This window comes from Oxyura jamaicensis, chromosome Z (genome assembly GCF_011077185.1).
Source record: "Oxyura jamaicensis isolate SHBP4307 breed ruddy duck chromosome Z, BPBGC_Ojam_1.0, whole genome shotgun sequence".
Taxonomy (NCBI): domain Eukaryota; kingdom Metazoa; phylum Chordata; class Aves; order Anseriformes; family Anatidae; genus Oxyura; species Oxyura jamaicensis.
The window spans coordinates 79,806,900-79,868,382 of NC_048926.1; the positions used below are offsets into that span (position 1 = coordinate 79,806,900).

The window sequence follows — 61,483 nt, forward strand, 5'->3', positions numbered from 1 at the left end:
AGGCTCCACATCTGGCAAGGATCTGTGGTGGAAGAGCATTAAGCATATCCTTGTACTCACCTTCTATAACATGACTTGGCTAGGATATGCTGAAGTGCAAACACTTTCCATGTTCATTGGGATTAATATCAAACTTGATGTGGGCTGCAAATGATGCATTCAGGTCTGACACTGGCACAGGCACTTGCACAGGAGAGGTTGCAGTGCAGTAGTAGCCTTTGACTCTACCAGACTACTTAAAAGCTCCTCTTTGCACCACATTTCTGGACTGAAGCAGTCTCTGAGGGTGAGAAGAGTCAATGCTTTTAGATTGTCCTGGGAATAATTCACTTGTAACAGGCAATTGTGCTGACATTGTCCCTGTGCTGCTCCAGCCTTTGGTCCCCTTCATCAGACGGAAATCAATATCCCATAATGATAATTGGACAGATACACTTATATGCCAATACCAAATACAGATGAACTTCCTAAGGGAGGTGTCCTGTGCTCCTGGAAGACTATGAGCTCCCTTCCTCAGCATGCTCTAAGCCCTTAAGTCTGGTGTTAGAGATGCCTGTTACACAGGAGAATAATGAGAAGATCCCGAAGATAGATAAGTGTAAAAAGTTCTGGAAAAAAAAAAAAAAAAAAAAAAAGTTGATTTCACATCAGGACAGTTGATCTTTATTTGGCACTACCTTCATTTATATTGCCAGCTGAGGTAGGAAGTACTGAAAGGAGTATGTGTTTCTTTTTCCAAAGCTGTAGCCATCACTGCTTGTTTTTTCTTCATTATTTAATCTCTGCAACATTGTGAGCACTCTCTAGCGTCTGTTCTCACTGTCAGTCTTTTTTTTTTTTTTTTTTTTTCTCCTTCAAAACATTGACACTTTGAGAGCACGGGCAGATGTTAAGCTGCCACAGACATTGCAGTAAGAGTCCTCGCAAACAAAGTCATTGAAAACACAGGTATCTACAAAAATGACTGGAAAGCAGCATGGCTCCAGGAACCAGGAACAAACCTCTTCCCCTATTAAGTCCACTTTACTGGATTTTAAAGTGGACCAAGCAGGCTTTTGGGGTAGGAAGACTAGGCCTGTATAATCTGCACACAAGATTTCCCATACCCTCTTCTGCCTGTTATACTTCCTCTTATTTGTAGTGCACATTGAGTAAAACGTTTCAATTTCCTCTCCAAGTTGTGGAGGCGAAGTTAGGTTGAATAATTTAGGACTAGAAAATCTATATTTAGTCTTTGGATTATGGACTGTTTGCAGCATTTGGACATGGGTAAATTTTCTGCAATGAGAGCCTGGAGCTTTTGTGGAAAAAAAAAAAAAAAAGAGGTTTGGTGGAAATGGGAGTAGCTGATGGATTAAATCACGAAGTCTTTGTGGATTAATATGGTGCCCAGTTTCTTTCTTGACTCTTTGCATGATGAAGTGTATGGGTTTCAAAAGTAAAATGTATCCTAAGCAAAGTTTGAAACAAATTTATTATGAATTATTGTTAATATTACACGTAATTAAATGTTGGTTGTAAAGAGTTGGAAGTGTTTGGTTGAATATTCTTTCCTGGGTTGATAGTCTGATGTATCTTGTTTGCATATCTTGCTAAAATCCTTTTAGGTTGATGAGATTTACTTCATATTATAAATGAATCCAAGAAAGACAAACAAAAAAAACTGAAATGCCTTTAAGAAGTATTTACTTATCAGTCTGAACTTCTGGGTTTATAGCTTACTACTTACCTATATTGCAAAACATACCAGATAACTGAAAGGTAATTTTGATTCAAGAGAAGTGGGAGTTATACATTCAGGCAAGCCAGAGCCTTTCTTTCTTAATGAATGTACTGTGGTTTTTCTTTTTTCCTTTTTTTTTTTTTTTTTTTTTACCTTTTTTTTTTTTTTTTTAATGAGAAAAACGGAATTGTCAAGACTGTACTGAGCACATGGGTTATCTGAGATGATGGTAAATCTGTTATTATTTTAGACTTTTTTTTGTTTGTTTGTTTTTGTTTTTGTTTAACTGAGATGTAGATTTCATATGTAAAAGTACATGTATTTTCCTTCTCCAGCTATTTGTACATGTAGTCCTCTTCACTTAAGCTTAGTTTCCACTTTATTGTCTTTCCAGTTTATACCCAATGGATATAGCTGCTAGCCGGTCTCAAGGGCTATGAAAACTGCAGCCACCTTCCCTTAAGTGTCCCTAAAAACAACACTTAAAAGACCCAAACATTTCTTTTTCAGATATGATCCTCACATAACTGTACTCCCTGCTCTGTTATATCTGCTCACAGGGAAAATTTTATTTCATAATTGTATACTGCATAACTTGTATAATGGGAAATAAACTTCCCATTATCCAAGAGCTCTGAAACAAGTGTGTTGTTGTCTGTAGGTGTTTATAACCAAAACTGAAGTATAATATGTTTCACTACATTTGCAGAAGTATTGTTCAAAATACCAGAAAATAAGCAAAAACTTGCACTTTACAGTCACCTATGAGATGCTGATCACCACATAAACCATTTGAGTCATTTGAGCTATAACTGTTTACATAAAATTCATGAGTCATGTTTACTTTATTCTGTGTTCATTGTAAAATAAAACCAAATTACATTGTTTTTATAAGTCAGATGAAGATATTCTACTCTGTAGACATTTTGGCCTCCTTCTGGCTGATGATGTTTGCTTTTCCATTGCTCCAGTAGTTAATCTCATAAAATCAATAGCTTCTTGTGCATCAAATATAAACACCATCAAGCTGTTCCAAACTATTCATTACATACAAAGAAGTACCTTAATGAAGCTGGGAAAAGATTAAGGAGGAAGATTATATGAGACGAATAGGAAGAACTGCCACCACCCCACTCACTGTTAGTCCTTGTTCCTGTTCTATAGTAGACTAAACTCTGTATTAAATTATTATATTATTGTGAGAATTGACCTGTGACTATTTTGACAATTAACAGACATCCGCTGGAGTATTATGCTGAAAAACTTGCACAGTCATTTTATGATTTTTGAGCCATGCTCTTTGGCTGGTATCTTGAAGTGAGCCAAATACATGGTATATCATGTTATGCTCTTCATCACTGCTATGTTTGCGTTACTAAAAATCTTTGCACAGATGGGCAGAGGCAGTGCTGTCAGAAAATTTTCAGTTGCAAATTCTCTGCTAAATCCAAGCTTTTTCTCCCTCCAATTGTTTAAAAATAAAACAAAACAAAATGCATAATAAGCTTAGTTCTGGTTATCTTTTATGCTAACTTGGAGCAAAAATGTATTGCTTAACTTTTTCTTTTAATTCAGACAGAAGAAAGTCTATTATGAAGAATAGGATTGCTTGTTTTATTTCATGTTATTGTTTTCCTGGTTTTAACCATTCTTTTCTTCTTATGTAGAATATATATATTATATATATACATTTACACTTTTATTATTTTTTTTCACTATCAGCTTTTTTTTTTTTCTTTTTTTTTTTTTTCCTAGTATGGTTTCACATCACCAGGGAGAGAGGAAATGATGAATGATATCAAATAAGGTCAAAGCCCTTTATCCATATTTCAAATAAAAGACAATCCTAATCTACCCTGAACTTCTGAAGACTTTAACTAACTGTTCTGTATCCCTTATGTTAGGCAGAAAAATGTGATGCTACTGATACTGGCAAATCAAGAATGGGAAATCCACAGCCTGCCGAGGTGGAAAGAGCAGCAGCAGATTATCTAGCTAATGAAGTAGGTGCATGGAGTAAGATTACCTTCCTTTTCACTTTTCTCCCATTTATATTAAGGTCATAACAATGTAAAACTACATTTTATATACAAATACATGTCAGCATTTTTTATATTACACAACTATTTTCATGCTGTGAAAATGTTCAAATCCACTTTTCAGAGGTATTGTAACAGTTGTTTCACTAAAATTATGTATTATGAAATACGATGGCTGTCCATTATTCACTATATATATGTGCTAGTCACCTGTTTAAGCAGATTCATCCATCCAATATGGGAGCAAGATTAATAGCATAGGACTTTGATGACTTTTGAAAAAACTATGCATCGAAAATATCTTCTCATATGCATCCCACAATATGAAATAGTATGTTTAGTTCTCCTGAATGAGACATAGATTTATAGAAATGGGTCTTCTTTTAGCTTCAGGTTATTTAACTGTAGTCTCTCCTTGATCCCTACCTGCTCTTAATGCAGTCTTCAACTTCTGTCGCCCAGATAGTCCTTCTGAGTTGCTGCTTCACCAAAGCAACCTAAGAGTTCCTTTATAGACCAAACAGAAGACCTAATGGAAGTAGAATTAACAATGAATTCCACATCCTTTTGCATGTCTCTTTTGATAACAATGAAATACTTTCAACAAAATGTGTATTACTTTTTTCCCACTGTTTGAAAAACATGGCTTTTTTTTTTTTTTTTTTTTTTTTTTTTTTTTTTCATGTATCAGTCATTTTCTCTCTGTGGATACTTATTGTTTAATCTAGGCAATCACACCACTGAAGGCCCCTTATGAGCTTCATTTTATAAAAATGGTGCTATTTAGAGTGAGGCCATGTTGCAAGGTTATCACGGTGGTGAAGAAGTGGTCCCATTCCCCGCTCAGAGAGTTTTCCCCTGCGACAGATGAGGTGTCCAGACTGTGCCTGGAGGGCACTGAGGGTTCCTCTGCTCCTGGTGTGGCTTGAAGTCAAAAGCTGACAGCCCAGCTACTTCAGCTGTTGCTTTCTTGCCGACTGGAAATTAAATCCCCAGACTTTTCTGATGGAAATCCCTCCTCAATATTTTGAGAAGTTTATTTAATGCATTTATTGCTACTAGTTTTGTCTGCAAATTGGTCTGTAGCAAGCTATATGTTATGCTTATGCACATACACATATATATATGCAAACACACACACATGCACACACATACGCACACATATATTTATAGACACACATACACACATATTTATACATCTATTCTGCAAACACATTATGTATAGTTAGGTATAAATACAGCTACAAACAACATTAGTATATATAAATATGTGTAAGCTGTCATTAAAACTGATTATGATTCCTTACTTACAGAAAGAGTATGTATGAAATGGTTTTTATGTTGCTTTTTTGAAGACTTGCTGTTAATGCATTGGTATTTGATACTCACATATTTTATTATGCTGCATGCCTGAATGACAGATGATTATCTGACAAAGGAAATCTGGTGTTAAACAACATGAGCTAGCAGTACATTAAAAAAAAAAAAAAAAAAAAAGAATAAGAAAAACCCTAACAAAACATCAGCTAAGTGTATTTATTGTATTTTAAAAATTTAATAGCTGCCTATTGCCAGTATTGTCTTTGTCCGTGTTGACAACAAAAGGATAAATACAGTGCATACAGTAGGTCCCTCTGGTTATACCACGAACATGACACATGTCATCCTATGATAAATTGGCTCTGTGTCTGTTCAATTTCAAATCCAAAGCTCTGGAGGCAGAGGTGTTAGGAAGCAGGCATAATTCTGGCGAGCAGAGGCCTCAGATGCACAAAATTAGTGTGCATGGAACAGATAACAGAAAGGGAGAGGGAGTCTGAGAGGAAGTTTGCACAGGTTTGTCAACTTCCTGTGGTTTAGGTAGTACTGGCAGATGTTAGGTGTAAAAAAAACATCTGTAAGCATGATAATGAGTGTTATCCGAATTTGAAGTGACAACTGTATCGAGCACAAATGCTGCCTTGTTTCCTCATTTGCATACCAATTAAATAAAAGACACAAATATTAGGTTCCAGAATTTGTGTGACAAATAATCTGTGGGGTTTACTTGGTACATCTGGGTCAGACGTTGGCTTTGTGACAGATGCAAAGTCAGAAGGAGATTTTAACATGGGAAAAATGTATTCAGATTGTTACTAAGTACTGTACTTAAAGCAGAGATTAGAAAAGGGTCTAAAATTCAGAAATTGCTTTAAATATAGAGGTATCTACCTCTCTCTAGGCATCTTATTGTGCATTACTGTCAGGTCTGGTATGCAAGACATCTTCCTAACCTACCACTGAAGAAAGAGGAAGGCAAAAATAGTGCTGGTCTGTGCCATTACATTGTGCAGCTATCTTATTCCCTGGATGAATACATATGTTTTATGTGACTACTCGAAGAGTAAGAGGCTACTTGATGTGAGTAACGATGGCAGAGTCGAGCATTACATGCTTAAGCATTTATGCAGAATTTTGCATTTTTCATGGTGCACTGAAATATTTATGAAGAAGTTCATGTGTGGTGAAGGTTCAGGTCAGTTCTTGTTTTAGTAAAACAAGCCTACTTGACCCTGATTTTAAACCAAACTTGAGCCAAAGCCAGATACCTTGGTAATATGCATGTGTTGCTACCTGCAACTGGTTAACATGGGTATGCAGCACATGTGGCATTTCATTTTGTGTTTTTCATGCTGCATTTCTTAGTGTTGAACACTGAATTTCACCTTTCACTAGTGCCAAAGTCACTTCCAGTAATTATTACAAAATCTGGCTCTTCTTATTCAGCTTTTCTGACTTCTCAGCCAGTACACAGTGAACATCTTTATCACTGTTTGGAGAGGCATTGGTACCAGTGAAGTAGCCTGAAAAATTACCTTTGAAGCTGTGTGCACACTGTTGTACAGAAAGGCAGGGAAAATTATCCATCTTTGTAGAGCCTGCTTGCACAAGTTCCACTGGCTTGCTGTTGAGCAAGCCTGCTGACATTCTACAAAATGGGATAGTGGTTCCTGTGGAACTTCAGGAATAATACCTGTCTAATAACACAGAAATAAAAGCAATATAAAAAGTGAGAAATACAATTTTGTTAAATATAAGTTAAGAATTTACAATAGAATTTACAATATAACTTTTTTTTTTTTTTTTTTTTTTTTAATCAAGGAAATGAATTTACACAGGGTAAATGTAGGGTTTAAATATTTAAAATTTAAATGAAGGAAATCCTCTTGAATGCACCTGTATGTACTAGATATGTCTGAGTCCATTTTGTATGGGAAAGTAGGCCACGAAATTACGTATTTTAAGAAGTTAAACTACTGACTCACATAAGACTAAAGTTTGCTAACATCTACTGTAAATTGTGAACTACCTGTGAAATTCCAGGCAAACAGAAGCCAATCCATTAACAGTGCATAAAGGTGCAGTTTTATAAATTTCAGAATTTGGGAAGTGAGGAAAGGGGAATTCTCACTTATGAAAAAGTAAGAATGGAAAAAATGTGTTTTATATACTAAATGATGACTTTTACAGTATATAAAATATTTTAAAATAAACTGAATATAACCAGACCACTGTAGGTTATACCGCTGTGTGGAAGGAAAAAGACACATGGTTAGTTTTGAACCAGCAAGTGTTTCATACTGCAACCAAGGGATGCATTTTGCAGGGATGAAATTGAGCAAAGGAAAATTTAATCTTATTACCAGGAAAATGTATCTAATAGTGAGATCTATTAGAATTGTGGAATAGTCTCTAGAGAGAAGTGATGGAAACCCTATAGTTTGAGTCACTGAAAATAAAAAAAATCATAGAATCACAGAATTGTAGGGATTGGAAGGGACCTTGAGAGATCATCAGGTCCAGCCCCCCCACCAAAGCATGTTTCTTAGAGCAGGCTGCCCAGGTAGGCGTCCAGACGGGCCAGAGAAGGAGACTCCACAACCTCCCTGAGGTTGCTCCACCAACATCACTGTGAAGAAGTTCTTTCACATGTTGGTGTGAAACTTCCTGTGATGCATTTTCTGGCCACTGCCCCTTGTCCTGTCCCCACAAACCACTGAAAAGAGGTTGGCCAATTATGTCTCCCACACTTCAGCTATTTATAAACATTGGTAAGATCCCCTCTCAGTCTTCTCTTCTCCAGGCTGAACAGACCCACGTCTCTCAGCTTTCTTCATAGGGAAGATGCTCCAGGTCCTGTATTATCTTTGTGGCCCTCCGCTGCACTCTTTCCAGGAGATCCCTGTCTTTTTTGTACCAGGGAGCCCAGAACTGGACACAGCATTCCATGTCAGGTCAACGAAAGCAAACAAGTGTTAAAATGCTTAACCATGGTTCAGTATCACTGTTGTTTTTTCATGCCCATGGAAAATCAATAGAATGAAGTTACTTTAAGTGTTCATTCTATGCAATTTTTTTTGCCTTTATTTTTATTATTTTTTTTTTTTTTTATGGCTGTTGATTCTCAATGTCATGAAATCGTATATGAGCTGAGAGGATTACTTGCATTGCTGGAGGCTGGAAAACTCTATTAATATTTGTTTATGCTTTGGAGAAATTTCCTCAGACAGTAACTTGTGATTTTGCTCACATTCTAGAAAAAAATGTGTAATGTAATTGTTCATTTAAAAACAAAACGTAGATGTATTACAGGATATTAGAAAAAAAAAAAAAAAAAAAAAAAAAGTTATGCTTGCATACCTCAATTTTCACACTGAACTGAACAAACTCTGGAAAATTCCTGTGATCTTTCTTCAAGCAAATAAGGGTTGGGGTCTGTGTCCATTTCTTTTAAAAAAAGATGTGAGTAATTTTCTCAATTATACTACGGTATAGTAATATAGTTAGTAAAATAGTACCCTGATGATTAATGTCCAAGACATGAATGAATATGAACAACAGCAGTTAAAAACAAAAGACTTCTGACTTCTGTTCAAGGCTTACTGAAACCTGCTGGATAATTAAACAATGGATTGTAATGCTTCATAAAAATTTACAAACCCTGTCTTGCTGAGTGAATATCATCCTGGGTAATTCTACCTTCTTTTTAAAGAAAACATGGATTTTTGTCAGGTTACTTTACTGAAAATAAACTAGGATAAATTAAGAAGGGTTATTTTGTGACTCAGGAGACCAAGATATCCAGAATATGTTTTCTCCTTCATGGGAATGCAAAACATAAGTGACCCATTTGTACACAGAGAAATATATCTGGCTTGCGTTGATATCAATTGCTAAACCTCTAATCAAAATTAGTTTCAATGTCTGCCTAAATAAGATCAACTTAATAATACCTTCTCAAGTGATTCTAGCAGAATAACTTGCTGGATTTCCTGTCCATTTCTGCTAGAATTGTGTTCATAACTAAGAACAATCTTTATTGAGAGTCACAGTGATTGTATGGAGTAGCATATCTGAGCTATAAAAGATAACAAAGGTTCCCCATGAGGAAGCAATGTTACACAAACATGAATACTGCTTGTTTTTCCTTCAATTGTCTTGGGAGAAGTATTTTGCTTAATCTCTAGAGTTGTTTCATAAACTCTTTAAAAGGTTATGCTCAGTTCTGTCAGGTGTCGTCGTCCCCCCACCCCCTTTTTTTAAAATATTGTTAAAAATAAAGCTAATAATTATCATGTCTCAATCACCAACAATGACCTGATTAATGCAATACTTTAATTGCAATATGGCACTTTAAATACAAGTCAGTGACACCTAGAGAGACATTTCTAGGCCCCAGTTGACTCGTAATTTGTCTTAAACAGAAATATGAGAGTGAGAGAATAATCCCCCCAGTATAGCTGGATACTACACTTTTTTGGTTTTGAGCATTGCTGTCAGTAGTGTAATTATTATTTATTGAGCAGAGTAGGTCAAAACAAAACAAAACAAAACAGGACATATTTAGAACTGGGATATGACTTTGCACAAAAGTTTTGCAACTTGTCAAATTTTATTATTATTATTATTATTATTATTATTTTTAAATCTCTGGATTTTTAAATCAGAGTATTTGGAGGTAGCAGAAAGAGCTATAAACTCATAGTCCTTCCTAACATTCATTAATTCTAGTCTCTTCAAATGTAGAGCTTATGTCTTCTTACTGTCTTCTTTCTAAATTTAATTTCCATTTTATTTATCAAATTGCATTATAGAATGAAGGAAAAACAGCAGTGGTTGCCAGACTGAAAATAGTGAGGTCAAAATAGGTAGGGCACTGAACATTTTACATACTTTATAAGTTGAAGAAATGTTTTATGTAAGTGGTCAAAACACAGCAGTCCATGCTTTATCAATTCTTTAATTAGTTTGTAGGAGGTGAAAGAACTACATTTGTATGTTGTGATTTCTTTCTCTACATGTGAATTCCCCTAAAATCAGACAACAGTTTAAGATGTGTGATTTATAGTCAGGTAAAGTTATAAGATTTTTTTTTTTTGCAAAAGAAACCTAAGTATTGAACTCCGATGTTAGGAACATCTCAAAGAAAACTGTCTCAGGTGTGATGTTTTTTTTCTGTTAAGAAGATAAATTTCTCCCTTCAAGCACTATATAATCACCTGCCTCCTGACTTAGTGTGCTCTCAAGAGTTCAACACAGTCATGTCTGAGATCCAGACTTTGAGCAGGCTTTGAACCTGCTGATTTAGTTATTGATATGAAAAGGCAGTCATTTTTTAACTGTTTTCCTTTCTTCCTTTTCTCTCCATGGATACTTGTGTCTTTCTCATTGCTTTATATTTGCCAGAAACTATAGGAGACGATGTCTTTTTTTTTTTTTTTTTCCTCACATCTGTAGATAAGGTTTACTTTTCTTCTAGGTGTTGATGGGTTAGTGCTACTAATTTTGCAGGCACTGGGTGAACAGGGGCTCAAAAGGATTGGCTGACAAGTCTATATAGTGAGTTTCTCTGTCAGCCTGAAGATGAAGTTGCTTTTCATGACTAAAAACTGTTCACTTAAAGTGCATAAAAATTTTGCCTTTCATGCAAGGCCAACGCACATCTTTCAACCTAATTTTTGTTAAAAGATATATCTGTAAATGTCCATTTAGTGGAAAAGGTAGGTTTCTGTAATTTTTATATTATATTGTTTATATTATTAGGAAAAAGTTCTTCCCCGAGAGGGTGATCGGGCTGTGGGACAGGCTCCCCTGGAAATGTTCAGGGCACCAAGCTGCTGGAGTTCAAGAAGCATTTGGACAACAGTTCTAGATACGTGGTCTGATTTCTGGGTAGTTCTTTGGGGACACAGGAGTTGGGCGGAATGATCTTTGTGGGTCCCTTCCAACTCAGATATTTTATGATTCTACTCCCTTGCTTTTCATTTATTTGTTTATTTTATTCCACTTTTACAGCTTTTTGTTTGTTTGTTTGTTTGTTTGTTTGTTTGTTTTCCAAGAAAACATTGCCAATAGCCTTGCGTCAAAATTGCATGTGTCACAATTACTCCACTGCTGAAATCCCCTTACTTGAAGATCTTATGAGGATATATTCAACTGTAAGCATGGAGGTGGCAGTCATCAGTTGTTCATCTTTAGATTTGTGATTTGCTGGTTAACAGTTTGAAGGTCCTCCAGAGGTCCACATACTATGAATTCCATGGTCTCTCAAGAGACTCTAAATCTATATGCTAGCAAAAACTATTTTTATTTTTTTTTGTCCGTATTTTCTTTCTTCTTGTTTTTCATTCTCAGAAAGAATTGTAGAATGAATGTGAACACAAAACAGAGTCAGGAATTCCTTTTAAAGTTAAGTAATAACAATTATTATTGATCCTGGTTTGAAGGTGAATAGCACAATTACAATAGTGTAGAAAATGATGATCAGTGCATTAAAAACAAAAACAAGAAAACAAAAACAAAAACAAAAAAAACCCACCACAATTCTGAACTAATTTATTTCATTTTTAAAGCTTATTCATAATTTATTTTGCTGGATAATACTGAATCCAAAATTGTTTTGTTCCCCAATAAGATTTGCTTATTTTACATGCATAACATTCTGAAGAATAAATGGATCTTTTTAACCATTGCAATGCAAAGTATCTAGGTTGCTCCTGTGAGTAAATGTTGACTTTCCTGTCAGTGGAATTGGTCTGTCTCTCTTCTGTCAGATAGAGAAGGATGGGGAAAGGTCAATCCCTGCAGTTTAAAAGAAGGTGAGGATGAAATGACACATTTCATCTTTGAACCTGGACATATGGTAATGCTTAATGTGAGATCTTGTATAGATTTTTTTTTTTTTTTTAAAAAAAAGTATATGTCTATTTGTTGTTTACTTAATTCAAATGCATTTTCTGGGTACTTATTAAGTGAATTAGGGGAGTTAAAAATATGAAGATGACCAGTCTGTTTGAAAACATCTTGAGAAAAGTCCACAGGTAGCAAAAGGTTTTGTGGTCCAGAGGAGGCTACTCTAGAAACTGCTAGAAATTACACCACTTTTGGGGAAATTATTGCTCTCTATGTGAAGCTGCACTTAGAGATGTAGGTTGGAACCTCTTGCACAGTTTGGAGGAGTCTGGAGCTGTGGCTTGATTTTATCCTGTCTCAGTTTTCTAGGCAATGTAAAAAAAATCTATAAGAAATAGATATGCTATCAGATAGTTTCCGCTATGCTGAGTCAGAAGACTTTGCTATGCAACATATGTGTTGAATTCTGTCTTCAATCTGTTCACTTTCAGCTCTGGATTACACCACGATAATCCCAAAGCTGCTATACAGTTTATAGCAAAAAAAATCAGTGGCCAATAACACTAATGGGAATGACAAAACTGAGACTGAAAAAAGTGAATATGTGACTGAGGTGCTGAAAGAAAAAAGATTACAAGAAAGTTGATGTGCATGGAGAGCTGCTGGCAAAAGATTTTACAAGATTCTCAGACCCTAGTAGGTGTGAACGATGCAGAGCCCAATTTGGCAACGTGTTTCACATAGTCTGTTCTTCCATAGGAAAGAGCCTCTTTGGCATGGCTGAATTATAATGCTGTTAGACTTGCACATCTTGCAGATATCTGTGCAATGTACCATCATTTTGGTACATCATATCTTGGTACCATCAAACTGTCATCAAACTGCACTGAGGTTATGGTGTAGAATGTATTATTGCTTCCTGTAACAGGAAGTAATTTGTCCACTTGAAATATTTTCAGTAGCTCAGTTTGCTTTTCAGTTCCAAGGACTTCTTGTAGTGTGTGTTAATATTTTAGACAGTTAGTCTTTCATTCTTTAATTAAAGTCTCATAGGTATTCTGATGAAGCATCCAGTGCCATCACTGAAAAGATTCCTCTTGGCACTAGGTAGTGTAAATCTGGGCTCAAAAGCACTTTAGATTTATCCTCATATACATCAATGCAAATTAACACCTTTTTAATTATTAGTTCCCTGGTCACATTAGGCATATATAGACATATCTTCCTTCACTTTGAAAGGTACTTTCATGTCTCTAAAACATCAAGAATTAACCTTCATGTAAATAAAGATCATTATCCAAAATATTGAGTCATTTATCTAACCACTTACACATTCCAGTAAAATGTTCATACTGTTACTTTATGAATAATGAGTATTTGTAAATTGCAATCTGGCCTTGATTTTTATTTTTATTTTTCCCAAAGGGTTCCATTAGGTTTGTTTTGGCCTTTTTGCATATATTGTCATGGCATGTATATGAATTTATGCATTGTGATAATACACACTGTTAAATGCATTTATGAATCTCTTATTGATTATGGACTTAACTTTTCAGACACCAGTCTTGATCTTCTAAGATGCACATACCATTCAAAGCTTCTGCACTATCAGACTCTGAAATCTATGAACTAAATCTGTATTGGAAAGACTGTCACTGGGTATTCAGTTTTAGAAAACAGTGCAGCTCAGATATTATGATGCAAATTTTTGAAGGGTGTTGAGAAGAGCTCTGCTCATAAATATGCTGGGCTATTTTTTCTCTTAAATTCTTGAGGTTGTGATATAAGATTGCAAATAAATAATGCATATTATGGAAATTGTGAAAAATATATTCTTCAAATGTTTTCAATCTGATTATTATTTTTGTTTTAAATCCCAGTATTTCAGTTCCTCATAATTCCAAAATAGAAGAACTAGCCATAATCTGTTTGTGTGTCTTATGTTTGAAAACAGCTAAAATGTCCACTTTTTATTTTATTGTCTTTAAAATAAATCTCACTTTATCACCTGCAATGCTACATCTTTTATTGCTGCTAAGTCTTAAATATCTAATTTTAAGATTCTTGTACTCTTAAATATAAGAGAAGCAATAAGGAAAAATTAACAGCTTAGCTATATATGTCTGGTTTGGGATTGTACTGGATAGGTAACCTTGAAAACCATATTACAAAAGGCAAATACTGAGTCACGAATGCAATGGGAAATAGGACAGAACTCAGTTACCAGATCAGCATGACAACAAATGGTTGTCTCTCTAGCATTTTTTATAGTCAGAAAGAACAGGACAGTAAACATCACTCTGACTGTCAGGACCATGGTGGTCCATCCGGGAACTGTTCCAGCACCCTAAGTGAGGGAGCATATCCGTGTCCTTAAGTACTGTGTTTTCTTTGTGTTGGTGTTAAGGCTGAGGGAAACTTACAGAAGGGTTAAAGAACAGTATATGACAACTGAATTCATATTTCTGTTAAGTAATTAAATCACTAATTGGTTTTAATCCATTTGCTGTTTTTGTGAGTACAATAATTGGATCTAGCTGCACATATCTTAGTGGTCCTGCAATAATCCATGATCTATTACAAGATGCTTTGTGTTAATGCTGGTTTTATAAACCTGCTTTTATAGTAATGTTTCACTGGATTGAAAAAGGCTTTTTAACTATTTTCCTAAAAACACTTAGAAGCATAAGAGGGAGAGTTAGATAGCAATGCTAAGTGATTAAGAGTGGCCTTAGTGAAGCTGAAAATGAATGAGCATACACTAAAAAGTTTATTTATTATGTATTATTTCTATAGACATTGACAGAGAATGATCTACCACTGTACTAGATTCTGTGAGACCATCAAATTCCCTTTCCTAGAGTGTTTAAGATGTCAGGTTGTGTGTATGTAAAACATGTTTTTATTTATTTGTTAATCAAGTTTGTTTTGTATTTCTCTTTATAGAAATGTATTTACATCACTGACTGATGTTCCTGAAGTAAAAGGAGTAGGAAAGTGATGTCTGTGGCCTAAACTGACAGGTCTTGTGAATTAAGACGCGAAGGATAGCAGGTCTTGCAATATTATGGACATTGATGATATGTGTAAAATACAGTGACCGTCCACATTAACCCGGGATTTTCACTCAGCTGCCATCTATTCTGACCTTCACCACAGAGAGACAGAGCTGAAAAAAGTAATAAATGCAAGCTTGTATGGACTAGATTTGAATTTGGATGCTTCCATTCCATTCTGTGGTATCATGGAGATGGATTGTGACACAGATAGCTTCAGTCCTGTTGGTGCTTTGCCCTCCCACCACAACAGATTTTCACATCGAGAGATGTATTATAGATTCTGTGGGCAATATAACATAGAAACACTCTTTCTCCCCTCATATGAGTTCACTGATGTTTCTTGCTAGCTTGTTATTGTTTTACTCTTTTCAAGAATTGTGGTAGCAGCATGAAAATAGGAAAAAATAGTTTTTCATCCATTCCTGCATACAATACATTTTCTACTACTTCCCATTAAAGACAATTGCAGCCAAATGGTAAACAAAACAGCCCCAGTACTACTAGATAGATTTAACTGTACTCTTCAATAATAGATAGAACTTAAGTTAACTGTGCAATGTCCTTTTACTCTGGAATCATTCTTTGTTAATTATCCCCTTGACTTCTCATAATTCTCTTAGCAGTAATTTCTAATTTTACTGTGATCTTTTCTTCACCCATAACCTTTGAACAATATTTCCAGGGTATTTTTTCCTTCAGATAATTTCATCTGATTTCTCTTCAGTGACCTCAAAATGTACAATGAATATCAGCCAAGATTTCTTCTCCTGTAGTGCTCTTCTCGGTTTTAATAAAGCTCTTCTTTTGTTTAGCAACTTTCATTTTCTTTTCAATATTATTTATACATTCAGAAACTGTTTTATGAAATAGAATAATATTCACAGCTGGACACAGGGCACAAAGCAGAACAGAAAACAAAATTTGCTCTAGGAACCACAGTGGTGGGAACAGATCACAGAAACCCTCAGGTTTGAAGACGTCTCCCATTCCACTAACTAGTGTGGTAGGCCTGGAAGATGCAGTCCACTTTTTTTGAGGTGTTTTTTTTTTTTTTTTTTTTTTTTTTTTTTTTCTTTTTCTTGTTTCTTGAGGATGATATAAAACTAGAATATGATTATAAGTAGATAAATATCCTTACAGTTTCTTAGAATCAAATGAATGTTTCATTACAAAGAAATTAAATAAACATACACAACATATGACAAATGCTAAGGGGAACTTCACTGCTGTAGTTATTGCCCAAATTCTGTGAATCTATAGTTTTGTAATTATACTAGAAGTGGATTAAGTACTACCTATTTTATTTTATTTTATTTTATTTTACTTTATTTTATTTTATTTTATTTTATTTTATTTATTTTATTTTTATTTATTTTAGTGTCAGCCATGGACACATTAATAGAAGAGAAATGCAATGCTTATATCTGCTCTGTTGTCTACATTGTCTACAAAAACCGATCCTATCCTGTCTCCTAGGTAAAGTAATTTAGAATATCACAGAATCATAGAAAGATATCTTCAACCTCTAACTTACGAAGTAGACAACAAAACTAAGGATTTTGCAGTGCTTTCATTCCTTTAAAATGTGGTATTTGCCTTTAACAGTTAGTGACGGTAACAAAATTCTGATTCCAATATCTGACTTTAGTACCATTTCGTATGGATGACTGTGAAACTATAGTCTAGGAGAGAAGGAAGGAGGGACTGCACCATGCAGTGATTTCTGCAGCAAAAGTCTGATTCCAGTCCTGAGTTAGCAATACGGAAAAAAATAATGTAGGAACTTGAATGTGAAGGAGTTAATGTGAGTTGAGGATGACTGGTGAAAGTTCTGAGGAGATGTAGATTTATTGGATTTATGTATGTGTATCTGTGTGCGTGTGGACATGCATGCAAATTACTATTCCACTGTATATGCAGCACATGAATGTGTGACTTGTGAATATCTTCAGATACCCTTCTCTAATGTAGTCTACTGTAACTCAAGCAAAGAAATTTACATGAGTAAATTGTGGAAAGCCCATGTAACTCTATGAATAAAGCTGATTAATTATGTTTAAATTTCTATAATCTGTTAAAAGGGTCAGCCCCCAAATTAGAAGAGTTTTCTATATTCCTATTATAAAACATAGACACAGTGTCTGAGCTAAATTAAATTTTTAAGCAGCCTCAGGAAAGAAAAAAAAAAAAAAAAGATTTAAATTGCTGCCACAGGGAAATTTAAACCTGACACATAAAATAGAAAAGTGATCATCAACAGCCTGTGAAACAGAGCTTCTGGTTCTATTTCCAATTTGTCACTTTTTTTTCCCCTCATAATTTTCTTTATTCTTTGTTTTGAACATAAAATTCTACTGAGAATGATTTTAGCAAATTCTCCTGTGGTGCAAATGCAGTAGTGTAATCATGGAATTATTTTAGCAATGCTTTAAACTTAGTAATATATTTTTACTGTATTTCCCCTATTTTGAGGGGTGTGTGTGTGTCCCAGAATGTAATCATACAAAATTCGAATCTGTTTTATTTTGTTTTTATTTAAAATTGGATATGCAAATATCTATGCCGTGCTTTTTTGAGACTAAATAAAATTTTGTCAAAAAAAAAAAAAATCAGAAGACTAGAAAAATACTGCAATTATAATCCCATATGTCTATGAGCATTATTCCATTAATGTCTGATATATCTAGCCTGAAGATTATTTCTTGCAACTGATGAAGTCTAAAAAAATAAATACTACATCCATTACTGAATGTACCTTCATTTTACTCTCAAATATAACCTGTTTTAGTCAGAATTTGACCACAGACAGTTCTTTGTTCAGCATATAAAGAGAGTGTAAATATAGATGCACAAAGTGCAGGACTGCAACAACCACATTACAGTTTATTTTAAATACCTTTATTTGCCAGAGTTCTTAAATTGGAGTCTTATCTCAAATAACAGAAATAGGTAACGTTTACCCTTTTTTCTTTGTGAAATAGTAACTATGTTATAAAAATTACTTATTAGATTTTATTATTAGTTAAATATTTGCATTTTTTAATAGATTGAGGAATTTCTGTTTTCAGGCCGAGAGTTCAGGCTTAGAAGTAAAGCAAAAGATGAAATAAGATACAAATAATAAAAACAACAACAACAACAAAAACAAACATAAAAAAGTTTAAACTAAAATTAATGGTTTCTGATTGAGTCTCCTGTAAAGTTTTTTTTGGTATTTTCTTCCCTGATTTTTTTCACAGAAAGTAACATTTTTACAAGCTATTTCAGGTAAAAACTACAGGAAAGTACTGATTGGAAAAATATACTTAACATGCTACTCTTCTTTTCCTTCCTTCCTTCCTTCCTTCCTTCCTTCCTTCCTTCTCTGCTTCTTTCTTTTCTTTCTTTTCTTTCTTTCTCCATCCCTCGCTATTTTTCTTTAAATACATCAGTTTTTGAATGGTTGGGAGGGTGAACTTTTAAGGTGTTCACTCTGATATAGGATAGTTGTGTGAAATGTGTTCATTTGATTTGTGTCAGTATGGAACAATGCCAGGGCTGCATGATGAAACATAACCTTCCATTTAAGAAAAACAGTGATTAGTGTACATAGTTCTTGTATCACGCAAAGGAATGGTCCAGCATTTTTTGTAAATAGAGGGTTTGAAGGGCAAACATTGAGACTCTAGACTGGGAGATAAGAGGACCACAGAGTTTTTTTAGGAAACTGCAGACTTTTGCATGGGACGCTGCCCAAGCCTCTGATATCCGGCAAAGAGATCCACCAAATAAGGAGGAAGGGGGAGTTGAAGGACGACCGAAGGACAAAGCCTAGGAGGAAGACTACGAGCCTTCAGCACAAGAGACCCCCAGAAAGATCACCAGAGACTGATACACATGCGTCCGGAGAGGGTTCGGTTTCTGGGAACTGATTATAATAACCCTGCCTTTCCTGGAAATAGTGATGAATATGTATTAGTTTAGGAGCATAAAAATCAGCCACCTGATGTAACAGGTGTGCGTCCTGGTGGAGCAGAGACTCCTGGCACACCCAGCACTGTTTGTTTGCCTCTATTCACTTAATAAATTACAAACTTTAATTAGAATCCTATTTGGGACTCAGTCATTTATCACAATTGCAGGCTCATCCGGGATGGTCTTAGTTCCTGAATTCTGACTTGATCTAGGAGGGGCGCCCCACCATTTGGTGGCTGCTATTCGAGTCAGGTTCAGGACTAACACCATCCTGAACCTGAGTAAAGGTAAGCAAAGACTTTGATTAGGTTTTTTTTTTTTTTGTTTTTTTTTGTTTTTTTTTTTTTTTTGTGAGCTCCCTTGCTGGCTGCAACATTGTATTTTACCTGTAATTCTGCACATGAAGATCTGAACAAAGATGACGGAGTCGTAAGTATTTAAGGCGTATACCATTCGGTTGGGTGGGATTTGGTTGCCTGTGTGTGTAAGAGTGTGACTGAGATGGAACTTAGTTCCGAAGCGAGTGTGGAGGTCTCCTAACCATGGTTCCTATCTCCCGTGAGGGACTTGGCCAGTGAAGGACCAGTTATATGGTTAGCTAACTAACTGTTTTGGGTAGATAGATCAGATTTTTATATATTATATATATATATAATATATATATATATAAAAATTATATTATATATAATTTATAAATATATAATATATATATTTTTATATATAATAATAAAATATGTTATAATAATAATTTTTTATATATAATATATATATATTTTATATAATATATATATATATTTTTAATGGATAGTAACAAACGATCACTATCTGTTAATGAGTATAACAGCCAAGCTGTTCAACTAAATTTCCAGTGAATGATAATTTGTATTAGGATTAAAGAAATTGTTTGGACTTAATCTGTTCCCAAATTATCATAAATCCAAATATTCATAAATGAGATGTAGATGCGATTGTTTTACAGTAGAGAGAAATTTTATTTATTATGTTTTTATATCAATTTCTTAATTATTTAGAAAGGTCTACTCAGTATAAAATTGGGGTATTTTGTTCAATGTTAAAATGTTGAATTGCATATTTACAACATCAAAACTAGAGAAATCATAACCTGAAATATGTCTTTGAGTCCCTAAAGTCATCAAAATGCTTTGAGAAGGAATGATAGGGTTTGCAATTGACCTTTTGTGTTAAGTAATCCATTGATTTTATGTAGAAAGAAGTAGGAAGATTCTTCTCCAAGAATTTAATATTCACAATATTAAGAAGTTTTACTGTCATACTGTAGTACATGTGTTTTCTAAGTTTGGGAAAAAAAATATAAAGTCTGCTTGGCCAGTTCTTGCTCTTCTAGTATTGTGCTTTTAAAACTAAAATATCAAAAGTGCCAGATGTGATTAAATCCTAAAATATATGGTTTTGTGTAATATTACAGTTTTACACTGTATTGGACCTGTGAATATTTAATGTACTTTACTCTTTTCATATTAATTGCAAAAAAATGGCTCCAAATCTTTTAATGATCTTAAAGAGGACTAAGTACAAATGATAAACAGAATTCTAAATAGTATAGGACCTAAATATAATTGAACTTAGATTTTCCTTTGATAACAGTCTGAGTAAACTCTAATTTAAAAAAGTCCTAAGATTTGAAGGATGCATTCTTAAGAGAAAACAGTCTACTTTACAATGATGCAAACTGGAGGTTTCATATAATTTTTAACTCCACTTATATCGTAATATTCATGCATTAATCATAAAAGTTATACTGATATTCTCAAATCCAGATTATTTGAAATCCATCATATAAAGCAGAAAGTCTGGTAACTGAGTTGTTCATGTATTATCTGCTTAGGACTACTATGCTTTTTTTTTTTTGCCCTTTGGTAAGACTGTATTTTACCAACTTATTTGCTTTTTCACACCTATTAAGAAGTTGTGACCAAACCAATCTAAATGTGCTAAAACCATGTTTGATTGATGCAGGGAGGGAAACTGAATGTAAGCTTTCTAAAAATTAGCAAAATTTTGAATTTATCTCTAAGCATACTTGTGAGGGTTTTCACTGTTTTGATGAAGTAACGGGATTGTCATCTTGAGACTTTAAAATAAAGAAATTAAAAGTATGTTGTATCTCTCTCTCTCTCTTTTTTTTTTTTTTTTTAAATTTCAGTTCTGAGATTTAACCTATAATTTTGTGTTTGAGATCAGTCAAGTTGGCTTAATGAGAAAAAAAAATCACTGCCAATTCAAAAACAATTTAAACTTTCCTCAGCAGCTCAGCAATTAGTGAAAATCTCTTGAGAGAAAAATCTCTGAGCCTCGCTAGCTTCACTGAATAATGTGTGATTCAGTAATCCTGAACCCACATTCTGCTTTAATAAAAAAAATGTGGAGTTCTCTGAGGTGTAAATATACATAGATTCAGATGGCCCTTTATCAGGCATTTTAACCTGTATTAAAAAGATTACTTGTAACCAAAGAGACTTACTTTTTTTCCGGATTTATTTTAGCCGAAACCAAGTTCATATACAACAATTAGGTGTAAGACAGTGTTGAACAAGGGTGATTGGAAGTAAAACCTTGGAGATATGTGGAGAAGGCCATGCACACAGTCAGTTAGGACCGCTTAAGACACGTTTGGGAAATCTGGATCGATGGGACTGTGCTACTGTGTCCATCTGCAGATGCTGAGATACCTCACCAAAGCTTGTGCTGCACCTGAGTACCATCTCGTTAACTAAACACAGAAGTACTCAGGTCATGTAGGTGGTAAGTTTTCACACTGATTTTTATCTATCGGTTTTGACATTCCTGAATGATTAAAGGGAAATAGTCATTCGCATTTGTGCTTGAGAATTATGGTTGTTGGAGAAGATTTTTATTTTTATAATACCTTGTAGATATAGACATAGTATACTTGTGTAATAAAGTCCTTTCCTAAAGAGACCTTTATGTGTGTATATCAGAAGCCTTAGGGGTTTTGTTCCAGATACTTTTTCTTGTCCTTTTGCAACGATATTTTTATTTTCAAATATTTATGTCACAATCATTTTATTTTATATGACCTCTTCATCATCTTTTCCTGAACAAGCAACAGGGGCCTTTTCCAATCTAGAACTACAAAAAAAGTATTTTAATTTGAATCAAGCTGAAATCATGTTCTCCTGGGATAAAAAAAGTATTTTTTATGATAGCACTGCTGTTTAAAAACCTTGTTTCCCACTATAAATATGAATATTTTCTGTGAACTCAGCATAATATGGGCTGTTATTTTACCTTTCTTATCCCTGTATTTAGCTGCAAGTCCTGGTGAATCTGACATCAGTTCCTAATTAGGCAGAGATTCTGTTTCCTCTCTTCCTTCTCTTTTCCTTCTCTCTCCTTTTTTTTTTTTTTTGCCAAAATGTCAGCAGATGGTGACCCATGTTTCACTGATGTGTTCCTGGAATTACATAATACATAATTATAGGTTGAAGTTTGTGTTTTTACCCTTATATAGGCCCTTTTCAACTCAGACATAGGTTTATGGTTTCCATGGGATCGTGGAAAGTAACATGATGCAATTTGTACTTCACTGAAGACTGGTTAATGCAGTACACTATTAGATAAGCCACAATTAACAGTTCGATGTGATCGTTAGCTATAGAATGTTCTAGTAAAGCTGTCACATGAAAGTTTAAGTAGTAATTGATCACTCTCCTCTTTTCTTCATGTCTTGTAAGTGGGTCATCGGATTGGAGGGAACCTTCTGAAATAATCCAGATACTTTCTGTCTTCAATACAGTCAGCTGCCTTGTAATTTCTAGTACAGGCTTGTCTATACTTTCTGTCAGGTCTTCATAACCTCCAAATTTATTTTGATGTTTACTATTGTCAATATACCCTCCTTCAGGACAAGCCTGTGACTTCTTATCAGATGGAGGTACTTGGAAAACCGTGCTCCTTTTCCATCTGTAGAAATGGCTGTTGAATCCAAAACCATCTGACCTCTCAGTTTCCTCCCCTTTAGACCAACCAATCTCTATTCATTAAATCATTCTTCACAGGCTATGTTCTTACATCCCTGCTATTTTTCATTAATATTTTCTAGACCTTATGGAAATAGTTAACTTCTTCAGGAAATACACTGTAATCTACCTAAAGCCTTGCCTGTCTGAGCAGAAAAATGAAGGATTACTTCAGTCCTATGTGTTTGTCTACTGCTCATGAACACATCATTTTTGCAAAAGGAAAACGTTGTTGTCTTATAATTAGTTATTATTCACAGAAAGGCACTAATCCTCTTCTGATGAATATTTCGTCTACCAACTGTCTCCCAGGTTATACATTTGATTTTCTGCTTAGCTGCAACACCTTGCACTTACTTCCTCTTGAAGATGAACGTACTTTCTAAGGCCATGTTTCCAGTTTGTCAATATAATTTTGAATTCTAAAATTGCCTTGAGAAACGCTAGCAATCCTTGCTAGTGTGATCTGCAGTTTTATTATATATGTCCTCTCCCTAATTAAGCAGGTAACCCTAGTACTACACAGCATAAGACTGATTTGTGTGATCTGTATTTGTGACATCCTTCCTTCCTGACTGTTAACTACCAATAATTCCTTAAGCACAGTTCTTGGTTTAAACCAAGAACAGTGTTCACATTCACAGTGCTGTATTTAGATTTAGACCTTCATGAAAATTAATTTCCTATGAAAATTTAGGTCTAAGAATACAATTAATGTCTACGTCCTGCCATTTCAAAAACAGTCTCTTCCTTCATTTGGGCGCTGAATTTACATGTCAAGCAGTAGCACATGCCTGTCTTAGATACTGAAATCTCTAGACATCTTTTCTACATTTTTCTTATGATTATTTATTATTCTTTAATACTTCACCACTTTGTCCCTCATTCTTTAGCAACCCCATTTTGACTTCTTTAAATTAAAATCCTTTGAGGTGATCTGAGACAGCCAGTATGGCTTCAGCAATGGCAAATCATGCCTGACCAATCTGGTGGCCTTCTAGGATGGAGCGAATGCATCAGCTGCCAATGGAAGATTGACTAATGTCATCTACCTTGCCTTCTGTAAGGCCATTGATACGGTCCCACATGACATCCTGGTCTCCAAATTGGAGAGAAATGGATTTGAAGGATGGACCATTCAGTGGATAAAGTATTGGCTTGAAGGCTGCACCTGGAGAGTAGTGGTCAATGTCCATGTGGAGGCCGGTGATGAGTGGTGTCCCTCAGGGGTCTGTCCTGGGACCAGTGCTGTTTAATATCTTTATCAATGACATAAACAGTGGGATAGAGCACAACCTCAGAAAGTTTGAAGATGGCACCAAACAGCACTGCAGTTGATGCAACAGAAGGAAGGGAAGCCATCCAAAGGGACCTGGACAAGCTTGAGAAGTGGGCCCACATGAACCTAATGAGGTTCAGAAAGTGAGAAGTGCTGCACATAGGTGCAGCACTCAGACAGCTGCAAACTCAGATATTAGTCTAGGCTGGGAGAACTCATTGAGAGTAGCCCTGCAGAGAAGGACCTGCAAAGAAGCCCATGTTAGCAGGGTTGGAACTGATCTTGGAAGTCAAGACACTGATATTTAAGGTCCCATCCAGACCAAGCCATTCTATGATTCTAAGTCTGAGGGGTGACCTCCTTGTGGTCTCCACTTTTCTGATGAGGGGAAGCAGAGGGGTAAGTGCCCATCCCTTCTCTCTGTTGCCCATGGGTAGGACAGGACCCACTGCAATAGCAGGAAGCTGCCTCCAGACCAGCAAAGGAACTGAAATCAATGGTCATGGTGGGTCCCTTCCAAGTCGGGAGCTTCTCAGATTCTCTGTTTCTTAGAGGTAAGCCCTGTGCCCAGGGTGCACAGTGAGCTCTCCTTGCCCTTGGTGGTCATACGCTGGGAACAGCTGAGAAAGCTTGCAGGGCTCCCTGCCCTGTAAGCATGTGCTGCAGGCTTTCTTGGTCACTGCATGAAGGCTTGGAGGTGATCGTTCCTTCACCTGGACAGCTCCTATGAACAAAGGGAGGTACAGTCTTCAAGCAGGTACCCGTTGAAGACCCTTCTGGGGAAAGGGTGGATCACAGTGCAGTCCATGAACAGTGCGGTAAGGAATCACAGTCTGAATAGGAGTCAATCCCTTTCTCTTAGAGATAGAGCAGCCGAACAGAAAGGTGGTGGAGCAGTTTTTTCTCCAGCCCAGCTGTAGTTCAGCATCAACTCCTTGGACATCAGTCTTCCCTTGTCAATCATTAACAGGCCTAATGGGTCTCAACAGGCACTCCCTGATTGTCTTTCAGACCCTGCAGCCGGGGCTGTCTCTGGGCATTACCAGAATTGTATGTTCTGGAGGGTACCAGAATGGCAGGCCTGGTGGAAATTAGCAAAAATGCCTGCTCTGTCCAGGGGTAAAAGTACTACATAATCAGAGAATCTGAGACTTGGAGGAGTCATCAGGGAGTGGTTTGGGTTGCCGTGCTCCATGCTACAGAGGAAGGAGAAAAACCCCCAGGGACCCATGCCAATCTGCCTCAGGGAATAATTCTTTCCTGAGCCCAGAGAGCTGGCAATTGACTGTTCCCTGAACATGGGAGCAGGACCTGCCAGTGGCCCCCATGTGCTCCTGTGACTGAGAGCCCTGCCTCAGACCTTGCTTCCCTCCAGCTGGAGTCATCGGAGGGGCTCCTGCGAGGCACAAAAAGTGGCTGGCCTGATGGCTGCAGGAGGAAAGAACCCTGGCAGACACTGAGGGGGGCTCTGAGGCTTTGCGGCAGAGGACTGACACTTCTACTGCCTGCAACAGTACTTGTACCAAGACGGGGAAAGGCCTAGAGGGCACAAGGGAGGAGGACCAGCTGAGGTTCCTTGGTTTGGTCAGCTTGGAGAAGAGAAGGCACAGAAGACTGCTTCTGCCCCGAAGCAATCAGGAAGGGTTCTTCTGGAAATCTGATGTGGTCGCATGTGATGTGGACTGATAGCCCAGCTGAGGTGCCTCAGCAAGTGCAGGCAGCAAGGAGGAGTTGGAAACCAGGGTGCAATGGGACGAATAGGACCTGATTGCTATCACGGAAATGTGATAGTTGAAAGGCTGAAGTAGTCAACAACTTCTTTGTTTCAGTCTTCACTGCCAGTCAGGCTTCCCATGTCTCTTGAGTACCTGAACCTTCATGAAGGGGCTGCAGTAGCAGAGTCCCTCCCACTCTAAGTAAAGAGAAAGTTTGGGACCTCCTGACGCAACAAGTCTATGGAGCCTATGACGGGCTTCCCACTGTCCTCAGGAAATCGATGTACAAGATGGAGTACACCATCTTGGTTGTTGTCTGCTAATAGCTCTAATTATTTTCTATAAGTTAGCATCACTGGTAGTGTGCTTGACAATTACTGTTCACATTTTTTTTTTAGAACCTAATCAATTAAAAATATCATTTTAACATGTACAGATGTTATCTGTATATTAAGCATGCTTTGGGTAAATGTTCCAGAGTGTATTAATAAATACGATATGTCTCTCGGATTTGTATTGTTTTTTCAACTGAAAATTTAAAAGTGAAAAAAAAAAAATGTGTATCTTTGAGTGAACTGTTAGGAATTTCAGCAATCATAACCTATAATTTGTGATCATTTTAAGAAAACAGGTATGTCATAACTAATGGAACAAAACATGTTAGTCCTTTGGGCTGTGGCTTCAGTTGATTTTCTTTTAGGATGGGTTAATGTATAACTTTTATTATAGTTTATCACATACAGACTAACAGCCTCATATTTCTATGAGATAATTGCATGCTATACCTTCCTTGTGAGTCATCTGTGGAAATTTGGTTAAGTGTATACTATCGTTAAGTGTATACTATCGTTGTACCTAACACTCAGGCATCTTTAATGCCTTCCATTTCCTCTTATCATTAAGATTTGCATCTCATGGCATTTGGATACGGTGGTGTGCTCATATTCCCAGAATGGTCCAAGTGTCTGGAATAAGCACTTAGGCATAATCTTGTCATAATTTATTATGCTAGGGAAATGTTGTAATTTATCTATATTTGCTAAGGCAAATGTACTAAGGATGGCCACAAACTTATGTTGATCTACTTGTATGTTTAGTAGTAAATTCCCTTCAGCTCTTTTTTTTTTTTTTTTTTTTTTTTTTTCATTTTTTTCTTTCTGTTGCATATTATTTGGATAGAGACTTTGACTCTCTCCTTGCTGCTCAAAAATTCTTGTTATATTCTTTAATTATTTGTGTGTGCGTGTGTTTTTGTTTGATTGTTTGTTTGTTTGTTTCCATAGACTAGGCTGTTGTGCTCATTACAGTACTGAAAACTTCAGTATTTAGTTGTGAAATATTTTAAGTGTTGAACAGAAACCAGACAACACTCTCCAGAACCAATGTTCAAGAAGAGCACAGATAAATGCATATTCTAGTTTCTGTAAGAATACCTGCAAGAACTGTGTTAACAAATTAAATGTATATTAAAAGTATGTAAAACAATATATCTTACATTAAAACTTTCCCCATTTTAGGTGGAGGTAAAAGTTTATTTTATACAATAGAAGGGACATATCTCTGCTGGTCCTTCTGCCTTTAATATGATATTCACAGTAGGGTATCTATCAGCTTCTTCTCCTAGTAATATGAATTATTCCAAAGGCAAGAATTAGTGGGAAATCAATACCTTTTGGTTATATCTCATGTTCTGATAATTTCTCTACACTTTTAAACTATTCTTAGTTTTGCCTGTTTTGTTCAGGTTCTTGGGCTCTCCAGCAAATATTTTCTTAAAGTCCTAAGTTTTCACAGAATGGCTGAGGTTGGAAGGAACCTCTGAAGATCATCTAGTCTGAAGGAACCTCTGAAGATCATCTAGTCCACCCCCCCTGCCCAGCAAGATCACCCAGAGCACATTGTGCAGGATGGCTTACAGGTGGGTTTTGAATATCTTTAGGAAAGGAGACTCCACAACCTCTCTGGGCAACCTGTCCCAGTGCTCTGTCACCCTTACAGTAAAGAAGTGCCCCTTCATATTGAGCTGGAACTTTATGAGCTTCCATTCGTGCCCCTTGCCTCTTGTCCTGTCACTGGAAAAAACAGACCTTGCCTCTTGTCCTGTCACTGGAAAACAGACCGTCTCCATCCTCTTGACACCCTCCCCTCAGATATTTATATACATTGATGAAGTCTCCCCCCAGTCTTCTCTTTTCCATGCTACACAGGCCCATTTCTCTCAGCCTGTCCTTGTACAACAGGTGCTCCAGTCTTATAATCATCTTAGTAGCCCTAAGCCCCTTTTGGGACATTGTAGTCCAGGCTGGCAGGAATGCTGTGAAATCATCTACTCCAAACCCTGCAAGCTCTGGGAGTGTTAAATGGAGAGGATGTCTCTGTCTCAAGATCATAGAAAATGGAAATAATTTCACTTCATTTCAGTCAACCTTATAATCAATATTACTAGTGAGTAAGGAGCAAAGGCAGTTGAAATTATATGCTGTTCTAGATTTCAGTCATTAAACTCACAGAGCTGGCATTAGATTTGGGTAAAAATGGTAGATTAAGATTTTAAAACCTATTTTCCCAAAAGCAACCTATGACACACACATGCAGACACACAAACAGAGTACTTTCTAGGGAAAAAAATAAACTGCATGAAATTTGTGCACAAACTTGAAAGTCTGAGATTTAAACAGCAAAAAAAAAAAATCTTTTGTTCTGTGGTGTAACAACAAAACAATCTGTGGACAGGAACAGTTTCACAACTGAACTCAATATTCTCTCAATGTTCCTCCAAGAAGGAAGAAAATATTGTCATGGAGTTAAAACCACAATGATTAAGAAGGAAAGCACTCCTCAGCATGCTCTTTAAAAGTAGAATTACTGTGTGACAGTAGCCTATTGTAGCCTTTCAAGGATAGGATTGTCTTTACCTTTCCTTAGCCTTTGCTATGCTATCAAAATTTGCCTTCTAGAAATACACCCTTTATTTCTGTATGGTAACTTTTCGATATCTTACTCACTCTTCCATCTTCCATTTTTCTTCATTTCATTATTTTATCAGTTTTGAGAAAATGTGGTGAATATGTTCAGATATTTTTCTTTGACGTATTGGTTGGGGGCAATTTATTAAAAGAATTACTGAAGTCCTGGTTGAGTTTCATAAAAACCTTTCCTTCTAGCCAAGATAATTCCTTGGCTGTACAGCTCAAGCCTTGGTGTTGAGGATGTGTCTAACCTAAGTCATTCAAGAACATGCTATGTAATTGTTCTCAAAGCATACCTTTGTACTGGGTCTGGCTGGGATGTTAAGTTTCCCTGCAGCAGCCCATACAGTGCTGTGCTCTGCACTTGTAGCTAGAACAGCAGTGGGATCACACCACTGTTGTGTCTGCTGCTGAGCAGTGCTGGCACAGCATCAGGACTCTCTCTGACCCTCCTAGGGGGTGGGCAAAAAAGTGAGAAAGAAACATCAGCAGGGCAGCTGACCTAAACCAACCAAAGGGATATTCCATACCATATGATGTCACACTCAGGAATAAAAGGTGGAAAAAGGAAGAAGAGGGGAGGGGTGGGCTCTTGTTGTGAAAACGTCTGTCCTCCTCCCGAACACCGGCTACGTGCGTTGAGGCCCTGCTTCAAGGACGTGGTCAAGCATCGCTCATTTGTGGGAAGTAGAGAGTAATTTCTTTCCTCTGCACTTCCACATGGCCTTTACTTGTTTTGTTTAGTTATTCCCTTTCCCCCTCCCTCTTCCCCTTTCCCTTTTTTCCCCTTTAGTTGAATTGTTTAATTAATAATAATATTTCCTTAATAATATATATATATCTATATATTTCTCTTTAATTAAATCATCTTTATCTCAACCCGTGAGTTGTTTTTTCCTTTACTTCTTCCCCTCCTCATCTGAGGAGGGGGAGTGAGAGAGCGGTTGTGGTGTTCAACTGCCTAGCACGGTAAAACCACCACAACCTTACAATAACTATCTGCTCAGAAAGGACTTTCTTCAGACTAATCAAACTAGATTTTTACAATGAAGTTGTCGTGGATGGTTCTCGCATCCTTTTAATTGTTTTTGATGCCATGTCTAGCAGGGATAATTACAGGGGTGCCATTGTTGCACAGGGACTGCAGCCAGTCCTTTCCCCTGCCACATGCAACGGCTTCTTGTTGTTTCAATTCTCCTTCCTTGTTTTCACTGAGAATGCCAGACAGACTTTTTGCCCAGAGCAACAGAAAAATATCCCATGAGATTTCCTATCTTGCTCACTGGCTGATTTCTATTGGTTTCAGAGGACAGAGTTAGAACAATGTTGTACACCTTTGAAATTGCCCTCAAAATGGTGACAGCAGAGCAAACAGGACAGCTTTTTGGTGATGTTTATACTTGCACAAGAAAAAAACTAGCTTAAAAACCAGGCTTGTAACAGCATGACAGATTTCTACTTATTTTGGTGAGCATAAAATCTGAGAAAAATAAATCAACTTCCCAACAAGTTTGGTAAAATATTTATTTAAGAAGACTTTTATGTTTAAATATGTGTAACTTCTATAGATATCTTTGAGATGTTACACTGTGACAAAAATTTCAACTCTTATATCAATAATTTCACCATCTTGTACATATTATATTTTCAAAATATATACTCTATCAAAGCTGAGCATTAAGCCATGTCAAAAGTGGTATGGTGGCTTGACCCCTTAAATGGGGAAATTATTTTATTTCACAAAGCCAAGAGTTACAGTAACAACTGAATCATATTTTTATTGGCAGTTCCTGAAAAAATATAAAAAAAGTTTCATAGTCCCATGGATGACAGTACTATTTTTTTTTTTTTAATTTATTTTTATTTTTTTTTTTGTCTAGCAGAGATCTCTTCAAATCCATGTGTGTGAGAGAGAAGAGCTACTGGCTTTATTTATTTGTTTACTTTTTGGCTAAACATCAGAATTATGTGGTCTTTAACAGTGCCAACTTGCAGTGTTTCCTAAGAGCTAAATAGATTAAATAAAAAAAAAACAAAGAAAATTGTAAATATAATATGATTATATACCTAAAAATAATATAATTTTGGAAATTGATAAATGTTTTAGCATTATAAATTTTACAGATAAGAGAAAAAAATGATAAATATATATTATTGGATTTTCTCAGTTCTGGGAATTTCCTTCGATGATTTCCTCCTATAGTTTCTGTTGTAATCTGTTAAATACAATGGAAATTTCTTTAATGACATTAGGCTTTGAACAGAACTATTTATTTCATCTGTTTTTTTCCTTTAAGCAGAATTTGTTTGGAAAACTCAGTGCTTGTGGTTTGGCTGCAGTTTGTTTCATAGAAACTACAATCAATTTTATCTAATTCAGCTGTTATTTCTGTCATATTTTTTGTCTGTTTTTGGTATTATGGGAATCAGCTGTTTTAGATGGTTAAGCCTTCTCACATGTTCATAAAAACAGTAGGTTCCTTTTAACAATACAAGGACATATTGCTTTGGCAAGAAGGGGGAGAATAACTGCTTTTTGTTTGTTTGTTTGTTTTCTCATCCATTGGATAGCCCAGTGTTTTCTCTGGTGGCACTTTTTTTTTTCATCATAGCTATCCCCTTCAGTTTCCACTTGGGTATTGTGGAGTAACAACTCATATTCTTCTGGTAATACTTCTGTGTAAGAACTAGTACCACAGAATAGACCAAATTCAAAGCTATTTAGGTTTAAAAAACAATTGTCCTTAAAGTCTTATGCTTCACCAAATCTATGTTGTCATGTGACGGGTCTCATTTTGCAGTCCATTGATGTTCCTGCCCAGTTCTTCCAGGCCAAGCACTGTCTCTAGGGTATCTAAACCCCCCAAAACCATGGGTGGATGTCTGGAAAATATCATCTCATCTGTTCCATGCTGTAGACTCCACTCTGTGCCCTCTGATATATTCCCAGGAAAATGTAGATCATTTGGCATCACCACTAATGAGAAGGAATGCTGTTTTCTTTCATCAATGCCTACAACATGAAAAACAGTCTTTTATAGAATTGTTATTCAGTGCTACATACTAGTGTGAGACATGGAAAAAATCAATATAAAATGTTTCTTTATTAGCTATAAAATTCAAAGAGACTAAGGACACCTTAGCTTGCAAATTTCTGGATACTTAAAGTTGGAAAATTGTGAATTCATTTGTATTAGCAGAATTTCAGTACTGACATCAAATATTATCTGTAATTCCGAGTGACCCATTCTGACCTATTTGTGTGCCCTATATTCACCTGGAAGGCTTTGTCTTGAATATGACTAGCAAAATAGAGTTTTATACATAGAATATATGTACTAGAAGTGGATGCTGCATTAACCATCTTGCACAAAAGTGAATACTGCTTGAGTGAACAGGTATAAATAGGAACATGTGTCAACTCAAAGCTTCATGACAGATGCATTTAGGTATAACACATGATACATCACAAACTAACATCTTAGCCAGAAAACTTGAAAAGACCTGGATTTCTGAAGAATGCAAAGATGAAAGACAATGTTTTCCAGGGAGAGATGTCTTTATGTTTTCTTCTAAAAGCTCCAGGACTTCAGGAAGTATTTTAATAGGTATTTGCTATTTGAATCTGTGTCGACTATTACCAACCCAAACTTCCTGCTTAAATATAGGTAAATTTATTCTGTCTATTCTGTCTGTGTTCCAGGTCTGAAAACGTGCTGAACTTTCCTTCCTTGGATGCTCTTAGTGATGGGACAGACCACATAGGAAGAGGGAGAGGACATCCAATCAATTGCTTAGGTTGAAAGTTTGGTTTATTCTTGGATATGTCTTTGAGAAGAAAACAGCATACTAAACTGTTCTTCCCTTCCCTGCTGACACCCTGCTTACACTGTTCTCTCCCTCACAGCGAGTCATAGTTCAGGACCAGCCATGAGAACAATGGCAACTTTGTTCTTTAGTTCTAGAGATAAAAAAGTATTTTTGTTTGTGTCTATTCAGTATACAAGAAGCATTAAGTGCCTTGATGAGAGAAACTCTATAAACAGGAACACTGAGGCTAGGTCAGCGATTATTAAGTCTCAACTTAAAAACATTTTTTGGTTTGTTCGTTTTGACAACAGCTGTTACCCATAGCTCAGCTTAGGGAATTAAAAGTGACCCAGTTGTCTTGATCTCAGTCTGCTAAACTGGGACATTAAGTTACAGCTACAGCTAGAGAAAAGGATTAGATTACTTAAAATGTTAGCTAATGTCTGGTTGATCTTGATTTCCTCTTACAAAGACAAAATGTGAACAAATAAATTATTCAACATCTTTTGTTTTGTAGGTAAGTTAAAGTGAATTAATGACATATAATCCTAATTATTATTATTTAGGAACTTGAAAACTACCTCACTGATGCCTTTTATTCTTAATGTATGTATGTGGCGTTCTTGGAGAAATATTCTCATTGACCTCAAGATCAAAAACACATTTATGTAACAGATGCAAACCCGTATTTTTTTTTTTCCACCACAATTAATTTTTATGAATCTTATGTAGCTGCAAGAAGAATGTTACTGAAGCACTGATAGCCATTGAAATAGACTGATGACAAATGATAGACAAAAGACTTGTCTCCAGAAGACAGTTCATGCCAGCCCCAAACAAGAATTTTAAGTCTAGAAAACACAAGCAGAGATGGGGTCAGAAAATGCACTGAGTTGTAGAGGGCTTGGGGTATCCCCCATTATGCAGATCGCTGGTGTTGTGGATGACCAGGCAGGCTCACTGGACGAGATTTAAGTTCTCTCAGACTAACCTGGTCCTTCACCTTCTGTGGGACTGATTGCTGGCTGCAGCCTGTACACAACTTTTTAAAGTCATCTTTGGAGCTGTAGTCTGAAGTTGAGCAATAATGATGGAAGAGCTGCAATATGCCATTAGTGGAATTTGCAGAGTTACCAGAAGGTGGTTTAAGGAAATGTTACACTTAAATATGACAAAGGCAAAGGTCAAACAAAAGAGATGCCTTATCCTGTAAAATGTACGTCATGTTGCTCAGATCCCTAAGCTGGGTACAGCGTAAGTCCACAGGGAGTCGGTAAGTGTGTGTATGAGACTTATTACTCTGCCATGACACTATTATGTTTTAGTTTTTAGCATTTTTAAAGAGTAGCTAATAGTTATGAGAGATGAAGAACTTGGAATTAAGTACTGCAGTTATACACAGAAGGATAATTTGGTTTTGATAAATTGTCCTGAGCCTGTTAACTAATAATACAATTTTTTAAAGTAGCATCTTACCAGTACAAAAAAAGAAAAAAAAAGAAAAAAAAAAAAGGTAGTATCATTATTAATGTCTAAACTATAGTATGTTTCACACAGGATTATGGTAAAGGTCAGACCATGTTTCTCTGAATTAAAAGCTATTCTGAACAATAGCATTCCTAATCAACTCAGACCTAAAGGTGCATAGCTCAATTATAATGAGGCACAATGAATTTAAATAAACTGTGCAACACTGTGTAGTGATTTATAAATACATTGTTATATCCTTTTAACTCATTAGCAATGAATGATACTCCTATATGTATTCTCCAGTATTTTCTGCTGTGTAATTATTTTTACTCACAATTCTTCTTAGAGAAGACATGTTTTTTTTTGTTCGTTTATAATATGCAGGATGTAAAATGCAACAGGGGCTGTCTTGAAAAACAAAAGGAAGGGAAAGGGAAAGGGAAGGGAGTTGTAGAGAAAAGTAGTTGTGGTTTTTAATTTTAAAATCTGTGATCACATATCTGTACTGTTTGACATATAGATATGGCCAGGGTCAAGGACATATCCATGGTTTTATCATAGGTATGCAAATGCTCTTACCTGAGAAGAATATATAGGGAATAGTTAAGAAAAAAATAATTTCATAGAGCTAGGACACAGGAACTAGAAAAAGAAATTACAAACATGTTTTCATGGGAAGAGACAACACAAAAAGAAGGTAATAAATGTAGGTTGTAACTTATTGTTCCGTATGTGGCACAAGAGAACACGGCCATTGCAGATCATGGATGGTAGTTTGTAGGACGGGTGAAATAGATGGAGAAATCATTTTGTAAAAACTTTTGGAAATATTATTCAGGTGTTTGAGGAAGTTGAGATGAAGGTAATTAATCATATATATATATAATTCATTTCCTATTTGTCAGCATGCAGATCAAGAAGACTGGATTTAATATAAGATCTGGAATTTTAGGCTCAAATTTTGAAAATTGCTGTGTCCCTTAGATTAGGACTGCAGTATAACAAAATCACAGAATCACATAAGGGTTAGACGAGAAGGCTCACCTCACTTGACCTGTTGGCAAGACTTTGTCTAATGCAGCCAAGAATACCATTAGCCTTCTTAATGGCCAGGGAACATTGCTGTTCAGCTTGGTGTCCTCTACAACCTCCAGAGCCTTTCCTGCAGAGCTGTTCTCCTGCTGGTGCCCGCAGCATGTCCTGGTGCCTCGGGCTGTTCCTCCCCAGGAACCTGAAGGTCCCATGGCCCTCTGGTGAGCCATCACTCCATTTTTTTGTTGCAGATTTACTGAGGGTGCTCTTCACCTATCAACCAGATCATTAATGAAGATGTTAAACAGGACCGCACCCAGTGTGGAGGCCTGCGGTACTCCACTAGATTCTCCCCTCCAACTAGACTTTGTACCATTGACCACTAACCTTCATGTCCAGCTGCTCAGCCAGTTTTTGATCCACCTTGCTGTCTGCTAATCCAGCCCATACTGCCACAGCTTCTCTATGAAGACCTTATTGGGGACAGTGTCAAAGGCCCTACTGAGGTATAGTAAGACCATGGCTCCACCCCCCTAATCGGGCTGGCCATCCCATTTTAGAAGCTTGCCAGGTTGTTCTGGCCTGAATTCCCCTTGGAGAATCCATGCTGACTGCTCCTAATGTCTTTTTTCTCCTTCATGTGCTTGGAAATGGTTTCTTGGTACCAACATGATCAATTTTCAGAAGTGCTGAGCCTGCATTAACTCTCAGTTTCAGGTGTCTAACATTAAGCACTGTTAGTATTAGATGTGTATGGAAGGTGGTATACAACTATCTGAAAACACAGCTAAACTTGTGATTTTCCTCCCTACTTCCCAGCAATTTCCAAAATACATATATTTTTATGTTTATGCCATGATTTGCAAGATTTGTGAGATACCTCTTGAGTGGATGCTGTGGTTTATCCCCAGCAGATAGCTCAGCATCACCCAGCTACTTGCTCACTCGTCCCCGGTGGGATGGGGGAGACAATCAGGAAGGTGAAACTGCAGGAGAACTCATGGGGTGAGATAAAGATGGTTTACCAGGTAAAGCTAAAGTCATGTGCACAAGCAAAGCAAAACAAGGGATTTGTTCACTCCTCATTGGAAGCGGGTGTTCAGACATTTCCAGCAATGCAGGGCTCTCCACATGTAATGGTTTCTTGGGGAGACAAAAACCATCACTCTTAATGCCCCACCTTCCTCCTTCCTGTGGTGCAATTGCCTGAAGTAAGTAGGAAAATAAAACTAACATTCACATTTTAAAGAAAACATACAGCATTGAAGAGGCTTTCAGGGTAGGGTGTAGCTGCATTACCTGAGCATTCCCTAGGCTTCCAAGCTTAGATGCTATCGCACTGGGGGAACCTGGTGTGCTGGCTCTAGGGAATAGCACGGAGCATAGAGTGGAGTGGAGACACCACGGCTAGGCTCTGTGACCAGGTGGGGACTTGATTGTTCTTGTGCACACTGAGACCGATAAGCCGCAATTTTTGCTACCCTGAGAAAACGACCTGTCATGTTTTGACAAATGCTGTACTCTAGTGTACTTTTGCTCATTATAATATCATTATAATACCAAAACACACCTCCATCCCAAAAGCTACCCACCTCCACGGTGCAACCATCCCTCAGTGAGCATGCACTCTGAATTTCTTGGAGCCTATTCCTTTAAAAGGAGACTGGAAAACTTTTCACGAATCATAACTAAGATATGTTTGACTAGATTCACTCTAAATTATCACTGGCAATCCAAAGAACGTGTGTACTTGTTGCTGTATTAAATTGCACTTGATTGCATTGTTCCTAGCCATGATAGTTCTCATTGTCCACAACGAGAGCAAGAGCGGTTATACGTTATTGGTGAATCCGTGACTGTGGTATTTCAGTGCTAAGGGTGGTTACTCGTTGGTGAATCTGTGATTGTGATTGTGAGAGTTCAGAGTCCTGAATCCGACCAGACCTGTAATGGTTAATCAGCTGTGACACTTACTGTGACACTTCTTCACCCCAGCTTTTATTGCTCAGCATGACACCACATGCTATGGGACATCCCACACTTGTGCCAGTGACATCTGGAGTGTAGACCTGTTGGCAGTCAACTCACATACACACACAGACACGCAAACAAGCACACAAAAACAAACAATAACTTTATTTATTTATTTATTTATTTTTGATCCATGATACATCTCAGTCAAGATCTGTCAAGCACACACCACAGGTCTGACAATCAGGTATCTGATGTCAGATGCCCGGTTCACTCCAGTTGCATTCAGTAGATTAAATTGCATAGTGAGGTGAGATCAGCTAGCTAGACTTCCATGGTCCCTCCCCCTTTTTAAAAAAGTAATGGCAAAAAAAAAAAAAAAAATAGTGAAAAAATGGTGGAAGTGTTATCTAACAGATCCAGACTCACAAGAGCAACTCAGGCAATGGCCTGATTGTCTCTAATGTGAATAAACCTATGTAAAACTAAGGGCTCCAAATCCTCCAAGAAAAGAAAAGAAAAAAATAAAAATAAAAAAAAGTATCTTATTCACTTTTCTAATAAGAGCTAAGAAAGAAATGTTCTGCTGGTTCTAACTTAAAGGATCAAGCCTTGTATTAGAAACCCTACCCAGTACATCATGAAAATTTACAAAATCAGACTTCTTAACAAATTATACAAACTTTCTGTTAATCAGGAAACTTTGTTAATCCAGCAGTTTTCACTCTTGGCCATGACTCCATCTGCATTCATATAAATATGTAAATGACCTTCCCCAAAGGCATTTTATTTGTTGATTAGAAAAGTATATTGGTGCAGTGGTCTGATCTTATTTACAAAGTTGACCAGTGGGATTTACAATGCAAAGATTTTGTAGTGCAGATTGAAAGTTGTTGTTCTTTCAAACAAATGAAAGGTACTTACATTTTTTGCACATTCTTGACTTTTATTTGTACTTTCTAGCTGATGCCTTGTGAGATTAGTGCCCTTAACAATGTAACAACTGCCCCATTTAAACTGTGGGTACAGAGAAGCCAAAGCTTCCCTTGTTCCCTTCCTTTCCCTTCTTAAAAAAAAAAAAAAAAAAAAAAAAAAAAAAGGGGGAGGAGGGATAAATCTAGCTTGACTGCATGGTAATAATTCCATCTACCCACTCTTGCATTAAGTGATTATCCCACTGGAAGTCAGTGATCTGCTTTGAAGTCCTCAGCTTCAAAAGAGTCACCACATGAAGCCTATTCATATAAGCAGGGGTTCCTCTAAATAGAAAAACATCCTCTGCATCTCACTCTTAATTTTTGCAGTTGATGAAATGCCTTTCAGCATCAATAGGATTTTAAGATTACCATAATTTCTTCTCTGATGCACAACTAGAAGGGCAAGGGCTTGGAGGCCTGACTTTGGAGGTTGGATTCCCTTTAATAATCAGGATGAAACAATTCGAGGATGATTTTGATTACCTGCTGTCAAAGTATTCCCCAGATTTCTTCAGTGCAGGAGTATTCCCGCTATCAAGTCAATACATTTTTCAGACAATGAAATATCAAAGGATATTTTTGCTCATTTGAGCGAGAGATTATAAACCTGGAGAGAGAAGGCAGGATGGAAAGAATGCTGATTTCATAGGTACGGGTATCTTAGCAACCCCTACCAAAGGGGCTCTGCCCTCTTGAAGATCCTATGTTTGAAACAGAAAGATTGCACAGAGCTTTTATAAATATGGTTAAGCTTTCCACATTGTACTCTGCTCCAGGAACTACAAAAAGATACTTGAACTTACTCATTCAAAAATGCACTCACTGTAATGTCCATGACTAGCACAAATAAAGGTTAATTACATTTATTTTAAGTTAATGTCCCAAATGCATACTTAAAGCTGCAGCCTTGTTCTTACATCCATTGTTATCCATGAATTATATAATACATTTCTGCATGTAAGCAAGCAAATAGCTATATAAAAGCATTTCTTCACTGTGTTTAATTTTATCTGATGTATCTAATCTTTTTCAAGCACAAGAACAAAGAGCTGGAAAGGTCATTTTAGGTAGTCATTTCCATTCCCTCTACTGCACATAACCACACCGTAAGACTATCACTTATAATCAAACTTTAACAGTATTCCTAATAATCTTTGTGTACTGTAATTTGACACATGCTGCTCTAAAATAGTTGGGAGGAAGATCTACAGGAACTGACGTTTGTCTGCAGATTTACCAGAAAGTGTAGCAAGATGATCCAGTGTTGTTAGTGATGCTGTCTTCCCTTACGTAGAGGTATGGAGATCAGATTGCACCTTCCTGGGGAGTCCTAGGAAGAAATGGCTTCCCTGCTTTCTGTTCAACTTTTATTATTATTATTATTATTATTAATAATAATAATAATTCAGTTTCATTTCATTTTCCTTGGTCCTTACTCCACATTTCTCATAAGGATTCAGTTCGGTGTTACAGTAATTTTTTCTTACATAAATCTCTCATATTTGATCTTGGCCATATCTGCATGATATTATACATTGGTATTTTTATTTTTATTTTATTTTATTTTTATTTTTCAGTGCCTGAGGTTCCTGTTTGTCTCTCCCACCATGGAGAACTAAGAAGTGTTCCTGCATGGAAAAGTGGAACAACACTTTCTCCTTGGAGGTGACCTCTTGTCCTAGTGGAAAGGTGTGTGTGGAAAGGGAGAAGAGAGGTAGAGGGGGAGAGAAGGTGGGGGCTATACACAAGATAATTGATTCCAACCTATGATTAGTGTATTTCATGCATAAAAGTTCCAATTCTTTGTTAAGTTGGAGCTGAAAGCAGAGTTAAGAAATATGCCATCAAAAGAGGGTAAGAGATGAAGCTAGAGGTCCTGCTGCCTGGTGCAAGTGAGGGGATGATTCTCTTTCCCTCACGCTAGTTGTCATAGGAGAGAGGGGTGGTATCTGTGAGTTATGAAGTTATGTAGAGGTAGGGAACCTGATGTAGCACATTACATGGGAATTAATAAAAAAACAGTTATGACTTGTGCTGTAGGAGTTACTGACAGATTGTTCCCAGGTGATTTCGATTAATAAAATTGTGGCTTGATTAAGCCATATATCCTGTCCTTCCTTTCTCTGTCATCCCAAATGAAAGACTGACTATATGTGGAAATCCTGACACTGATGCTTTCATCCAGGGGTGTAAGTACAACTTCCCCTAAATATATATATATTTATATACATACATACATACATACATATATATATATATATATATATATCTTCTAATGTGCAGGAAATTTTCAGCCACTGTTGCTCTGCCCCTTTTCTGTACATAGATGGAGAAGAATTCTCTGACATACTGTGTCTCTCTCATCATTTGCATCAATGAGCAGGACTTCAGCTTTATATATATATATAAACATTTCCTCCCTTGGTATTGGAAAATGAAAAATTAAATGTGGTGGGAAATAAAGAGTCAATGTCTGCATTAAAAATGATACACTACTGTCTGCTGCAATACATGAACAAAACTGTACATCCAGTTGCAGGTGCAACTGGAAAGAAAAACTTTATGAGAAATGTAAATTCTATGTATGCTTTTCGCTGATATGTAGATTTGCATATTCTATGTTTGCAGCTTAGACACAAATTTTTAAAAGTGATCCCAGAAAGATTACAAGACAAGAAAGAATTTTGACAAGCATGGCATCTGTGTACAAGTGTGTGTATATGTATCTATCTATGCATCTATCTATTCCCTATGTAATGCATACTGAATATTTTAAAAATGTTATAAAAAAAAGGAACTTGAGTTCCTTGAAAGACAGTTGTTTACAAGAGTACCTTGACATTCTGCTTTCTTTGTTACTCTCTAGGTTGCATCATATATCATTTGGTTCTACATGCTTCTTTCTCTTGGTATTTCTTTTTATGCTGTCAGATCCTGCCATGTCCATTCAAATCTGAAATTGTCTGAAACTATCTAAGTAACAACAAATCTGCTGTGTGAATAAAATCTTTATGGTGAGCTGCTAGGTTTCCAAGGCACATGCATAATAGAAATTCAGTATCACTTCATTTGAGTACAGGCATTGCTAGCTGCATATCATGGAGTCCCACAAATTGTCCTATGAAAAGAAAGATTATGACAGAAAGACAGCCCTATGTATAAGAGTCTACTAAATGTATTCCACAGCCAGCTGTGTGAATCACCTTGGGGAAAAATGCATATGAATGCACATGCATATTAGAGAGGCTTCTAACAATGATCTCATTCTGTACCAACTCTGAAATATTTTATTATTTTTTTTTAAATATGACAGTTTAACTGAATTATCTGGAGTAGACATTTGAAAAGGCTGCCTTAACTCAAATTTTAACTTACCAGAGCTCTCTGATACATAGCAGTTTTGGTTAATGGGGTTCCTGAGAACATCAGCTTTTGGCCACAATTGATGTACATTTGCAGACCCTAATTTTTCTTTTGAATCTGAGTTTGTAATGTATATCCAAATGGACACAAAAATACTAGGGTATATTAAATGTTTATATCAGAAAAAAATATGCCATGAATGGATGAAATGAAGCCTTATCTGTCTAAACTGGCCTTTCGCTGATTGCGAGGCTTAGCATATCTTTGTAAAATGTTAATATAACTTGGGAAGTGTCATGAAATCCAAAATCAAATTAATTGAATAAAACTCAACATTCTGTTATAAAGATTGCATAATTTATCTCTACCTTTATTATTATTATTGAATAGAATACATAAAATACACTAAACTCAAGTAGTCCTCTGTAATATTCATATCAGTTTCTCCTATTATCTCTGTTGTCTCTTTAGATGTACTCACTAAGTTTAATAATAACAGGATTGCATTACAAGGAGACGTAACCATGTTCCGCTAATGTAGTTAATATTATAAGTAGAAGTAGAAGATATGGCAGCACATGGGCTGCATAAGCTTGCAGTGAATCTTGGATGTGTGCTCTTATCGTTGATCTGTTCTGAAATCTGTGTTTCCTCATCCTCACTCCTACTGGCTACCTACCTACAGCTCGTATCAGTGTGACTCCTATTCTCCTCTACTACCTGGTGCACAGATAAAATTTAAGTCCTCTTGTTTCTAGATTATATTCAATTATAATATACATATTATACATATATACATAATATACATATATATACATGTTTTGTATACATGGTAGTCATATATTGACATATCTATTTACTTAGCTGGGTCTCAATAACAAGCAGTAAACTTCAATGTAAAATTTTCTAAAGAGGAGGCATAACTCTATAAATTAAACCTTAAATGTAAATGAAAAAAAAAAAAAAAAAAGTGATTTTACCTCTTTGTTACTACTGAAATGTCTTGGTTTAAATTTTTTGTTATTTTGTTTGTATATTCTCCCCAGAATGAAAAATTGTCCAAAATGAACATAAACCATGTTATTATTACTCTAGTAGTTCACTATTGATGGAACATAAACAAAAATGCTTTGCATGCAAAAACATTTTAAATACGTGCCACCTGTGTTTATAATAAACTGTAATTCTGATCCTCCTCAGGAGATTAAGTATTGCCTAATTAGTATCAAAGATTGTGAGTAAGTGAGTAAGCAAAAGAGAAATTACTTTTAGAAATTCTCAAGGATCATTTTAACAGATTAAAGTATCATAATGTCCTTCCATGGCTGACTGAAGACTGATCTGATGTGACATTCCTGAAGAATAAAACTTCTAAGACAGTTGGCCTCAAGCAGAAAGCATAAGGAAAAAGCAGAGTGGTTTTGAATTTATCAAAGGATAACTGAGGCTGTAGAGTGGGCAATTTCATTGTGGAAAACTCTATTGTTTAATATTCAATTACGAAGACTTGAAATATTTGAAATACAGGTTTATAAGGACAAGTGTTCAACAAAAATGTAGTGTCCCTAAACAGTGTTTCCAGTGGGGGTTGGCTTGAAAGATCAGTGTGGATGAAAGCTAGAAAAAGTGTCTCTGTGTCTGCGTGAAGCCTATAACATAGGCTTAATTTCTCAGCATCACAGATTATGGTTTTATGAGTCATCCAAAAAGGCAGCACTGCAGTACTGAAAACAATTTTGTGATTTTTTTTTTTGTCTGTGCATTTTTTGTTGTTGTTTTTTGTTTGTTTTACTTATATCAGGTAAGAATGTGAGCACATATATAGCCTTAAGAGACCTTTCTAAGTAAAGTCAGTGTTTGTCAGTTCTTTCCATGAGATGTCAGAACCAAGTTAACCGTACACCCGATATGATATTCTTTAAGGCTCATTGGCAGAGGTGAAAACTCAGTTAAACTTTATTTGTGCAAAATACACAAAGAAAAGGTCAATGGATTTTTTTTTATTTTTTTATTTTTTATTTTTTATTTTTTCTGATACCACTGAACCTTTGCTAAGGACGAAATCTTGATGCATTTTGAGAGTCTTAAAGGTTGGGTTTGTTAATTCACCTGACAGAAAAATACCTAAATTTTTCTACAAGCACAAAATATCCACAAACAGGCTGTTTAAGCAAGCTAATTATTTGGGCATGTTTCAACTTCCTGCTGAATTCAAAACAATAAGATCAGTTTAGAATATCAGACCATGTGTTTTAGTGTGTAAGAACAGATTTATAACCTTCTTTTAACTCTCTAGTTTGAAAATGAGTCAGTTTGAAAATTACTCCCTAATATTTTATTCAAAATTCAAAGTGTTATTGTTATGACTTCTTAAGCAATATTTCACCTACTTGAAACAACATTACTAGTCTTGCAGCATTTCATTGATGGTAGAAACCTCAACACAAAAGTTATTCAACTGTCCCTTTAAAAGTGACGGGTATTGCTCTTAAGTTTGCTGTTGTTGGTGGTGGTTTTAGTGCATTTTTATCCACCTCCTGGACCTTCGTGGGTCTTGATCCAAAATAGAAGCAAAGAACTTTGTGCAACTGGGGATCCATCATCAACTTCTAATTCACTTTCATACAGACTGAATTTTACCCCTAGCAGAGCTTCAGTCGCTCCTGTTTTAAAGCCAGAGAGGAGAGTATTTGGTGCATACACTTTGTATCTTTGAACAGTAAAGAAAAATAAAAAAAATCATCCATAAGTAGTTCCATTGTTAGTGCGAGAGCTCACTTTAGCAAAGCAAACAGGATTTGACTATTATTTCTGTGAAGCTGTATTTCTTACACACTATTCAAAAATCCCTTTTCCACTCTCTCTACAGTAGAGAAAAAACTTAATAGGCTATTTATACCTTTTCTATTAGCTTTAGCTATTTATTTTTAAACCAACAAGTCAGGCAAAAAATAAATTAATTAAAATATTTTTTATTTTTTCCCCAGGATTGTCATATAAAAATAAAATAAAGGAAGTAAAGGATCACTCTCCTAGAGCAGAGGAAATGCTGGTAGCCAGCCTCAGGTCAGTCCTGCCTGTTGATTTATGGAGTGTGTGATACATTTTTAGAAAACCCTACAGTCTGTGTCTTACAGACCTAAGAGTTGAGAATTCTCCTTAACTCTCTGAAAATGATTGTATTGTGACAGCTATGTCCTTCATTTATTTTTCCATTGAAACATAAGGGCACGTTCTATTTTAGCATGTAGTATCTAAATGATATGATATTTCATCCTGGTGCTTAACATAAAGGCATCTTAAAAAGACTTGAGTATATTTAGCTTACACCTGGGCCCCTCAGGATTCATAAGGTGTCAGTCATGGGCAGTTCTTCAGTGGCAGCTCTTCTTTGGAGTCCCCTCTTAACTCACCCGTCTGTGTACCACCACCATCTCTCTCTCACACAGGGCCCTACTGACGAGTGGCATTGCCTTGAGCTGAGAAGGAATTCATCTTCTCCAAGATGCTTCACCCATCACTATTTCCTACACATCCAGAGCCCTGAAAAGAAGACAGGTGTCTGCATTTATTTTTTTCAGAATTCCTGCCTTTGCCATAATGTTATCTTAATACTTTTACACAATAGCCCTTTATGTAGAGTACCTATGAGGTTGTCATTATATTATATGACATATTATATGTCATGATAGACATATAAGGCAAGTGGAAATATGTGAAATTTTGCTATTCCACTCCACAGTGATGATGCCTATGGTAAAATCTTAGCAGTGATACAAGGACTCTGAAAAGTTCGTTCCGTATATCATTTGATTACATTAAGTGAGAAATATCTGCCGCACTAATATGTGGGAAATTATGCATTCAGAGATGGGTGACTACTACTAGAAATTAAAAAGAGGAATGTATGATAGAATTCTTTATTTAATAAAGTTGCAAGACAAAATTACTAAAAGAAAAAAATCATAAGCATTGAACATTTCACATAGTAAAAAGTATCAACTTTTTTTTCTTTTAATTTCTATTTTGGGGAAAATCTGAAAAACAATTACTGAAATAGTATAACACATGCCAAAGGATTACTTTGAGGGCTTCTTTTTAAACACATTTCAAAATCTGTATTTTATAAATATTTATAAACTGAGTTTTTGGGATAGAATTGATTTTTTACAAAATTTATCCAAAAGGAAAATACAAAATACTGTATGACTAATTAACATATATCTTAACTAAATTTTAAATTGATGTATTCTGGGAATAAGATGTTTAAGAATAAAGTATGAAGCAAGAACTATGTCATCTCCAGTCTATTTTTTTTTTTTTTATTATTCTTTTTTATTTTTTATGGTTACTTATTTTGGGGAAATTATGAAGAATACTCTCATACTTTTTTGAAGAAAGTAAATTTCTGTCAAAATTCTTGTGCTTATTCCAGTCTTGAGGACTTTTTAGCAGGACCTGGCAAGATTATTTCTCTGGACTTCTTTGGAATTTACTGGTATGTAAAGGTGGGGGAGGTGACTTTCTGCTAATTGAGTCATTCAAATGATGACAAAACTCAAAAGTATATTCATTAAAAAATACTCAACTGACAAGAGATTTAATGCTCAGTGGGGACAAATGGTTTAATGTATTTAAAGAATTTTAGAGACTGATCTTCTGAAGGCTTACCATTGTGAGTAGCTCTACTGAAGTCAACAGTACTATGTGTTTTTACATTTAAAGTTCTGTGTAATGGTACAGTGGAATTATTGAAGTTCTTTAAATTAATCTTGAGCTTAAGTGTGTAGTAGGATCTAGGACTATATTTTAGTTTGAAAATCACTGTATTTTGTTATGAATAGACGAGTAGAATTACATAATTGTGCACTATAACTGGGCTCAGTAATGTGCATATCTGAAATGCCATGCACTGAATGTAAATACAAGTATGGTTATTCTTATGTCAGTGTGATAAAAAAAATATCTGTAGTATATTTATTACAAGCTTCTCTTGGTATCTTTAGTTCATTTGAATGTCATTGTAAAAAATAAAATAAAGAGAAAAAATACATTGAACTGGTAAAAATAGACACAACAGTTTTTGAAGATTGACTATGTAGTCTTGTTCTTTGTTGATGTGAATGCTGGTCATATGAGTAAGTAAAGCAAGTAAATAAGACTTTATTACTGTGCATTCAATAGTGGCAATTGGATGTTTTATGCATGGAGTTCATGGAATTTTATATAAGTGAATCTTTAAGAGATTCAAAATCAGTATTAGTATAAACACGTATAATTTTGAAGACTAGAGGTTTATATTTAAAGCATTAGATTTGTTCATTTTTAGGTGCTGGCATACCTAAAGCAGCACCATTTGTTATTGACATTCTTCATATTGCATCTCTTGAAATCTCAGAGATAATTCAGTAAGAGCTGGAGATTTTGTGCTCAGTTTCCACACACAGACTGGTCTGCTTGGAGCAGATGGCTGGTCCTGCTCTTTTATAAGCCCACCTGAATTTTGAGTTTCTAATCCAGCACATATATGATTGGGTGACTCCCAGCTTTGTTGCATGAATTTCTCAGACTCTCCATCTTTGATTTTCTCATTAAATTTTTATTAGAAATTTTTGTGTAAACAAAAAATACTTATGAATTAGGCATGGCCTAAATTCTTAGCTTCTTTTATGTTTATGCTTCTCACAATTTTGACATTCTGTATGGGTATACTCACAAGAGGATTTGGACTAAAAATATTATGCTGCAGCACTGTAAGAAAGAGAAGGTTTTTATAAAAATAATTTTAGTACTGATATTTTTCGTGTTCTACTAGTTCTGAATGCTTACGTTATAATAGCATATCAGGTATGGCTTAAAATATACAATTAAATGGTCATTTAGGATTCATTATTGTCAATGTCCCTACTCATATAGTAACTTTTGAAGCCTGTAATACATTTTATAACAGTATCATGTACATTGTGTATTGCTCTTCTACTTTTCTATGAAGGACAGAGTGGGGAAATAATTTCACACTGCATATAATGCATTGGATATGAAGGAAACTTGAAAATTATTTAGTTACAGATTTCTCTGACCAGGCTTGCAAAATAGCATATATTATGTTAATGGGAAGGAATTTGAAAATGAACTTGAATATTAAACATAGTAAGTTTGGGTTCTGACATGAATGCAGGCATGGTTGGTATATAGCATAGAAAAAAGATTCTTTTCTTAACTCTTTCAGGTCTCCTATAGAGTATGATACTGTGTCAAAATACACAGTTATATATGAAATATCAGACAACCATTTGCATTGCTATTAAAGTCTAGTTTCTGTCATGTCAAATCCCACAGCTCATCCCATGTTCCTCCACATCAGTGCATTTCTAAGTCAGTTGTGTTGTGCTCTGTTGGCTAAAATAAGCTCAAGTGCCGCAGACTTTACTGCTAATAATCCTGTGAGATGAGCTGCCTCTGTTTTTGCAGCAACCCTGTGCATCCTTCAGGAGGTGAGTAGAAATGGTGTGCACAGCTCTCTGGAAATTGGCCACACGAGCCGCATATGGTTCACTGGTGATTGCTCAGTTTGTGGTGGAGGCATCTATCACAGCTGTAATCATGACTGAGATGTGAAAGACTAACAAGCATATTATGTACTCTCATTCTCAGTATGTCAGATGTGTCATCGGCTTTTGGCCAGTTTTTAAGCAGTTTCTGAACTGTATAATAGGGGTAGACACATGCTTAGCCGTTTTATTTGGCGGCAGCCAAGAGCCATTAGAATTACATGGAATAAATAGGGCTCTGCTCCTCCATCCCGAGTGCCGACTGCTTTCCCTGGAAAGTCGTCCTGCACATCGCACAGGGAGGGCACGTCACTCCCCGTCCTTGGAGATACACAAAGCCACACTGAGTGAGGCCCTGAGCACACCAGTGTGTTTACGGAGCTGACACTGATTTCAGCAGGTGATCTCCAGAGATCCCTTGCAAATGACACTACCAGGCATGTCCACACTTATGCCTTCAGAAATTCTGATATGCAGAGCTCAGAAGTGATGGGCTTTGCCCTGCAGAGCATGAGTGGAACCATCACCAAGATTTTCAAGTGGAGCACACAGAAAGTCACACATTTGTGACATTTCCCCAGCCCCTCATGCTTGTAAGGGAGTGGATCACCTGGTGGGAGTGGATCACCTGACACCAACACAAGGCTTGAGATGATTTTCCCGTGGCTGTGAGTCCATGATATCTGTGGACTTTTTCCTTTTCCTGTCTAAACAGCTGTACCTCTCCTCCTCCTCCTCAGTTCTCTGAGCAGCCACTGAGCCATGAGACACTGGTTCATAGACTACAAAGGACCTCTCTGCTCCCCCTCAGAAATTTGTTGCCTTTCCTTATAATATATGTGCATTACTGAGCTCTTTCCTTATCACTTTCTCTCCTCCTGAAACAGAAACTTTCAATTACATATATATATATATATATTTTTTTTTTTCATACACTTGGCATCTGGATGGCAGGTGTGGGGACAACAGACATGCCTGGGATTGTCTACAAATGCTGCTGTTGAGGTGTGCAATAAAACAAAAACTAAAAAAATAAAGAGAAAACATAAGTTAAATCTGGGCTACTAATGGACACACAACATGCGTTTATTTTTTAGTTTTTATTTTTGGCTGTTATGGGGGGGAGTTGGGGGAGGAGGGGAGGACAAAACAAGGTCTGTTTCTTTTTTAGTATCACAGATTTTGCAAATGATCTATTCAACTTCAGGAACAGGAAACCGAGGATGGTTACATAGATGCCCAATGCCAGCTCACTTTGTGGTGATGTCCTGTTTTCCCCCTGAGTTAGCCTTCACAGAATCACAGAATCACAGAATAGTCTAGGTTGGAAGAGACCTCCAAGATCACCGAGTCCAACCTCTGACCTAACGCTAACAAATCTTCCACTAAACCAGATCCCTAAGCTCTACATCTAAATGTCTTTTAAAGACCTCCAGGGATGGTGACTCAACCACTTCCCTGGGCAGCCTATTCCAGTGACTAACAACCCATTCAGTAAAGAAGTTCTTCCTAATCTCCAACCTAAACCTCCCCTGGTGCAACTTTAGCCCATTCCCCCTCGTCCTGTCACCAGGCATGTGGGAGAATAGACCAACCGCCACCTCGCTACAGCCTCCTTTCAGGTACCTGTAGAGTGCAATAAGGTCACCCCTGAGCCTCCTCTTCTCCAGGCTAAACAGTCCCAGCTCCCTCAGCCACTCCTCGTAAGACTTGCTCTCCAGACCCTTCACCAGCTTCATAGCCCTTCTCTGGACTCGCTTGAGCACCTCCATGTCCTTCTTGTAGTGAGGGGCCAAAACTGAACACAGTACTCAAGGTGCGGCCTCACCAGAGCCGAGTACAGGGGGACAATCACTTCCCTGGACCTGCTGGCCACGCTGTTTCTTCTGCAAGCCAGGATGCTGCTGGCCTTCTTGGCTGCCTGAGCACATTGCTGGCTCATATTCAGCCGACTGTCAACCACTACTCCCAGGTCCTTCTCTGCCAGGCAGCTTTCCAACCCCTCATCTCCCAGCCTGTAGCTCTGTTTGGGCTTGTTGCTCCCCAGGTGCAGGACCCAGCACTTGGCCTTGTTGAACTTCATACCGTTGGCCTCGGCCCATCGGTCCAGCCTATCCAGATCCTCCTGCAGAGCCTTCCTACCCTCGAGCAGATTGACACACGCACCTAACTTGGTGTCGTCTGCAAACTTGCTGAGGGTGCACTCGATCCCCTCATTCAGATCATCGATGAAGATGTTAAAGAGGACTGGTCCCAGTACCGAGCCCTGGGGGACTCCACTAGTGACCGGCCTCCAACTGGATTTGACTCCATTCACTACAACTCTCTGGGCCCGGCCATCCAGCCAGCTCTTAACCCAACGAAGCGTGCGCCAGTCCAAGCCATGAGCAGCCAGTTTCCTGAGGAGAATGCTGTGGGGAACGGTGTCAAATGCCTTACTGAAGTCAAGGTAGACCACATCCACAGCCTTTCCCTCCTCCACTAAGTGTGTCACCTTGTCATAGAAGAAGATCAGGTTCGTCAAGCAGGACCTGCCCATCATAAAGCCATAATGACTAGGCCTGATTGCCTGCTTGCCCTGCAAATTCCGCATGATGATACCCAAGATAATCTGCTCCATGAGTTTCCCTGGCACTGATGTTAAACTAACAGGCCTGTAGTTCCCTGGGTCTACCCTCCAGCCCTTCTTGTAGATGGGCATCACGTTTGCTAGCCGCCAGTCAAGTGGGACCTCCCCTGATAGCCAGGACTTCCGACTTTCACCTCTTCCCAACTACAAGCCCTAGCTGCTTGAGTTTTGTTCTGCTCAGGGGCGAAGGAGTAGTAAAATGACATATCTAACATGGCTCTGGAAATATTTAATAACAGTTACTACAGCTCTGTGGTTTTTATATTTGTTCTGAAATATCATCAAAACAGGCTTTGCAACTGGTTTTTACAGGCAGGAATCAAACTGGCTGTGGATGATCTTGGGCTAGCCAAAAATGTTAATTTTGGCCCAGATCCTAAGTAAGCATATGGAAGAAGAGAGAACATGGTAAATGTAATGGATTCAATTTTTCCTGAAATGAATGGTCAGACTGGGCAGCAGTCTTCGCGGGGTCTCAGAAGGAGTTAAATGATGGGCATAACTATTGGGAGGGGAAGAGCTTCTCTGAAAGGGGCTGCTGATAAGTAGTTAAAGCTGTGCAAAAGCAGCTGGTGCTTTGGATGTGGAAGTGCACCTGCGAGTCATCAGCCTCGCAGCTAATTTGTCGCGGAAATACCTGCACCAGAACATCAGTCCTTACAGGGAGACCATCAGTGCTGCATGCAATGTATTTCTTCAGTTCTCCACTTGGGAATCACTTGTGGCTGGAGCCACATTCTTGCATAACAGCTTGAAGGATGTATCACAAGCACTTCTTTATGGGTTTAAGGAATGCCTGATGATTTCTTATGAGGTGTCACGTAATATTTGGGTTTTCAGAAAATAGATGTTAGCGCCTGGTTGTGTTTTATCTTAAATACTGTATAGTAAAAAATAACAGTCAGTAAACCCCAGAAATGCCCGACACATGCGTGCGTTGGTTGGTCTATTACTCAGCCATCAATATGCACTTAAATGAAGCAGCACGTTTCCCAATCAGACAAAACACCAGCTATCCAAAAGAACTGTCTCTGCAGCTTCAATGTGCAGGAGGCTAATAGTTAACAGTAAACACTTTTTTTATTTTTATTTTTTTTTTTTTTTTTTTTTCTGTTTCCCAGAGCATATTTCCATGGAAAGAGCAAAGCATTACAGTAGACCGGGTGTTTTAGGTCATTTATTTTGTTTTTGCTCTGGGTCATTTTACAGAAGCACTTCTGCTCTCTAGCGTTAAAATGAGAGCCACTCGACTCCCCAGATATTACCCAGCAGCACTTGGGGGCTCTTAATGATTAATACCATCACAGTCCAGCCACAAACCTTTCTGGCGCAGATAATGCCAGGCAGCAAGCACGCTTGACACTTTTAATGTATAATTAAGTAGAAAAAGTCAGCACTCAGTATGCAAATTTTTCAAAATGATAAATGATGCCATACAGCAGTAGGGATTGATTTGGTGTAAATGAAACTAATTAAGGAAATGTCAAACATAATTAATAAAACAGGTTTAAGCTGCAAAACATTGTCAATTGAATGAATGAGGAGGCATTGGCTCCCATTGTTTCTGCTTTATTTAGGGCTTGTGTTTAGCTTGTACTCTGTTCCTAAATGCACTTTCTCTACCTCACACCCTCCACTACCAATTCCCAGAGAGGGGGAAAATAAATTTGCTTGTCTCTCCACTGACTGCAGAAATTAATTGCAGAAATCTTGTCCCATCCAAGTGTTACATTCACTCACAGGACATTAACATAACTAATTTGAAAGAGCCCAAATGACTGCATAATAGAGCACTGTCAGTATGCCTGACAGTCTTTGGTCATACCAAATTAGCTTGGTTTTCTAATTGATTTTTTTTTTTTTTCCTCGAACTCTCTTATATTATTTTTTTTTTTTCTTCAGCTATTCATTTTTTGATAAGAACAAAGGTTTTATAATTTACAAAAGAGTGCTTGACCTATAATTACTAGGAGGAAATTAGGGGAGGTAGAAAAGTCAGATTTAGTCCTGGTAATGATGCTGGAGACCTTGCTCCCTCTAGGGAGCCTGAAGAATAATGGAATCTTCTATTTTTACGGGCGACCTGTGCACTGGTGCTGACTCTAACTGTGAATCCACTTTACCTTGCAGATCACTTGCTTAACACTAAAAGTGCCAACAGAATCACAGGCCATTATTCCAAATGTCATTCTGTGCCAGTGCCATTTCCAAATGCCCTTCCCTTCAAATGAATGAATCAAAGAACATCTGCCAGTCCTCTTGTCTTGTCCTTGTAAATCTCCCATTTTAAGAGTTTCACAAAATGAAAGTGATACTTAATTTAGGTAAATGGGGTCACCTGAAAGAATTTTGCTTTAAAAAAGTAGCACTAGGATGTTTCTTTTAAATAATGATAATAAAGTTACATAGCCTGACTTTTCACATGTATTTGGTTGTAGAGCAGAGGGTCTTTTTGACAGGTCAAGTTGTCCTTTCTGATAATTTATTGTCTTCTTTTGCTCTTCAAACTCTGTGCTGCCAGGAGGCCACTTAAAGAAATCAAATAGTAGAATATCTTCCTGATATCACCTATCAAGACACAGGTTAGTGGTTTCCACCCTTTTTGCAAATCTCAAATTAGAAATATGTGTATATGTGTTAGTGAGTACACATATATTTGTATGTACGTCACAATGTGTCAACACAATACTTGTATTTATAGATAACATAAAATTTAAAATCGATGTTATAAGTTTACACATACATTATATATATATATGTATGCATGTTTATATAAGTAAATGCATACTGTTCATATTCTTCTAATGGATATTAAGCACCACCAGCATAACCTAGGAAACTCTGGTCTTTACATTTTTTCCAACAGAAAGAGTGAGTTGGGGCAGAGCTTGTGGTTGAAATATTTCTTAAGTTCATAATCCATTTTCTGCTAATTTTGAAAATTTTGTATAAGAGATTCCTTAAGATTTGTATAAAATTTTAAATTTCAGGAGACATAAGACCCCTGCAGAGTTTTCAAACATTTTAATTGTTAGAACTGCTAGCAAGAAATATATGGAGGAGAACACCCATATTTATTCTCTCTTGATGAGGAAAAATAAATCATTTGGAAATAAAAGTAGGTGTATTTTTTTTTTTTTTCCAATTCTCTGTTACAGAAAGCAGTTTTTATAATTTATTTATTCAGCAAGATTTCTTGAAGACATGATTTCATCTGAGGACAAAACTTTACGATTTTATTAATGGGCTTGATCAACTCTGAAGCAGCTCTGTGTTGAACCCCTTCTGTGGAGATTCACATTGTAAGAAACAGCATTTCCATAAATTTATAAGGAATATTTAAACGTTCAAATTACAGCCTACCTCAGAAAACCAACTGCATATGCTGGACCTGTTGCAAAAGGAGTTATGCACTTCACTCATAGGAGAGAAATAGCAATATATTTATTGATGAAAACAGTGATTTAGCAAAGCTTAATCATGAGTAGAACAGTGATTTAACAGTTAAATGTATAATGGTAAAAGCGACATTAACAAGATTTGTGATGGCAAAGTCACTTGATTATTTACTGCATAGAGGACAGGGTCACACTAAAGAGTCAGGAAGATCCTCACATTGAGTCCTGAGCTTCAGAATGGAGTCTCTTTTGCTGTCCACCTCTGAGGAATCTAGATACGATTGGATCCTATCCAAATCCCAGATTTAATGGTATATTCCTGAAGTATTATATGCACAATTAATCCTTTGTCATCTAATCACTTAGATAAGATTACAAAGTTTCAGAATGCATAGCAAATTACTTGCAAAGTTCCAACAAGATAGCTATTAGTCACTTCTGTATCTGTTGCAGGTAAGGAATTATTTGATCTCGAGGAGTAGTTCTCAGAGGCGTCTCTGCTCAAGGGGAAGATACTGGCATGCAACCCGCTGCAGTGCAGGAGAGCTCAACAGGCTCTGAGCTGGCCTTTGTTTATGGGGTACGATGATTTGACTATGAGTCATATCTGCATACCAGACGTATTTGTTTGGGACATGCTCCATTAGCCCTTGGGTCTATCTCCACCAAATCTACCTTGAGCCTGGTTGAGCCATCACAACCAGACACATGCCTCATAGCCACCACTGATGGTTTTTGCCTGATCAGGGTTACAGCTGAGGGGGTGAGAACACTGCCCCAGGGCCATGTGCAAAGCAAGCCATGAGACATATCCTCTATTGCCCCAAATGTGGAATTTAGCAGGGAATTCAAACATCTTGAACATCACTTGCTTTCAAAGCCCAACACAATTCTATTTCATAATTAGTAGTTTCCAATTACTTCCAGATTATGCTTACAAGATGCTTATTTTTTAAAAGCACACACTTAAAAATTCTAATATATTACTTGCCCCTTTCTTTGTAGTGTGCACAAAAGCTCAAAAATTTAAATCACAGAGGAACTTGGATTTTAGTATTTACTATATCTGAAGAGCATGCCTGGGACAAGTTTGCTTGCTTCACTAGAGGAGCACCTATGTACCTTTCCAAACCCTGAAAAGTATTTTTTACTTCCTATCAATTTTTTAAGGTTGTACTTGAACCAGTTGGCTTCTTTCCAACTGCTCATTGCAGTTTATATTAGAATAATAAAGAAACAAAAGGTTCTGGAGTGGATCAGTCTTTTTTCTTAATATGTTGTTGGTGGGGAAGTAATGCAGACTTCTTCATCTGAACTGGTCCTCTATTTCTATGTTATGGCTCATGGAAAAATATCTAGAATTCAAGACTTGTACTCTAAGAGTTCTTATATGATTCCTTGACTGTCATTGGAGCTTAACGTGACAAGATGAGATTAAATTGGTTTATGTATTACTTGAGCAATGGTTACAAACACTACTGAGGAACCACTCTGTTCAGATACTCATAATTTTTGTCTCTGTTCCATAATGTTTGAACATTATATAACTAGATCCTAAAATTCAGTTAGGGGGATGTCCTCCACAGTTGGTTCATATTTATAGTTCCTGCCTTAACATGACAAGAAAGAGAATTGTAGAAAAGCCTTTGAGAAAGGATTTTCTATATAGAAAAGTAGGTAATTACATGGATCGGTTCTCTTTCTTCATATAAATTAAATAGGTGAAAAGCCAGATTGTCCACTGTTGGTTTATCATTATTGTTGTTATTATTATTACTATTGCTTTATTATTATTATTATTGCTTTATTGCTTTATTTTATTTTATTTTATTTTATTTTATTTTATTTTATTTTATTTTATTTTATTAATTTTATTTTGGATATGTTTAGAAACCATATCCATACCTCTGTCCTGAGTCTGAGACCTGCAGGATGTGATATCTCAGATGCCAGTCCTGGTTGACTAGTCATGGTCCTGACTCCGTAAACCAGGGATTGCTGAAGGCTGGGGCAGTGTTTTGGGGAAACTTCACAGCATGCTTACAGAGCTCAGAGGCTCTGTGAAGAGCGCTCACTGTGTGCTCCTGCTGTGGCTGGGGAGGTGAATCAGCCAGCACACAGGTATTCTGGGAGGTTTTTTAAAAGATCATGTATGCATCAAAATAGGAAGTCTGGAAGTCCAGAAACCCATTTTAGGGTTCACTTGCAGGCAGCACACCCTGCCAATGCCTTGTTGTTACTTCAAGGCTGTTAGTGATACAGAAGCCTGAATTCAGATGTATGGGGTGGCAGTAAAAGACATGCATTTCACTCATATTTGAGGGCTTATAGTCACATATATACAGTTTATGCCAGCAGATTTAAAGTGGACATATCACAATATAATACACATTTTCAATTACACTTACTTTAAAGATGTTTGTTTTTCCTGTGTAAATGATTGGATCAATGCACTTTCCATTCTATCACAAAATTGATTAATAACAATAATAAAGAAACCCTAAATTATTCTTTTCCTCCAAATAACATGAGTATGTCATGAAAACAAATAACATTCAACCTTGGAAAAGGTTTTTCTATAATCATTAAATAAATAATAATAAAAAAGCTCACATATACATTACCTTATTGCCTCTTTTTCCCCCTAGGTTCTGATTTAATGAAATAGACCATTTTTCTACACTACTAACTTTCTTATTCCAAGAACACCATGGAAATAGAGACCTATATAACTATTCTTGAAAATATTGCTTCATTTACAGTTTTGAGAAATACTTTTCACAAGAAATCTGATGACAAAGACAGTCAAAACAGGAAAAACAATAGGAAAGTTTATGACGTATAAAATGAATTCTTCAAGAGAATTTCGTTTCAAAATGCCAAGGGTTATAAGTCAACTATATGCAGCACATATTACTATTTATTACCTTGCATTTGGCTGAAATTCATCTCTTTTGACAACCTTGGGTAAATCATGTTACATATTTCATAAAATATGAGTGCTGGACCTTTTTCTGAAGACACTACTTAGTGAGTGAACTCATTGCTATTGGCTGCATCCCAGGTGCCATAAGCTCCCTTAAGACTGGTGCTTCTCAGAGTCTTGTGGCAGCTGACTCAAAGAATAGGTATTTATAGAAAACATATATGAAATGCTGATGTCTTGTCCAGTTTTCAGAGTTCAGATGTAAAGCTAAATACAAATCGAGACATGCAAGTTTCACTTTTGAGCAAATTTACTGGGTAAATGTCTTTTTTTTTTTTTTTTTTTTTTTTTTTTTTTCCATTTCATTTGAATATGTTCAGAGCTCCTCAGAATATACAACTTTATAGTGAATGTATTTTTATTCTTGAAGGCTCATTATTTTACAGTGAGGTTACTGAACCTAGACCACGTAGTGCAGATTACCCAGCATAGTATTAATCAAAATATACATGGCAAATGGGATTCAAAACAGTGCCAAATAGGCATCTGCTTTTAGCAGTGAACAAAAATGCATTTAGCTCCTTTATTAAAAGGTATTATGGGCAATTTATTTTTAAACCATCTCTCTAACACCATTAACTAGCATATAATTTAATGTACTCCCAAGCAACTTGACTTTTACATTTCCTTCAAAACATTAATTTGCTTTTGCAAATTGATGTAAAAGATGCCTTTGACCCCCTGAATGATTCAAACCATTAACAATAAATTAGATTATCCTTTAAAACAAGATCACCATTTTTATTTTTGGATGGGAAAAAAAGAAGACTACCATTTCAGGGAGTGAGATTATATTGCTTAGAGAGAAATAAAATTTGGAATAGTTGCAATTATTTATTTTTTCCATCCTTATCTATGGCAGTGCTCACAAATTCTCATCAGAAAATTTGCAGGGTATTAAATGTTTTTAGCAGATTAAATTAACAAAATTCTCTTTGTTTTCTTTTTTGTTTGTTTTTGGTTTGTGCGTTTATTTTTGGGAGGAGGGAGGAGGATTATTTAACTTAAAGAAAAGGTCATTATGTTTGTGACTAATACTCTCTTACTGAAAGAGACTATTAAATGTTACAGGGTACCCTGTAACACCCTTAAATGTTGCAGGGTACTCCGTTTCCTGCAATTACAGTAAAATACAACTCTCTGAGGATACACATTTTTTTATTTTATTTTTTTTCCATTTTAAATAATGCAAATAGCATTTTTCCTATTCAAAATAGTATTGCTGAGAAGGAAAAATATACCCTTTAACTAATGCATATGATGCTGTTATGTATTTGAAGATGCTTAATAATAACTAGATGTTTAATAATAACTATCACAACTGGGTTTATTTATATGGTGGTTGCCACTTCATCCTATGGGGGCTGAATAGAAGAGATGTCAGAACAAAACACCCAAGCATGTATGACTTGAATTTAGCAGTCATTGCTGAAAGCTTTAGTTATTGCATGTCCTTGTTGTGGATATGTCCCATGAGCAACCCACCCCTGTGGGTTGTGTTACTTTTACGTCCTCCCTCTGGTTCTAAGGATCCACTTGTTAGAATCTAAGAGCCTGTGGAAATCAATGGCAAGTCTCTTATTAAGTTTGACTGAGGCCCTAAGGGTTAGCTTCAGCCACCCTTATTTGCACTGTACAGCAGCACAAGCCTCACTCACCAAAACATCCAGACACTTAAGCATGTGAGAAACTGCATCAATTCTTGACGTTGTGCAATGGGTCCTACCAATCAAGGTCAGAAGGGTGCAGTAACATGGCAAAGTCTGGCTTTACTTTCCTTCAGCATTTTCTTTTTGTGAAAAAAAAAAAAAAAGGAAAAAAAAAAAAAGAAAAAAAGGGCACTGATTTATAAAACATGCAGATTGCAAATTTCATCCCAGGAAGTGTGTCTTTACTTGTAGTTTCTATTATAACCCTGTGTAGGGACAAGGTCTGGAAAACTTGAACTCATTATCAGAACAATTAATTATAGCTGGGATATTTCTAAAGGATTTATGTAATATTTATAAGCCCTCTGAAAAGTGTGGAGTATGGAGTTTTCAATTTATCCCTCAGAGAAGCTCTATATTGATACATATCTAGATGTTCAAAATACGTCTTGCCACAAAGATATTACAAGTCATTAGTATGAAGAGCAAGTGACTTCAATCACCCAGTTAACATGGTTCTTAAATTGCAAGAATTACTTGAAAATTTATTGCAAAAGAGAAACTTCTCCAAATAATTGAATTGCTATGCACATTTCGACCAGAAGTTCACCTCATCTGGCAGCTGCCAGTTCCAAATACTAGGAGAAATATATGACCAGGACAATCACTTGATCAGTTACAAAAAGAAGAGCTTTTCTCTTAACAGAAACACAACATTAAAATGCAATTTTTTTCATATTGCAAGAGTTTCAAGTGTTCAAAATATTTCAAATTAAATGCGTTTCAAATGTTACATCTAATTTTACAATTTTACAATAATTTAATTTTTTTATTTATTTATTAAACACAACAAACATGCAGAAACAGCTATCTAAGAAATGTACATTTTCAGTTGCTTTCTATTTTCTTTCATCCACTCAAAGGTAGACAATATTCACTTTTTATCCATTGCATACACTGAGTTGCTTGTTGTATTAGAAAGACCTTTTCTTTAGACCTTTCCTTCCCCACAAAATTATGCTTTCACTTTGATAATCCAGAAAGTTTTCTTTGCCCACTTTTTCTGGAAAATGTTGTTCTCTGATGCTCTCTTGCTACTATGTTATTATGTAGAAGGCTGCCTGAAGTGACCCACTTTTTTTTTTTTTTTTTTTTTTTTTAGCCATTTCTATGTTTTAAAATGTTAGCATTCCTGACTACTTTGCAGTTTTGATAAACTACATTATAAGCATTTGATTTAGAAAGTAAGAAATTCAGATTTATATTGACAAAGAGATTACTACTCTAAGCAGCTATGACTGTTCTTCAATGAGGAACGTTTTGGAGAGTTGGATACTACTGAAACTGTTGGCTCTCTGATGCTTTCTCATTCCCCCAAAATATGTCTAGGATATAGCTAGTCATGTTTTATGGCAGAACAGAAAAAAGATCTCAGAAAAGGGCTGGAAGACTTATTTAGTAAATCAGAACACACGGGTCATTTGTTTCATATAACAAAAATAAATATGTTCAGTTTTGTTACAGCTAATAAATCAATATATCCCTCTTTTCCATGTCTTTCCACATCTTCTTTGGAAGGTTTAATATGGGAGTCTTGGATAGTCAGATAAGAACATACATTAAGATATATTTACAAAAATGTCATTGTTTGTGTCTTATACTTATCAGTACTTAACAGGTTATAGACCTAATTAAACACAAAAAGAACAGAAGCTATCTTTCCACTTGAATTTAAGTGCAGGAGGAGAATAACTGTAACCTTCTTTCAAGCAGTCCACCTGGTAAGGAGTGAACCATCAGACCATGTTCTGGCCTGTTTTATTGAGCTGGGAAAATGGGTCTTTATAGTGCTTATGGGTTTCTTTTTCCACAAGCCATCCAGCCTTGAACTCAACAGAGATTATATCCTTAGGCTACTTCCAACCTCCCTAACAATCTAATCCTCATTGTTTCACTCATAAGTAGATCAGTATTAAGAAATTATTCTTGTTAACTTTTAAATACTCAAATCCAGAGGAACAAATTATTTTGTAGGTACTCAAAATATGTAAAATTTCTGCTCTGAAATGGAAGTGACTGATTAGATAAACTTCTGCTTAGGGAAGTTGTTCTAATGCTGTCCTGTCATTCTTGTGAGCTGCTCAGTGGAGCAAGTTATTGACAATCCTGGCTTTTCTACATTATTCAGGGGTCTGGTGTTCAACCTCAGACAAACACTTATTTAGGCAGCTGTTTCCTTATGAATGGTCAGGTGCCTTGTCTCCCTCTCCCCCTCCCCCTCCCCTTCCCCCTCCCTCTCCCTCTCCCTCTCCCTCTCCCTCTCCCTCTCCCCCTCCCTCTCCCTCTCCCTCTCCTCTCCCTCTCCCTCTCCCTCTCCCCTTTCTCTTGCTTGGTAATTCATGTCAAAAATGCTGTTAAGGCATTATTGTCACTAATAAAAATATAAAACAAACAATGCCACACTTCAGTCATTGGGTATTTACATTTATTTCTAGTTATTTTAATATAAAAAAATACAATACTTGTACAGCAGCATTTTCCTGAAAAAATATATATTTTTAAATAGAATGGCCATTTTTTTATCTCACCAAGAAACATAAAAATGAATCCTAATTTCAAAAAGAGACAAATAAATTAAAAATATTCAAATATTTATACGTTATTTCCTTGATCTTTCTTTCTTTCTTTCTTTCTTTCTTTCTTTCTTTCTTTCTT

General features: G+C 36.5%; 2 long non-coding RNA genes across 2 annotated transcripts; one reads left to right on the forward strand and one right to left on the reverse strand.

Annotated features, from left to right (window-relative positions):
- Window positions 1-19,076: 19,076 nt before the first annotated feature.
- LOC118156722 lies at window positions 19,077-28,003 on the reverse strand. The gene is made up of 3 exons (XR_004746404.1): window positions 27,994-28,003; window positions 23,289-23,298; window positions 19,077-19,245 (listed from the first exon to the last, which is right to left on the reverse strand). It is a non-coding gene; the product is annotated as an uncharacterized LOC118156722 (long non-coding RNA).
- Window positions 28,004-53,243: 25,240 nt separating this feature from the next.
- Window positions 53,244-60,686, forward strand: LOC118156769. The gene is made up of 3 exons (XR_004746427.1): window positions 53,244-53,317; window positions 54,587-54,713; window positions 60,447-60,686. It is a non-coding gene; the product is annotated as an uncharacterized LOC118156769 (long non-coding RNA).
- Window positions 60,687-61,483: the final 797 nt, after the last annotated feature.